The sequence below is a fragment of the Salvelinus namaycush genome, unplaced genomic scaffold (genome assembly GCF_016432855.1).
Source record: "Salvelinus namaycush isolate Seneca unplaced genomic scaffold, SaNama_1.0 Scaffold127, whole genome shotgun sequence".
NCBI lineage: Eukaryota > Metazoa > Chordata > Actinopteri > Salmoniformes > Salmonidae > Salvelinus > Salvelinus namaycush.
Window position 1 is genome coordinate 167,058 of NW_024057975.1, and position 67,328 is coordinate 234,385.

At 41.7% G+C, this 67,328-nt stretch overlaps 1 protein-coding gene and 1 non-coding gene across 2 annotated transcripts; both read right to left on the reverse strand.

Moving 5' to 3' along the window:
- Nucleotides 1-30,903: 30,903 nt before the first annotated feature.
- On the reverse strand, nt 30,904-39,878 carry LOC120036257 (zinc finger protein 2 homolog). The gene is made up of 3 exons (XM_038982736.1): nt 39,547-39,878; nt 37,814-37,854; nt 30,904-32,845 (listed from the first exon to the last, which is right to left on the reverse strand). Exons 1-3 carry the CDS (start codon nt 39,876-39,878, stop codon nt 31,725-31,727), a joined length of 1,494 nt encoding a protein of 497 aa, XP_038838664.1. The 3' UTR covers nt 30,904-31,724.
- Nucleotides 39,879-57,593: 17,715 nt separating this feature from the next.
- On the reverse strand, nt 57,594-57,675 carry trnal-aag. The gene has a single exon. It is a non-coding gene; the product is annotated as a tRNA-Leu (tRNA).
- Nucleotides 57,676-67,328: the final 9,653 nt, after the last annotated feature.

The window sequence follows — 67,328 nt, forward strand, 5'->3', positions numbered from 1 at the left end:
ACTGTTCAGCCTATATCTGTCCTATGTCCCACTGTTCAACAGCTTTTATCTGTCCTATGTCCCACTGTTCAGCCTACATCTGTCCTATGTCCCACTGTTCAGCCTATATCTGTCCTATGTCCCACTGTTCAGCCTATATCTGTCCTATGTCCCACTGTTCAGTCTACATCTGTCCTATGTCCCACTGTTCAACAGCTTTTATCTGTCCTACGTCCCACTGTTCAGCCTATATCTGTCCTATGTCCCACTGTTCAGCCTATATCTGTCCTATGTCCCACTGTTCAACAGCTTTTATCTGTCCTATGTCCCACTGTTCAGTCTATATCTGTCTTATGTCCCACTGTTCAACAGCTTTTATCTGTCCTATGTCCCCCTGTTCAGCCTATATCTGTCCTATGTCCAACTGTTCAACAGCTTTTATCTGTCCTATGTTTTACTGTTCAGCAGCCTACATCCTTATCTCCTGTGTGTATTCTCTCATGTCTTCTCATGTGTCCTAACCAGGCAAAACTCTTTTTACATTGGGAGCAATGGTAGGGCTTCTCCCCTGTGTGTATTCTCTCATGCTCTTTCAGGTGTTCGTTTCGGTTAAAACTCTTTCCACACTGGGAGCAGTGATGAGGTTTTTCCCCTGTGTGTGTTCTCTCATGTCTTTTCAGGCACCCTGATGCGAAAAAACTCTTTCCACACTGGAAGCATTGGAAAGATTTATCGCCTGTGTGTATTCTCTCATGCACTTCCAGGTCCCCTAACTGGTTAAAACCCTTTACACAGTGGGGGCAGTGGTACAGCTTCTCTTTCTTCTCCACTGTGTGTATTCTTTCATGCTCTTTGAGGGATTCTTTCCGGTTAAAACTCTTTCCACACTGGGAGCAATGATGAGGCTTCTCTCCTGTGTGTATTCTCTCATGCATTTTCAGGTGTCCTAACTGGGTAAAACTCTTTCCACACTGGGAGCAGTGATGAGGCTTCTCTCCTGTGTGTGTCTTCTCATGTCGTTTCAGGCTCGCTAACAAGGAAAAACTTTTTCTACACTGGGAGCATTGAAAAGGCTTCTCCCCTGTGTGTATTCTCTCATGTCGTTTCAGGTCCCTTAACTGGTTAAAACCCTTTCCACAGTGGGAGCAGTGGTGTCGTCTTGCTGGTTTGGATGTCTCTGGTTCCTCTGAGTCTGGTCTTTCTCCTGCCAAAGACAGAGTGTTTATTTAAATAAAGAGCTGAATGAAACCTCCACAACTCTCTTGCTAGGAGGTTGAATCCAAATAACATCCCTCAATAACCTGACGCCAGTTTAAAAAAAATGTCTCATTTAAAAGCATCTTGGTGTAATTTGAAAAACAAAAGATGTAGAGTTCCAACTATAATCTTGCTCTCATGGAATGTTATGTTTTTAGGCTGAACAGAACTCTATAATAATAGATAAGATAATATATAATGTCATGTTTTTAGGCTGAACAGAGCTCTATAATAATAGATAATGTCATGATTTAGGCTGAGAAGAGCTCTATAGTAATAGATAATGTCATGTTTACAGGCTGAACAGAGCTCTATAATAATAGATAATGTCATGTTTTAAGCTGAACAGAGCTCTATAATAGTAGATAATGTCATGTTTTTAGGCTGAGCAGAGCTCTATAATAATAGATAATGTCATGTTTATAGGCTGAGCAGAGCTCTATAATAATAGATAATGTCATGTCTTTAGGCTGAACAGAGCTCTATAATAATACATATTGTGGACTACAGTATTTCAATCCATGTCATTAATGTTTTGTTGGTGGCCCACTCTGATGGTAAACATCTTACAGACACTGTGACATTCTGGTACCTACTGTTAGCACAAAGACTAGAAGTCTATAAGAGACATAAAAATGGTTTCCACGATGTTAATCGGACTCTGTACAAATTGCCAGAATCTCACAGTATCCCTTTAACAATTCCTACATTAAAAACAACATATTCAATGTAAAACTTGAGTAGAATGTCGGTAAAGGGTGATTTTAACTAAATGTAATCCATAGAAGAAGTGTCCTTTAGGGGAAGGATTGTTGACATGTAATTCAGGTCCATAATGATCCATGGGGCCTCCCGAGTGGCACAGCGGTCTAAGGCACTGCAGTGCTTGAGGCATCACTACAGAGCCAGGTTCGATCCCGGGCTTAGTCCGGGGAGAAAAAGGAGGTAAAAAATGTTTTATTTACAACAACAAAAAGTATAAATGATCCATTGGTAAAGAAATTAATAATAATAAATACAAATACTGAGCTACAGGTAACTGCCCAAATAAAGGAACCCCCAACATAAAGTGTCGTAAATGTCCAAGTAAAGGAACCCCCAACATAAAGTGTCGTAAATGTCCAAGTAAAGGAAAACCCAACATAAAGTGTCTTGGACGTTGGGCCCCCACAACAGCTTCAGTGCGCCTTGGCACATTTTCTGGAACTCTATTGGAGGGATGCGACCTAATTCCTTCATGAGAAATTCAATAATTTGATATTTTTGTTGATGGTGATGGAAAACGCCACTCCAGAATCTCCCAGAAGTGTTCAATAGGGTTGAGATCCAGTGACTGAGACACAAACACACCCTTTAAAACCCCTGTGCTCCTTTGAGAGCACTCTTTCAAAGTCTCTGATCTCTTCTTCTAGCCATGGTAGCCAAGATAATGATCAACTGGGCACGTTTATACCTGACACTAAGCATGATGGGATGTTAATTGCTTAATTACCTTAATTACCCTTCCACACCTGTGTGGAAGCACCTGCTTTCAAGATACTTTGTATCCCTCGTTGACTCACGTGTTCGTCAGTTACAAGTATATTGGAATATAGGAATATCTTGGCAAAGGAGAAATGCACAGTAACACAGTAAACACATTTTGCACACAATTTGAGAGAAATAAGCTTTTTGTGCATATGGAAAATGTCTGTGTCTTTTTATTTCAGCTCATGAAACATGGGAACAACACTTTTCACATGTTGCGTTTATATTTTTTGTTCAGTCTACTTTGTATCCCTCATTGGCTCAAGTGTCTCCTTTATTTGTCAGTTACCTTTTTATCCTCAAAACACTTACATACAATGTATCAGAGACAGAGATGTTAACAACACTGGTGGTGGTGGTGGGTTTAGTTTGTCAGTTACCTGTATATTGTATCCTCAAAACACTTACATACAATGTATCAGAGACAGAGATGTTAACAACACTGGTGGTGGTGGTGGTGGGTTTAGTTTGTCAGTTACCTGTATATTGTATCCTCAAAACACTTACATACAATGTATCAGAGACAGAGATGTTAACAACACTGGTGGTGGTGGTGGTGGGTTTAGTTTCAAGTTTCACAGCAGGATCTCTACTAGTTTTAAGGGACCATTTTATACAGAGAAATTGGCATAGTAGGAAATGTAACCAATCACAGCCCTTCTTTCACCTGCAAATCACCAGCAGAGGGCAAACTTTTTTAATACATTTTTACATTCATTATGTTGGTAAGGCTTAGCAAATGGATCATATCTCTAAAAGTAGAAAAGATTCAACTCTGAATCTTTGATATGTGAATAGAGTATATTATGCTCAACAATATATTGAACAATTTGGCAAAATAAAATTTTAGTATTTCAATATTTATATGTTTCAATATGAATAAATACATGTAAGAAATGTAAAGCAGGTGTCTAATGATGAAACATTATGGAGTCTTAAAGGAGGACTGTAGTGTCTAATGATGAAACATTATGGAGTCTTAAAGGAGGACTGTAGCATCTAATTATTAAACATTATGGAGTCTTAAAGGAGGACTGTAGTGTCTAATGATGAAACATTATGGAGTCTTAAAGGAGGACTGTAGTATCTAATGATGAAACATTATGGAGTCTTAAAGGAGGACTGTAGCATCTAATGATGAAACATTATGGAGTCTTAAAGGAGGACTGTAGCATCTAATGATGAAACATTATGGAGTCTTAAAGGAGGACTGTAGTATATAATGATGAAACATTATGGAGTCGTAAAGGAGGACTGTAGCATCTAATGATGAAACATTATGGAGTCTTAAAGGAGGACTGTAGCATCTAATGATGAAACATTATGGAGTCTTAAAGGAGGCCTGTAGCATCTAATGATGAAACATTATGGAGTCTTAAAGGAGGACTGTAGCATCTAATGATGAAACATCATGGAGTCTTAAAGGAGGACTGTAGCATCTAATGATGAAACATTATGGAGTCTTAAAGGAGGACTGTAGCATCTAATGATGAAACATTATGGAGTCTTAAAGGAGGACTGTAGCATCTAATGATGAAACATTATGGAGTCTTAAAGGAGGACTGTAGCATCTAATGATGAAACATTATGGAGTCTTAAAGGAGGACTGTAGCATCTAATGATGAAACATTATGGAGTCTTAAAGGAGGACTGTAGCATCTAATGATGAAACATGATGGAGTCTTAAAGGAGGACTGTAGCATCTAATGATGAAACATGATGGAGACTTAAAGGAGGACTGTAGCATCTAATGATGAAACATTATGGAGTTTTAAAGGAGGACTGTAGCATCTAATGATGAAACATTATGGAGTCTTAAAGGAGGCCTGTAGCATCTAATGATGAAACATTATGGAGTCTTAACCTGTTTGGGCTCAAGGGGCAGTATTGAGTAGCCAGATAAAAGGTGCCCATTTCAAAAAGGCCTCGTACTCAATTCTTGCTCGTACAATATGCATATTATTATTACTATTGGATAGAAAACACTCTCTAGTTTCTAAAACCGTTTGAATTATATCTGTGGGTGAAACAGAACTCGGCTTAGAGCAATTTTCCTATGTGTATGTCAGAATGCAGAATTTTGCTGGCTGTTCTGAGACCTGTGTATTAATTTGCCTGTCCTCTATTGGTTGAGATGCACTGCATACGCCTTCCCCTGGGTGTCAGCGAATAGGGAGACTTGAAATGGAGTTTCTACGTAGTTCCCAAAGGTTATAAATTGCTTGGAACCGAAATGTCCCATCTTTCCACTCTTCGCTCTGACGCAGGGAGGTTCTTGGCATGTCATGTTAGAAGCTCCTGTTTCAGCTCCAAGATATATCCGGCTCTGTTTTTATTCGATATAGGTGTTAAAGACATCGTAATGTTGTTATTTTAAACCGAATTATATCAGTTTATGTCAGTATATTGCGATTTTCGGGTATTTATTTTCGTGACGTTGTAGGAAGTTGGGTATCTCTGGCCCACATGGCTATTGTTTACTGCTAATTGCAACGTTGAAGACGACGTTCTCCAACCTAGCAACGATTATTTTGGACAAAGGACACCTTTCCCAAGATTCTGATGGGAGTTCATCAAAAAGTAAGAACTATTTATGCTGATAATTCATTGTTCTGTTGGAAAAAGTAAAATGCATAAGACGCCATTACTTGCAGTGTAGCCTTGCTTTATCGCACCCTGTATTGCGCAGTAACGTTAATTTTAAAAATGTAATTCAGCGATTGCATTAAGAACTAATTTGTCTTTCAATTGCTGTCCAACCTGTATTTTTTTAGTCAAGTTTATGAATAGTTTTCGATAAGAATAGGGGCCTTTCCAAGATGGCGCCGGACAGATTGCTTGAGTATTTGGACACTATTTTCATTGTATAAGCACGATTTGTGCCGCTAAATATGCACATTTTCGAACAAACTCTATATGCATTGTGTAATATGATGTTACAGGACTGTCATCTGAAAAATTCTGAGAAGGTTAGTGAAAAAATTAATATATTTTGGTGGTTTCTACGTTATCGCTATTTTTGCCTTGAATCAATGCTGTTGTTATGTTTGCTATTGTGCTAAGCTAATATAACGCTATATTGTGTTTTCGCTGTAAAACACTTGATAAATCGGAAATATTGTCTGGAATCACAAGATGCCTGTCTTTCAATTGCTGTACACTATGTATTTTTCAGAAATGTTTTATGATGAGTATTTAGTTATTTGGCGTTGGTGTCTGTAATTTTTCTGTCTGCTTTCGGTGCAATTTCTGACTGTAGCTGCAATGTAAACTATGATTTATACCTGAAATATGCACATTTTTCTAACAAAACATATGCTATACAATAAATATGTTATCAGACTGTCATCTGATGAAGTTGTTTCTTGGTTAGTGGCTATTTATATCTTTATTTGGTCGAATTTGTGATAGCTACTGATGGAGTAAAAAAAGTGGTGTCTTTTGCTAACGTGGTTAGCTAATAGATTTACATATTGTGTCTTCCCTGTAAAACATTTTAAAAATCGGACATGTTGGCTTGATTCACAAGATGTGTACCTTTCATATGCTGTATTGGACTTGTTAATGTGTGAAAGTTAAATATTTTAAAAATATATATATTTTGAATTTCGCGCCCTGCACTTGAGCTGGCTGTTGTCATAAGTGTACCGACGTCGGGCTTGCAGCCTGAAGAAGTTAAAGGAGGACTGTAGCATCTAATGATGAAACATTATGGAGTCTTAAAGGAGGACTGTAGCATCTAATGATGAAACATGATGGAGTCTTAAAGGAGGACTGTAGCATCTACAGATGAAACATTATGGAGTCTTAAAGGAGGACTGTAGCATCTACAGATGAAACATTATGGAGTCTAAAAGGAGGATTGTAGCATCTAATGATGAAACATTATGGAGTCTTAAAGGAGGACTGTAGCATCTACAGATGAAACATTATGGAGTCTAAAAGGAGGATTGTAGCATCTAATGATGAAACATCATGGAGTCTTAAAGGAGGACTGTAGCACCTAATGATGAAACATTATGGAGTCTTAAAGGAGGCCTGTAGTATATAATGATGAAACATTATGGAGTCTTAAAGGAGGACTGTAGCACCTAATGATGAAACATTATGGAGTCGTCAAAGAGTGTCTTTTTCAAAAATATGAGTTTCTGAGCACCGGAACCCCGTGTTACCTGAACGGGCACCGGGACCCCGTGTTACCTGAACGGGCACCGGGACGCCGTGTTACCTGAACGGGCACCGGAACGCCGTGTTACCTGAACGGGCACCGGGATCTGGGTTACCTGAACGGGCACCGGGACCCCAGGTTACCTGAACGGGCACCAGGACCCCGTGTTACCTGAACGGGCACCGGGTTACCTGAACGGGCACCGGAACCCCGTGTTACCTGAACGGGCACCGGGACCCTGTGTTACCTGAACGGGCACCGGGACCCGGGTTACCTGAACGGGCACCGGGACCCCGGGTTACCTGAATGGGCACCGGGACCCCGTGTTACCTGAACGGGCACCGGGACCCGGGTTACCTGAACGGGCACCGGGTTACCTGAACGGGCACCGGGACCCCGGGTTACCTGAACGGGCACCGGGACCCCGGGTTACCTGAACGGGCACCGGGTTACCTGAACGGGCACCGGGTTACCTGAACGGGCACCGGGTTACCTGAACGGGCACCGGGACCCCGGGTTACCTGAACGGGCACCGGGTTACCTGAACGGGCACCGGGACCCCGGGTTACCTGAACGGGCACCGGGACCCCAGGTTACCTGAACGGGACCCCGGGTTACCTGAACGGGCACCGGGACCCCGTGTTACCTGAACGGGCACCGGGACCCCGGGTTACCTGAACGAGCACCGGGACCCCGGGTTACCTGAACGGGCACCGGGACACCTGAACGGGCACCGGGACCCGGGTTACCTGAAATGGGACCCCGGGTTACCTGAACGGGCACCGGGACCCCGTGTTACCTGAACGAGCAGCGTGACCCCGTGTTACCTGAACGGGCACCGGTACCCCGGGTTACCTGAACGAGAGCATCAGAAAGGTCCTTGAGTATCGTTTCCTGTCCAGCCCCGTTAACGTGATGCGGTGCTTCATAGAACCGTAAGCAGCAGTCATCGTTATCAGTACTGACCTCATCCAGTGTCCAGAAAAGTGGATTGGCAGTACAGGGTGATTCCACACCATCATGGTTCGAAAATGTGTGTGGTATCTCCGATTTTTCTGCCAATTCTCACATACTGAAATGGGGTGGAAATATGTTTTACATTTGTAACACAAACCCTTTCTGACAACATCATGATGAAAGTGGGTCATTTTAGGCCAAAACATGCCTCCTGTATCCATGAACGATACAGACAACATCTAGTCATTATGCTCCTTATAATGTGCTCTAACATGTGGAGTATGAATAGATATTGAAATGCACATTTTCACATAAATGTATTCAATCTTAAACTTTAATATTAATTAGGGATGCACGATATAATCGGTAAGCATATCAGAATCGGACAATATTAACTAAAAATGCCAACATCGGCATAGGCCCGATGTCTAGTTTAATGCCGATGTGCAAAATCGATGTCAAAGCTAACGTGCCATACCTATATAACGTATGTAGATGACGTAATGACGCCATGAACAATACAGAGCTACACAGAAAGCAGACAAATACTAAACGCACTTCCAACACCTAAACAAGTCCAGCAGTCATTTGAAAGAGTAAGAACATTTCAGCGAGACAACTCAAAGGAAGAGAGGCCACGGACAGACTGAGCTGAAACTTCACTGCTTGACATGTATGATGAAATCCTGGTCGAGAATGAACAAATGAACAACGAAACAGCACAGCAAGAAAGTGAAATAAATAGGTTTTGATTGTTTTACTGGTAATGGGGCCATACGTAAATGCCAACAAAATAACTTTTTGGTCAGTGTGTGTGTAACTATTTAACTGTATTAGAATGCTCAAGGCCGCTAAAATTTTAAATATCGGTATTGTTTTTTTGGCAAAGAAAATATTGGATATCGGGACAAATGTAATATCGGTGCATAATATTAATATTGCAAAAGTAGCCTTTTGATTTCACTTATTTTTACACATATGGGTTGAAACAAGACATTTCCAGGGTGGGCTCCCTGGTACTTTAAAAGGGTATCACCCATTTTATAAATATACTTAAAACAAATATAAACGCACCATGTAAAGTGTTGGTCCCACCTTTCATGAGCTGAAATAAAAGATCCCTGAAATGTTCGATATGCACAAAAAAAGCTAATTTCTCTCAAATGCAACTTTTATTGCAGATGATGCTGACCGAGATGTTAGAGTGCATCCGACTCAGACTCCCGATCAGAAAACACGCAGTACCATAAAGTGTTGTGTATTCGCATTGGAAATGAATGTACTTTTGGTGTCCCAAAATGCAATAACAACTTTCGGTGTGATCTCGTTGTAAGAAAATGCAGGCGGAAACAGACGAGTGGGTGGCTTGACAGCGTTTTTGCGAATGTCGGCAGTCTTTAACACGACGCATTAGTTCAATAGTTCAACAACTACAGAGTGGCACTGTTTTTAAAATAGTACTTACTGGTGTTAATCAGATCTCCAGTCTTCCCTTCCTCCTCCAACGTGACAGTAATCTCTCCCTCCTCCTTCAGTCCAAAAACTGCATCCTCCTCTTTCACTCTTAAAGCTTCTTCCTCTTCTTTCACTGTAACTTCTTCCTCTTTCACCGTAACAGCCTCATCATCTACTTCTTGTTTAACTGTGACAGCCTCCTCTTCCTTCTCCTCTTTCACAAGAACTTCTGTCTCTGTCCAGCAGACCGCCTCTTCTTTAGCAGGAGGGGGGTAGCTTGAGCTCATGGTCGAGGATGTTAGCAAGCTAGTTAGCATTAGCCTAGTGTTACTTAGCCAGATAGCTAATAGCGTAAATATGAAATTAAATTGCCTATTTACTAGTTAACGTTACTCTGACAGTGTGTTTAAAACACTGAGGTTAATATACATTGCCTAAAGAGCTTTAATGTTGTGGTTTTATGTTGGCTAGCACGCTACCGAGGTGGATGAATTGTTGTTGTTGAAAAAGCGTCCCGTCCACAACATTATACATCATGCAAGAAGCATCACCTGAAATTACTCACATCGCCTCCTGCTGACTGGAGTGAGTAACACAGTTGAACAAAAACAACATTCTGGAAAACAATGTAAACAAATAATTGTTAAATAACCAGTTCTCTTACTTCTTACAGATAATAATTTCCCCTACGCAGATGTAGAAGCTGAATAGAGATTTGTACATTATGATAAACCCTGTTATAGTAAACCCTGTTATAGTAAACCCTGTTATAGTAAACCCTGTTATAGTAAACCCTGTTATAGTAAACCCTGTTATAGTAAACCCTGTCATAATAAACCCTGTTATAATAAACCCTGTTATAATAAACCCTGTTATAGTAAACCCTGTTATAGTAAACCCTGTTATAATAAACCCTGTTATAATAAACCCTGTTATAATAAACCCTGTTATAATAAACCCTGTTATAGTAAACCCTGTTATAGTAAACCCTGTTATAATAAACCCTGTTATGATAAACCCTGTTATAGTAAACCCTGTTATAGTAAACCCTGTTATAATAAACCCTGTTATAATAAACCCTGTTATAATAAACCCTGTTATGATAAACCCTGTTATGGTAAACCCTGTTATAATAAACCCTGTCATGATCAACCGTCATAATAAACCCTGTCATGATCAACCATCATGATCAACCCTGTCATGATCAACCCTGTCATGATCAACCCTGTCATGATCAACCCTGTCATGATCAACCCTGTCATGATAAACCCTGTTAGTCTGGGTAGCCAATGTGCGGGGGGGGGGGGGGGCAGGGTTGGGGGGGAACACAATGCAAATAGTCCGGGTAGCCATGTGATTACCTGTTCAGGAGTGGGGTGGCTAGGGTCTTTGACCATTTTTAGGGCCTTCTTCTGACACTGCCTGGTGTAGAAGTCCTGGATGGCAGGCAGCGTAGCCCCAGTGATGTACTGGGCCGTACGCACTACCCTCTGTAGTGCCTTGTAGTCGGAGGCCGAGCAGTTACCGTACCAGGCAGTGATGCAGCCAGTCAGGATGCTCTCAATGTTGCAGCTGTAGAACCTTTTGAGGATCTGAGGACCCATGCCAAATCTTTTTAATTTCCTGAGGGGGAATCGGCTTTGTCGTGCCCTCTTCACGACTGTTTTGGTGTGTTTGGACCATTCTAGTTTGTTGGTGATGTGGACACCAAGGAACTTGTTCTTGGGCACAGGGACTATGGTGGTCTGCTTGAACCATGTTGGTATTACAGACTCAATCAGGGACATGAACATGTCAGTGAAGACACCTGCCAGTTGGTCAGCATATGCCTGGAGCACACGTCCTGGTAATCAGTCTGGCCCCGCGGCCTTGTGAATGTTGACCTGTTTAAGGTATTACTCACGTCGGCTACGGAGAGCCGGCTACGTGCATGCCTCAGTGTTGCTTGCCTCGAAGCGAGCATAGAAGTGATTTAGCTCGTCTGGTACGCTCGTGTAACTGGGAAGCTCACGGCTTTGCTTCACTTTGTAGTCTGTAATAGTTTGCAAGCCCTGCCACATAAGACGAGCGTCGGAGCTGGTGTAGTACAATTTAATCTTAGCCCTGTATTGGCAACTCCAACCCAGGAGGAGCCAATGCCCAAGTCTCATCACCCAGTGCTACAGGCGTCACCGCCGAGAGGGGGAGGACTACTGAGGCACTGGTCACCACATTCCAATAGGGTCTGTCTAACTCCATCAAGGATGAACCGGCCTCTCGGGAACTGGGAGAGGACCTCGAGTCCCTGATAACGATGGAAATCTGGATTGACAACAGTCTTCAAGAATGTGTGAGACAGCGTCTTTTTGACACCACCCCAGTATCCCGGTTTCCTGAGCACCCCAAGCCTGCCGACCCCAGCATTGAGGATGCAGCTGGGACGCACACGTCTGAGCCCACAGGAACATGACAGGCGCATGCGCAAAGGCTGCTGCCTCTATTTCGGAGGTATCGGCCATCTTCGTGCTACATGCCCAGAGCTGACGGGAAATGTGCCAGGGCTCGCCAGGACAAGGAGAGACCCTGACATGATGTTTCACCCCGGCTACCCAGTCACCGTCTAGGACATCCGTCAGTTCCAGATTCAAGCCTTCGTGGCCACGGATAATGTGTTCATTGATCAAGACTTCAAACTATCAAAATAAAGAAAGTCGCACACTCCATATTTATAAACTCCCAGCAATTTAATGGGTATTTACCAACGTTTTCAGCATCACTGTGCCTTCTGTCATGAATACTTGAACCAGGTTATGTAGACAAACAGTGCAAGTAGTGACAATAGTAAGGGGTGTGTCATAATGATTTAAGTTAATTAAAATGAATTGGTGAAACTGTAAAATAAAAAATAAAAAATGTTTATGGCATATTAAATATATTACGCTATTTCTTTCATATAGAAACATAATTGAATATTGTACATCATATTAGCATCAACATGCATTATAGTTGAACATAATTGTTTCGTATTTCATTTCATATTTGTTACATGTAATCTTTTGGTTCAACCATAATGTACAATGAGCATCATCAACAGGGGGAACATATTAGGTGTACGCTAATAAGCTGTAAAGATTACAGCAATTTATAAGACTTGTTCATAAAAGAGAGAATTGTTCATAAGAAGGGGCCTGAGATCAAAGTCAATATTCAGACCACTAAGGGGTCAATGTTTTCAGATAGGATATCCAGTAACCCTCCCTTTGTAATTGTAGGATCTCCATGTTACCTCCTCTCCTTGGTAGAGCAACATGCTCAATGCCTGTGTATTTGAGGGAGGAGATTGGATGGTTAGCTTCAACAAAGTGAGCTGCTACTGGATAGTCAGTGTTCTTACACCTGATTGAGCTGCGGTGTTCAGCTATGCGTTGTTTTAATTGTCTTTTCGTTGGTCCTACTTAAGGCTTTTCCACATGAACAGGTGATGAGATATATTACTTCCTTGGTCTTGCATGAGATGACAGGGATCTTTTTAGACCTGTATGTGGTCTACAATTGATCAAGACTTTCGCCATAGAATTACAAATCCCCTGCGTGAAATGTCCCTCTGCAGATTCAAGCCCTCGATGGGACGCCTCATTGGTTCATCGGCCAGGTGGAATATCAGACCCGTTCTACTGCAGGTTGGGATGAACCACTGAGTTTTCGTTTGATCACTGCTCCCCCCTGAGAACCCCCTAATCCTAGGGTACCCCTGGCTAGCGCTACATAACCCACTACTCTCATGGTCCAACGGGACACCTACTAGACTGGGGTAACAACTGCCAGACGAAAATGTCTAAGACCTCCAACCAAGAGCCTCGCCTCGTCCTCCTGCATCCATTGAAGAACAAGACTTCTCCGGCTCTGCCTCCAAAATACTTCGACCTCCGGGAGGCCTTTAGTAAGAGGCAAGCCACCCCTCTCCCTTCTCATCGTCCATGCGACTGCGCCACAGAACTCCTGCGCCACAGAACTCCTGCGCCACATAACTCTTACCCGGCTCCACCCCACCTGGGGCCATCTTTACTCCCTCCGGCCCATGAAGCAGCAGTCATGGACAATTACATCCGGGAGTCGCTGGAGGTTTAATTCGCTCCTCAACATCCCCAGCTGGTGCAGGTCTTCCTTGTGGGAAAGGATGGAGGTCTGCGCCCCTGCATCGATTACCGAGGGCTGAATAGGATTACGATTAAGAATCGTTACCACCTACACCTGATGTCCGGGCTTGCCCAAGGGGGCCCAATTCTTCACCAAACCCTAACCCTAACGTAACTCCAAAATTAACCCCAAAAGCCTTTAAAGGGTTCTCCGAAAAACATAGAAGTTCCCCCACAGTTTCAATTTGAAGAACCCCTAAAGGATACTCCAGGAACCTTTTCTTTCTAGAGTGTACGTATCGGTGTACGTATCGGCCTCAAGGCCTTCGTCAGAGCTTTTGTGAGTGTTTTTCATTTGCACCCTTATGTAGACATAGCTCCACCCACATCCGTTCAATGCATCGAATGGGGTTGGAGTCCAGAGAAAATAAACATGTTAACAAATATAACAAGGTGTATTTCATAAGTATTCTACTAAAGTGTGTACATAAAAAACGTATTAAACACGTCTGTCAAACCACAACGAGGACATCGACCTATCAAGGATGTTTTCATAAATCATTGGGTACAGTGCAGGAAAATACGTCAGAGTGGGCTGAAGTGGCGGCGGCATTAGTTCATGTTCACATTTACAACATAACAAGCATGGGCATTTCATCATTAAGACCTTTAGGAAATAATGTCTGGAGGGTGAAAATACCAGAACATTTGTGTTGAGTAGTAAAAATAAAGAAAAACACTTGAATGAGTAGGTGTGCCCAAACTGGAACTGTATATACATATAGAGTTGAAGTCGGACGTTTACATACACCTCAGTTTTTCACAATTCCTGACATTTAATCCAAGTACAAATTCCCTGTTTTAGGTCAGTTAGGATCACCACTTTATTTTAAGAATGTTAAATGTCAGAATAATAGTAGAGAGAATTATTTATCTCAGCTTTTATTTATTTATTTCATCACATTCCCAGTAGGTCAGAAGTTTACATACACTCAATTAGTATTTGGTAGTGTTGCCTTTAAAATTGTTTAACTTGGGTCAAACGTTTCGGGGAGCCTTCCACAAGCATCCCACAATAAGTTGGGTGAATTTTGGCCCATTCCTCCTGAGCTGGTGTAACTTTCATTTTTACCTTTATTTAACAAGGCAAGTCAGTTAAGAACAAATTCTTATTCTCAATGACGGCCTAGGAACAGTAACTGAGTCAGGTTTGTAGGCCTCCTTGCTCGCACACGCTTTTTCAGTTCTGCCCACAAATTTTCTATAGGATTGAGGTCAGGGCTTTGTGATGGCCACTCCAATACCTTGACTTTTTTGTCCTTAAGCCATTTTGCCACAACTTTGGAAGTATGCTTGGGGCCATTGTCCATTTGGAAGACCCATTTGCGACCAAGCTTTAACTTCCTGACTGATGTCTTGAGATGTTGCTTCAGTATATCCGCATAATTTTCCTCCCTCATGATGCCATCTATTTTGTGAAGTGCACCAGTCCCTCCTGCAGCAAAGCACCCCCACAACATGATGCTGCCACCCCCATGCTTCATGGTTGGGATAGTGTTCTTCGGCTTGCAAGCCTCCCCCTTTTTCCTCCAAACATAACGATGGTCAATATGGCCAAACAGTTCTATTTGTGTGTCATCAGACCAGAAGACATTTCTCCAAAAAGTACGATCTTTGTCCCCATGTGGAGTTGCAAACCGTAGTCTGTCTTTTTTAAGGCGGTTTTGGAGCAGTGGCTTCTTCCTTGCTGAGCGGTCTTTCAGGTTATGTCGATATAGGACTCCTTTTACTGTGGATATAGATACTTTTGTACCTGTTTCCTCCAGCATCTTCACAAGGTCCTTCGCTGTTGTTCTGGGATTGATTTGTACTTTTCGCACCAAAGTATGTTCATCTCAAGGAGACAGAACGCGTCTCCTTCCTGAGGGGTATGATGGCTGCGTGATCCCATGGTGTTTATACTTGCGTACTATTCTTTGTCGTGATAAACCTGGTACCTTCAGGCGTTTGGAAATTGCTCCCAAGGATGAACCAGACTTGTGGAGGTCTACCATTTTTTCTGAGGTCTTGGCTGATTTCTTTTGATTTTCCCATGATTTCAAGCTAAGAGACACTGAGTTTGAAGGTATGCCTTGAAATACATCCACAGGTACACCTCCAATTGACTCAAATTATGTCAATTAGCCTATCAGAAGCTTCTAAAGCCATGACATCATTTTCTGGAATTTTCCAAGCTGTTTAAAGGCACAGTCAACTTAGTGTATGTAAACTTCTGACCCACTGAAATTGTGATACAGTGAATTACAAGTGAAATAATCTGTCTGTAAACAATTGTTGAAAAAATTACTTGTGTCATGCACAAAGTAGATGTCCTAACCGACTCGCCAAAACTATAGTTTGTTAACAAGAAATTTGTGGAGTGGTTGAAAAACTAGTTTTAATGACTCCAACCTAAGTGTATGTAAACTTCCGACTTCAACTGTACATACACACATAAATACTCATACATACACATATATACATATATAGTACCAGTCAAAGTTTGGACACACCTACTCATTCAAGGGTTTTTCTTTATTTTTACTATTTTATACAATGTAGAATAATAGTGAAGACATCAAAACTATGAAATAACACATGGAATCATTTATTAACCAAAAAAAGTGTTAAACAAATCAAAATATATTTTACACTCTTCAAAGTATCCACCCTTTGCCTTGATGACAGCTTCACATACTCTTGGCATTCTCTCAACCAGCTTCATGAGGTAGTCACCTGGAATGCATTTCAATAAACAGGTGTGCCTTGTTAAAAGTTAATTTGTGGAATTTCTTTCCTTCTTGCGTTTGAGCCAATGCGTTTGAGCCAATCAGCTGTGTTGTGACAAGGTAGGGGTGATATACAGAAGATAGCCCTATTTGCTAAAAGACCAAGTCCATATTATGGCAAGAACATCTCAAATAAGCAAAGGGAAACGACAGTCCATCATTACTTTAAGACATGAAGGTCAGTGAATCCGGAACAATTCAACAACTTAAAGAAAAATAGAAAAATCTGAATAATTCTCAGTCAAAGACAACAGTGAGAACAAAGCCTCTGTATTCTCTCATGTGATTCCAGGTCCTCTAACACCACACAGCCCATTCAGAAAAGCTTGATGATGAGTTGGTTATCTGAATCAGCTGTGGTAGGGCACAAACCAAAACCTGCACCCAGAAAACACATCCACAAACACAATCCACTATAATACATGCAGGGGGGAAAATACTGGAAAGTCAAGACACATTCAGAGTCTCTGGGGACTACTGACCCACCATGTATTGGGCCTTCATCTGTCCTATGTTCCACTGTTCAGTTTATACCTGTCCTATGTCCCACAGTTCCACCTACATTCTTATCTCCTGTGTGTATTATCTCATGTCTTTTCATGTGTCTTAACTGGGTAAAACTCTTTCCACACTGGGAGCAGTGATGAGGCTTCTCTCCAGTATGTATCCTCTCGTGTCTTCTCAGGTCCCCTAACCAGGCAAAACTCTTTTCACATTGGGAGCAGTGGTAGGGCTTCTCCCCTGTGTGTATTCTCTCATGCTGTTTCAGTTGTCCTTTCAGCTTAAAACTCGTTCCACACTGGGAGCAGTGATGAGGCTTCTCTCCTGTGTGAGTCCTCTCATGTCTTTTCAGGCTCGCTAACAAGGAAAAACTCTTTCCACACTGGGAGCAATGGAAGTGCTTCTCTCGCTTCTCCCCTGTGTGTATTCTCTCATGCACTTTCAGGTATTCTTTAAGGTTAAAACTCTTTCCACACTGGGAGCAGTGATGAGTCTTATTTCCTGTGTGTGTCCTCTCATGTCTTTTTAGGCTTGCTAACAAGGAAAACCTCTTTCCACACTGGGAGCATTGGAAAGGTTTATCGCCTGTGTGTGTCCTCTCATGTCTTTTCAGGCACCTTGGTGAGGAAAATCTATTTACACAAAGGGAGCAGGGGTAAGGCTTCTCCCTTGTGTGCAGTATCTTATGCTCTTTCAGGCTTCCTAACTGGGTAAATCTCTTTCCACACTGGGAGCAGTAGTAAGGCTTCTCTCCTGTGTGTATTCTCTCATGTATTTTCATGCTCCCTAACTCGGTAAAACTGTTTTCACAGTGGGAGCAGTGGTAAGGCTTCTCCCTTCTGTGATTTATCTCGTGTATTTTCAAGCTCCCTAACACGGTAAAACTCTTCCCGCAAAGGGAGCAGCGATAAGGCTTCTCCGCTGTGTGCAAAGTCATGTGGCCTTTCAGGTCCCATAACTGGTTAAAACGCTTTCCACAGTGGGAGCAGTGGTACGGCTTTTCTCCTGTATGTATTCTCTCATGCCGCTTCAAGTTTCCTAACTGGTTAAAACCTTTTTCACACTTGGAGCAGTGGTACGGCTTTTCTCCTGTATGTATTCTCTCATGTGTTTTCAGGTCCCCTAACTGGTTAAAACTCTTTCCACAGTGGGAGCAGTGGTGTCGTCTTGCTGGTTTGGACGTCTCTGGTTCCTCCGAGTCTGGTCTTTCTCCTGCAAAAGACATAGTGTTTATTTAAATAGTGACCCGAATGAAACCTCCACAACTCTCTTGCGAGGAGGTTGAATTCAAATCAGATCCCTCAATATTATTACTTGACCCTACTGGTCATCTATGATCATTTGAACATCTTGGCCATGTAGTGTTATAATCTCCACCCGGCACAGCCAGAAGAGGACTGTCCACCCCTCAGAGCCTGGTTCCTCTCTAGGTTTCTTCCTAGATTCCTGCCTTTTTAGAGAGTTTTTCCTAGCCACCATGTTTCTACATCTGCATTACTTGCTGTTATGGGTTTAAGGCTGGATTTCTGTATAGCACTTTGTGACATCGGCTGATGTAAGAAGGGCTTTATAAATAAATGTGATTGAATAACCCGAGGCCAGATTACAAAAAAAATGGAATTTAAAATAATCTTTGTGTAATTTGAATAAGTAGGAGTCATTTTTTACTTTTCCAAAAGCTGAAGGTTGACTGAAAATGACTTGCATTGCTACAGGAAGGAAGAGAGGAATCATGACATTGACAAACTATATTTAGTGGAGCCAAATCTTTTAGCCCATTCCAACTCTAGTGGAGCTGTGGCACGAAAGAGCTGTGTAGTAGGCTAGGCCTATCTGGTTATCTGTGGTAGTAATGAGCTGTGTAGTAGCCCTGTCTGGTTATCTGTGGTAGTAATGAGCTGTGTAGTAGCCCTATCTGGTAATCTGTGGTAGTAATGAGCTGTGTAGTAGCCCTATGTGGTTATCTGTGGTAGTAATGAGCTGTGTAGTAGCCCTATGTGGTTACCTGTGGTAGTAATGAGCTGTGTAGTAGCCTAGGCATATCTGGTTATCTGTGGTATTAATGAGCTGTGTAGTAGCCTATGTGGTTATCTGTGGTAGTAATGAGCTGTGTAGTAGCCCTATCTGGTTATCTGTGGTAGTAATGAGCTGTGTAGTAGCCCTATGTGGTTATCTGTGGTAGTAATGAGCTGTGTAGTAGCCCTATGTGGTTATCTGTGGTAGCAATGAGCTGTGTAGTAGCCCTATGTGGTAATCTGTGGTAGTAATGAGCTGTGTAGTAGCCCTATGTGGTTACCTGTGGTAGTAATGAGCTGTGTAGTAGCCCTATGTGGTTATCTGTGGTAGTAATGAGCTGTGTTGTAGCCCTATGTGGTTATCTGTGGTAGTAATGAGCTGTGTTGTAGCCCTATGTGGTTATCTGTGGTAGTAATGAGCTGTGTTGTAGCCCTATGTGGTTATCTGTGGTAGTAATGAGCTGTGTAGTAGCCCTATCTGGTAATCTGTGGTAGTAATGAGCTGTGTAGAAGCCCTATCTGGTAATCTGTGGTAGTAATGAGCTGTGTAGTAGCCCTATCTGGTAATCTGTGGTAGTAATGAGCTGTGTAGTAGCCCTATCTGGTTATCTGTGGTAGTAATGAGCTGTGTAGTAGCCCTATCTGGTTTATCTGTGGTAGTAATGAGCTGTGTAGTAGCCCTATCTGGTTATCTGTGGTAGTAATGAGCTGTGTAGTAGCCCTATCTGGTTATCTGTGGTAGTAATGAGCTGTGTAGTAGCCCTATGTGGTTATCTGTGGTAGTAATGAGCTGTGTAGTAGGCCTATCTGGTAATCTGTGGTAGTAATGAGCTGTGTAGTAGCCCTATCTGGTTATCTGTGGTATTAATGAGCTGTGTAGTAGCCTATGTGGTTATCTGTGGTAGTAATGAGCTGTGTAGTAGCCCTATCTGGTTATCTGTGGTAGTAATGAGCTGTGTAGTAGCCCTATGTGGTTATCTGTGGTAGTAATGAGCTGTGTAGTAGCCCTATGTGGTTATCTGTGGTAGCAATGAGCTGTGTAGTAGCCCTATGTGGTAATCTGTGGTAGTAATGAGCTGTGTAGTAGCCCTATGTGGTTACCTGTGGTAGTAATGAGCTGTGTAGTAGCCCTATGTGGTTATCTGTGGTAGTAATGAGCTGTGTAGTAGGCCTATCTGGTAATCTGTGGTAGTAATGAGCTGTGTAGTAGCCCTATCTGGTTATCTGTGGTAGTAATGAGCTGTGTAGTAGCCCTATGTGGTTATCTGTGGTAGTAATGAGCTGTGTAGTAGGCCTATCTGGTAATCTGTGGTAGTAATGAGCTGTGTAGTAGCCCTATCTGGTTATCTGTGGTAGTAATGAGCTGTGTAGTAGCCCTATGTGGTTATCTGTGGTAGTAATGAGCTGTGTAGTAGCCCTATGTGGTTATCTGTGGTAGTAATGAGCTGTGTAGTAGCCCTATCTGGTTATCTGTGGTAGTAATGAGCTGTGTAGTAGCCCTATGTGGTTATCTGTGGTAGTAATGAGCTGTGTAGTAGGCCTATCTGGTAATCTGTGGTAGTAATGAGCTGTGTAGTAGCCCTATCTGGTTATCTAATAGGCCAACGACGCATCATATATTTCCTCAGCTTTCCTCCGCTGTAGCCTCAGTTTGCTTTTCACTCCTCATTGCATTTTTCCATCTCGGTATTGTTTTCTCACTCTCACTTCTTGTGGTCTAACATACTCGTCATTCCAAATATATATGTGATTGACAATAGCATAGAATCAGACGTTCCAAAATGATTCCCATTTAAAAGCTGCAACATTAGAACTTTAAACACTTCATTAGAATAGTCATAACTTTAATTCGTCTTAATGCTGTTATGATATTTAAATGAGTATTGTTTGTTTTTTTGGTCGTTTGGTTCCAATTGGGGGGGGGGGGGGCTTGCATGCATAATTTCTGTCTTTATAATGCTTTGTAATAAAGGTTTGTTCAAATTTCTCATGTGATTTTTATACATTGCTATTGTTCCTTCTCTCTCTCATTATTACTTTAGGCATCCCGAGTTCTAGGTTATTCAGAAACAACTAATAACTTTCTGATAAAAGCCTAGAACTCAGTTAAATTCATTCATTGTTTGATCATGAAATAGCGCATCACGAGAAATCTAACCGGCATTAAACTGAGTGTCTTAATAGGCCAAGTCGTATCACCACCCTCTGGTGGTGAAGGTAGAAAACAACATATCCAACATAACCTCAACACTGGATCAAATGGAGAGAAAATAGAACATGTGGGCAATAAGACACCTGAGTGTCCACTATAAAAATAGACTTTGGCTATTGGCCCAGATCATCCAATGTTCAAGAGAGAAAATAATAATTTCTGACCGGATATTTTGCACTGTTCTGGTGAGACTCTTAGCTCTGTCTACAGTGCATTAGGAAGTATTCAGACCCCTTGACCTTTTCCACATTTTGTTACATGACAGCCTTGTTCTAAAATGGATTTTATTCCTCATTAATCTACACACAATACCCCATAATGACAACGCGAAAACAGGTTTGAATACATTTTTGCAAATGTATAAAAAAAATCAGGAACTGAAATATCACATTTACATAAATATTCAGACCCTTTACTCGGTACTTGATGAAGCAGACTCACTCTACCCGTGATATCAAAGTAATTTTTTAAGGTTAAGGTCGGCAGGTAGCCCAGTGGGGCGGCAGGTAGCTTGATTATACATACTGCTGCTATTAACCAGATACACTAGCTAACCCTAACCTTATAGACAGGTCGGCAGGTAGCTTGATTATACATACTGCTGCTATTAATCAGATACACTAGCTAACCCTAACCTTATAGACAGGTCGGCAGGTAGCTTGATTATACATACTGCTGCTATTAACCAGATACACGACCTAACCCTAACCTTATAGACAGGTAGCTTGATTATACATACTGCTGCTATGAACCAGATACACTACCTAACCCTAACCTTATAGACAGGTAGCTTGGTTATACATACTGCTGCTATGAACCAGATACACTACCTAACCCTAACCTTATAGACAGGTAGCTTGGTTATACATACTGCTGCTATGAACCAGATACACTACCTAACCCTAACCTTATAGACAGGTGGGCAGGTAGCCTAGTGGTTGGAGCGTTGGACTAGTAACCGAAAGGTTGCAAGATCAAATCCCCGGTAAAAATCTGTCGTTCTGCCCCTGAACAAGGCAGTTTACCCACTGTTCCTAGGCTGTCTTTGAAAATAAGATTTTGTTATTAACTGACTTGCCTAATTAAATAAAAGGTTAAAAAAAATAAAAGGTACGAAAATGAGCTAAACGATTTGGTATCATTTTGATTATGGAAGATTGAATACGTGTGAGAGTGAAACTGTTTACTTGGAACAATTTGTAGCTGTCGTTTCTATCTGAGCATTAGAGAACACCCGACTCAGTTTACCTCCCAGAAAACACCCGGTACCGTAAAGTGTTGTCTATCCACTTAAGAAAATTCAGGCAGAAACAGAAGCGTGGGTGGCTTGACCGCGTTTTGCGAATGACGGCTCACTTGACCGCAGTCTTTAACACGACACATTAGTTCAATAGTTAAACAACTAGAGTTTTTTCCACTGTTTTTAAAATAGTACTTACTGGTGTTAATCAGATCCCCAGTCTTCCCTTCCTCCTCCAACGTGACAGTAATCTCCCCCTCCTCCTTCATTCCAAAAACTGCATCCTCCTCTTTCACTCTTAAAGCTTCTTCCTCTTCTTTCACGTCTTTCTCCTCTTCTTTCACCGTAACAGCCTCATCATCTACTTCTTGTTTAACTGTGACAGCCTCCTCTTCCTTCTCCTCTTTCATAAGAACTTCTGTCTCTGTCCAGCAGACCTCCTCTTCTTTAGCACGGGGGAAGTAGCGGGAGCTCATGGTCGAGGATGTTAGCAAGCTAGATAGCATTAGCCGAGTATAACTTAGCCAGATAGCTAAACACGTAAATAGTCAATTAAATAGAGTAACTAGTAAATACGCATTAAGTGTGTTTAAAAACCGAGGTTAATATTAATAAAAATGGCATAAAGAGCTTCAACGTTGTGGTTTTATGTTGGCTAGAACGCTACCGAGGTGGCTGAAGTGTTGTTGTAGAAAAAACATCCCGTCCACTACATTATACGTCACGCAAGAAGCATCACCTGAAATTACTCACATTGCCATCTGCTGACCGGAGTGGGTTTCACAATTTCTAAAAAAATATTTTACTACATTGTTTATTCTGGCAAACAATGTCATAAAGAAAAAACTATTTCAAAATGTACACTGTTATGTCTGACTTCTTAGAGCCAATACTTTCCTCTATGCAGACGTATACCTGAATGTGAATATGTACATTATGTTTAAATACTAGAATAGTAATTGTTAAGACAATTCTCTGTTCTTTTCCCATCTAGATCAGATCACATCACAATGTATTTAAAAAAAAGTCACAACACTTTACAGGCGTCGGACAGATCAAATCACAATGCATTTAATATTTAAATAAACTTTTTATTTACCTTTAGCAAAGTCACAAAACGATTTACAGAGAAACAATAAGACAGAAAGCAATAGAAATAAACCCAATCAAAATACAGTGAAGACAGAGAAATCAAAAACACAGCGATGGCAGACAGACAGTACATGGACATACTGTACTGAACTATACTGTACTGAACTATACTCTACTGAACTATACTATACTGAACTATACTCTACTGAACTATACTATACTGAACTATACTCTACTGAACTATACTCTACTGAACTATACTGTACTCTACTGAACTATACTTTACTCTACTGAACTACACTGTACTGTACTCTACTGTACTGTACTATAGTTTACTTTACTGTACTGAACTATACTGTACTGTACTGAACTATACTGTACTGAACTATACTGTACTGAACTATACTGTACTATACTGAACTTTACTGAACTATACTGTACTGAACTATACTCTACTGAACTATACTATACTGAACTATACTCTACTGAACTATACTATACTGAACTATACTCTACTGAACTATACTCTACTGAACTATACTGTACTCTACTGAACTATACTTTACTCTACTGAACTACACTGTACTGTACTCTACTGTACTGTACTATAGTTTACTTTACTGTACTGAACTATACTGTACTGTACTGAACTATACTGTACTGAACTATACTGTACTGAACTATACTTTATTGTACTGAACTTTACTGAACTATACTCTACTGAACTACACTGTACTGTACTCTACTGTACTGTACTATACTTTACTGAACTATACTTTACTGCACTGAACTACACTTTACTGTACTCTACTGTACTGTACTATAGTTTACTTTACTGTACTGAACTATACTTTACTGTACTGAACTACACTTTACTGAACTATACTTTACTCTACTGTACTGTACTATAGTTTACCATACTGTACTGAACTATAGTTTACTTTACTGTACTGAACTATACTTTACTGCACTGAACTACACTTTACTGTACTCTACTGTACTGAACTATAGTTTACTTTACTGTACTGAACTATACTGTACTGTACTGAACTATACTGTACTGAACTATACTTTATTGTACTGAACTATACTTTATTGTACTGAACTTTACTGAACTATACTTTACTGAACTATACTTTACTGAACTATACTGAACTGTACTTTACTGAACTGTACTTTACTATACTGAACTATACTATACTGAACTATACTTTATTGTACTGAACTATACTTTATTGTACTGAACTTTACTATACCGAACTATACTTTACTATACTGAACTATACTTTATTGTACTGAACTATACTTTACTGTACTGAACTATACTTTACTGTGCTGAACTATACTTTACTGAACTACACTTTACTGAACTATACTTTACTCTACTGTACTGTACTATAGTTTACCATACTGTACTGAACTATAGTTTACTTTACTGTACTGAACTATACTTTACTGCACTGAACTACACTTTACTGTACTCTACTGTACTGAACTATAGTTTACTTTACTGTACTGAACTATACTGTACTGTACTGAACTATACTGTACTGAACTATACTGTACTGAACTATACTTTATTGTACTGAACTATACTTTATTGTACTGAACTTTACTGAACTATACTTTACTGAACTATACTTTACTGAACTATACTTTACTGAACTGTACTTTACTGAACTGTACTTTACTATACTGAACTATACTATACTGAACTATACTTTATTGTACTGAACTATACTTTATTGTACTGAACTTTACTATACCGAACTATACTTTACTATACTGAACTATACTTTATTGTACTGAACTATACTTTACTGTACTGAACTATACTTTACTGTGCTGAACTATACTTTACTGTACTGAACTATACTGAACTATACTTTACTGTACTGGACTATACTGTACTGGACTATACTTTACTGTACTGGACTATACTTTACTGTACTGAACTATACTTTATTGTACTGAACTATACTTTATTGTACTGAACTATACTTTACTGTACCGAACTATACTTTATTGTACTGAACTATACTGAACTCTACTTTACTGTACTGAACTATACTTTACTGTACTGAACTATACTTTACTATACTGAGCTATACTTTACTGTACTGAACTCTAATTTAAAGTAAAAGCAGGTGGTTTGGTTGTTTAGCTATCTGTAACATCTAGTACTATACTGTACTGAACTCTACTTTAGAGTACAAGCAGGTGGTTTGGTTGTTTAACTATCTGTAACATCTAGTACTATACTGAACTCTACTTTAGAGTACAAGCAGGTGGTTTGGTTGTTTAGCTATCTGTAACATCTAGTACTATACTGTACTGAACTCTACTTTAGAGTACAAGCAGGTGGTTTGGTTGTTTAGCTATCTGTAACATCTAGTACTATACTGTACTGAACTCTACTTTAGAGTACAAGCAGGTGGTTTGGTTGTTTAGCCATCTGTAACATCTAGTACTATACTGTACTGAACTCTACTTTAGAGTACAAGCAGGAGGTTTGGTTGTTTAACTGTCTGCAACATCTAGCAACCCAAAGATAGCATGTATGAATCTCATCACGGACAACTTTAGCATTTTAACTAATTAGAAATTTTGCAACTACTTAGCATGCTAGCTAACCCTTTCCTCTAACCCTTTAACCTTAACCCCTAAACCTAAACCTTAACCCCTAAACCTAACATTAACCCCTAACCCTAACCCCTAGCCTAGCTAATGTTAGCCACAACAAATAGAAATTCGTAACATATCATACGAAATGGATGGACGTCCACAAATTAATACCATACGATTGGTAACATATCATACGAAATGGAGTGTCTCGGATTTACACGTAATTTCAATGAAAATTACCTTGAACCAAAGTGGAATAGCCGTTGAATTGACGTCCAGTGGGTTGCTAGTTATAGATATCTCTGATAGTCTAGTGTCAGGCTACCTCAGCAAGCTAGCTAGCTACTAGCAAAGTAAATATGACATTAAACGGGACAACCAGCCCAGTGGGTTGCTAGTTATAGATATCTCTGATAGTCTAGTGTCAGGCTACCTCAGCAAGCCAGCTAGCTACTAGCAAAGTAAATATGACATTAAACGGGACAACCAGCCCAGTGGGTTGCTAGTTATAGATATCTCTGATAGTCTAGTGTCAGGCTACCTCAGCAAGCCAGCTAGCTACTAGCAAAGTAAATATGACATTAAACGGGACAACCAGCCCAGTGGGTTGCTAGTTATAGATATCTTTGATAGTCTAGTGTCAGGCTACCTCAGCAAGCCAGCTAGCTACTAGCAAAGTAAATATGACATTAAACGGGACAACCAGCCCAGTGGGTTGCTAGTTATAGATATCTTTGATAGTCTAGTGTCAGGCTACCTCAGCAAGCCGGCTAGCTACTAGCAAAGTAAATATGACATTAAACGGAACAACCAGCCCAGTGGGTTGCTAGTTATAGATATCTCTGATAGTCTAGTGTCAGGCTACCTCAGCAAGCCAGCTAGCTACTAGCAAAGTAAATATGACATTAAACGGGACAACCAGCCCAGTGGGTTGCTAGTTATAGATATCTTTGATAGTCTAGTGTCAGGCTACCTCAGCAAGCCAGCTAGCTACTAGCAAAGTAAATATGACATTAAACGGGACAACCAGCCCAGTGGGTTGCTAGTTATAGATATCTCTGATAGTCTAGTGTCAGGCTACCTCAGCAAGCTACTAGCAAAGTAAATATGACATTAAACGGGACAACCAGCCCAGTGGGTTGCTAGTTATAGATATCTCTGATAGTCTAGTGTCAGGCTACCTCAGCAAGCTACTAGCAAAGTAAATATGACATTAAACGGGACAACCAGCCCAGTGGGTTGCTAGTTATAGATATCTCTGATAGTCTAGTGTCAGGCTACCTCAGCAAGCCAGCTAGCTACTAGCAAAGTAAATATGACATTAAACGGGACAACCAGCCCAGTGGGTTGCTAGTTATAGATATCTCTGATAGTCTAGTGTCAGGCTACCTCAGCAAGCCAGCTAGCTACTAGCAAAGTAAATATGACATTAAACGGGACAACCAGCCCAGTGGGTTGCTAGTTATAGATATCTTTGATAGTCTAGTGTCAGGCTACCTCAGCAAGCCAGCTATCTACTAGCAAAGTAAATATGACATTAAACGGGACAACCAGCCCAGTGGGTTGCTAGTTATAGATATCTCTGATAGTCTAGTGTCAGGCTACCTCAGCAAGCCAGCTAGCTACTAGCAAAGTAAATATGACATTAAACGGGACAACCAGCCCAGTGGGTTGCTAGTTATAGATATCTCTGATAGTCTAGTGTCAGGCTACCTCAGCAAGCCAGCTAGCTACTAGCAAAGTAAATATGACATTAAACGGGACAACCAGCCCAGTGGGTTGCTAGTTATAGATATCTCTGATAGTCTAGTGTCAGGCTACCTCAGCAAGCCAGCTAGCTACTAGCAAAGTAAATATGAAATTAAACGGGACAACCAGCCCAGTGGGTTGCTAGTTATAGATATCTTTGATAGTCTAGTGTCAGGCTACCTCAGCAAGCCAGCTATCTACTAGCAAAGTAAATATGACATTAAACGGGACAACCAGCCCAGTGGGTTGCTAGTTATAGATATCTCTGATAGTCTAGTGTCAGGCTACCTCAGCAAGCCAGCTAGCTACTAGCAAAGTAAATATGACATTAAACGGGACAACCAGCCCAGTGGGTTGCTAGTTATAGATATCTCTGATAGTCTAGTGTCAGGCTACCTCAGCAAGCTACTAGCAAAGTAAATATGACATTAAACGGGACAACCAGCCCAGTGGGTTGCTAGTTATAGATATCTCTGATAGTCTAGTGTCAGGCTACCTCAGCAAGCCAGCTAGCTACTAGCAAAGTAAATATGACATTAAACGGGACAACCAGCCCAGTGGGTTGCTAGTTATAGATATCTCTGATAGTCTAGTGTCAGGCTACCTCAGCAAGCCAGCTAGCTACTAGCAAAGTAAATATGACATTAAACGGGACAACCAGCCCAGTGGGTTGCTAGTTATAGATATCTCTGATAGTCTAGTGTCAGGCTACCTCAGCAAGCCAGCTAGCTACTAGCAAAGTAAATATGACATTAAACGGGACAACCAGCCCAGTGGGTTGCTAGTTATAGATATCTTTGATAGTCTAGTGTCAGGCTACCTCAGCAGCTAGCTAGCTACTAGCAAAGTAAATATGACATTAAACGGGACAACCAGCCCAGTGGGTTGCTAGTTATAGATATCTCTGATAGTCTAGTGTCAGGCTACCTCAGCAAGCCAGCTAGCTACTAGCAAAGTAAATATGACATTAAACGGGACAACCAGCCCAGTGGGTTGCTAGTTATAGATATCTTTGATAGTCTAGTGTCAGGCTACCTCAGCAGCTAGCTAGCTACTAGCAAAGTAAATATGACATTAAACGGGACAACCAGCCCAGTGGGTTGCTAGTTATAGATATCTCTGATAGTCTAGTGTCAGGCTACCTCAGCAAGCCAGCTAGCTACTAGCAAAGTAAATATGACATTAAATGGGACAACCAGCCCAGTGGGTTGCTAGTTATAGATATCTCTGATAGTCTAGTGTCAGGCTACCTCAGCAAGCCAGCTAGCTACTAGCAAAGTAAATATGACATTAAACGGGACAACCAGCCCAGTGGGTTGCTAGTTATAGATATCTCTGATAGTCTAGTGTCAGGCTACCTCAGCAAGCCAGCTAGCTACTAGCAAAGTAAATATGACATTAAACAGGACAACCAGCCCAGTGGGTTGCTAGTTATAGATATCTTTGATAGTCTAGTGTCAGGCTACCTCAGCAAGCCAGCTAGCTACTAGCAAAGTAAATATGACATTAAACGGGACAACCAGCCATATCCGAGAGAAGTGTGTTTAAAACACAGCGGCAAATATACACAGACAGTGTTGTAGCCATTTCCTGCAGTCAATTACCAAAAGCGCCCTATTTGGCCTCACGATTTCATTGTAATTATGAAATTGGCCTCATCTTTGGCCTCATGATTTCATTATAATTTCATTGTAAATAAAGGCTCATTCAAACATCCCGACAAAAAAACTGGTGTTTCTTTGTCAAACAGTTTTGTTATATTTCTTCTGTGATGTATATAAAGTGTAACAAACAAACCCAAAACGTGTCTTCTTTTGTTGTTGTTGCCCATAAACCATGTATGTGAGATGTATACTTTTGTATACTTTTCTTTAAAAGTATATTTGTTTGAGAATACCAAGAATCACTCTGTGACCCTGATTTAGCCCCCTTTTGCTGTAAAAGGATAAGAGCTTCAATGTTACGGCTATGTTGGTTACCAAGGTAACTGACTAGCTGTTGTTGAAGCGTCCCGTCCACTAGATTATACGTCACACTGGCCACTCCATTTACTACCGACTGAAGTTGGAAATGCACTGAACTAGGAAACTCAAACATTTCTGACTTGCTGATTAGTTGAACGCAAGTTTCCTAGTTTCCCGACTAGCACGTAAACGTGGTAAAAATCTTTATTTTTGTATTTATTTTCAGACAAAACTTTTATTTTTCATGTATTTTTATTTAAAAAACTATATGGATACGTACAAAAGAGAATCATGTGTTGATCAGAACAGATAGGAAATCAATCAAACAGATCATCAATCAATATGCAGCTGGATCTATACTGCTCCTACATGATGTAACAATACAATGTATATAATGAACAGACTAGGTCTATACTGCTCCTACATGGTATAACAATACAATGAATATAATGAACAGACTAGGTCTATACTGCTCCTACATGATATAACAATACAATGAATATAATGAACAGACTAGGTCTATACTGCTCCTACATGATGTAACAATACAATGTATATAATGAACAGACTAGGTCTATACTGCTCCTACAGGGTATAACAATACAATGTATATAATGAACAGACTAGGTCTATACTGTTCCTACATGATGTAACAATACAATGTATATAATGAACAGACTAGGTCTATACTGCTCCTACAGGGTATAACAATACAATGTATATAATGAACAGACTAGGTCTATACTGTTCCTACAGGGTATAACAATACAATGTATATAATGAACAGACTAGGTCTATACTGTTCCTACATGATGTAACAATACAATGAATATAATGAACAGACTAGGTCTATACTGCTCATACATGATGTAACAATACAATGTATATAATGAACAGACTAGGTCTATACTGCTCCTACATGGTATAACAATACAATGTATATAATGAACAGACTAGGTCTATACTGTTCCTACATGATGTAACAATACAATGTATATAATGAACAGACTAGGTCTATACTGCTCCTACATGATGTAACAATACAATGTATATAATGAACAGACTAGGTCTATACTGCTCCTACGTGGTGTAACAATACATCATGTAGATGTATATAATGAACAGACTAGGTCTATACTGCTCCTACGTGGTGTAACAATACATCATGTAGATGTATATAATGAACAGACTAGGTCTATACTGCTCCTACATGGTGTAACAATACATCATGTAGATGTATATAATGAACAGACTAGGTCTATACTGCTCCTAAATGTTTGCCACAGATTGCGTGCAAGGATTCGACATCATTCCATACATCAGAGGACTGACTAAACATCTCACCAGGTAGAATGGAAAGCTTGTCAAAAACCTGAAAGAAACAGTTGGCAAGCGCCTGACTGTTTCTGAGCAGAAGCCATACCAGATGGGACACCAATGTAAAGTATGGGCTGTATATTGTAATTAAACAGTGAAATAAGACCTGTACATGTGAAGTTGTTTGTTAGTTTTTTTTTAAAACTACTAAGTACATTCACAACTATTTTAAATACATCCAAATAATTTATAATATTTATTATACTGTCTTTCAAATTCTTAATATGATATGTAGTTGAAGAATGCCAATACTTTCCAAATGGTAATTTCAAATACATTCCAATATTCAAATGGTTGTTTTTTCATATCTAGGTAATGTAAATACTGGTTTTGAAATGAATGAAGCCCTGCTCCTATGGCGTCTTCTACCGTGTGTGTCTCTCATTTTCTTTCAGGCCCCTTAACTGAAGAAAGCCCTTTCTAAACTGGGAACAAAAGTGAGGCTACTCTCATGTGTGTGTCCTCTCGTGTGTTTTTAGGTGCACTAACTGAACAAAACCCTTTCCACACTGGGATCAAAGGTGAGGCTTCTCTCCTGAGTGTGTCATTTTATGCGTTTTTAAGTTCCCTAACTGGGTAAAACTTTTTCCGTATTTGAGAGCATTGGAAAGGCTCTTCTCTCTTGTGTGTGTCATCTCATGTGTTTTCAGGCTCACTACCCAGTTAAACCCCTTTCCACACTGAGAGCACTGGAATGGTTGTTCTCGTGTGTATTCTCTTATGCTCTTTCAGATGCCATGAGTGAATAAATCCCTTTCCACACTGAGAGCATTGGAAAGGCCTCTCTACTAAGTGTGTTCTCTCATGTGATTTCAGGTCCCCTGATGAGAAAAATTTATTTTCACACTGGGAGCATTGATACGGCTTCTCTCCAGTGTGTGCTCTTTCATGCACTTTTAGATGCCCCGACTGTCCAAAACCCTTTCCACACTGAGAGCAGTGATGAGGCTTCTCCCCTGTATGTGTTCTTTCATGATTTTTCAGCTTCCCTCTCTGGGTAAAACTCTTTCCACACTGGGAGCATTGAAATGGCTTCTCCCCTGTGTGTAATCTTTCATGCTCTTTCAGATGCGATGACTGGATAAATCCCTTTCCACACTGAGAGCATTGGAAAGGCCTCTCTACTAAGTGTGTTTTCTCATGTGATTTCAGGTACCCTGATGATAAAAATATATTTTCACACTGGGAGCATTGATACGGCTTCTCTCCAGTGTGTGTTCTTTCATGCACTTTTAGATGCCTTGACTGTCCAAAACCCTTTCCACACTGAGAGCAGTGATGAGGCTTCTCCCCTGTATGTGTTCTTTCATGATAGTTCAGCTTCCCTCTCTGGGTAAAACTCTTTCCACACTGGGAGCATTGGAATGGCTTCTCTCCTGTGTGTATTCTTTCATGCTCTTTCAGATGCGATGACTGGCTAAATCTCTTTCCACACTGAGAGCATTGGAAAGGCCTCTCTACTAAGTGTGTTCTCTCATGTGATTTCAGGTCCCCTGATGAGAAAAATTTCTTTTCACACTGGGAGCATTGATACGGCTTCTCTCCAGTGTGTGTTCTTTCATGCACTTTTAGAGAACCTGACTGTCCAAAACCCTTTCCACACTGAGAGCATTGGTAAGGCTTCTCTCCTGTGTGTATTCTTTCGTGTTGTTTCAGGTGCCCTAACCGGATAAATCTCTTTCCACACTGGGAACACTGGTGGGGTCTTGCTGGTTTGGATGTCACTGGGTCTGATTCCCCTGTAGGACTCTTCCTAGTGTCAGAGTGAGAGTCTGGCCTCTTTTCTGTCAAAGACAAAACATAGTATTTTGTTAAAACAGAGACCTGAATGAAACCTACACATGATAAAAAAATGTCTTCTTATGGAGGCTTAATCAAGTCTAGAACCCTCATTATAAAATGGGTAGTTTGGATCCTGAATGCTGATTGGTTGATACCCATTTGCAATAATCCACTGGTAATACCTGTTAACAGTTCCATTTGAATGATCCCAAAAGATCCACTGTCCCACAGCCCAGCCAGGCCAGGCCATTTATAAACTAATCTCCACTGGCCCACAGCTCAGCCAGGCCATTTATAAACTAATCTCCACTGGCCTAGCCAGGCCATTTATAAACTAATCTCCACTGGCCCAGCCAGGCCATTTATTAACTAATCTCCACTGTCCCACAGCCCAGCCAGGCAATTTATAAACTAATCTCCACTGTCCCACAGCCCTGCCAGGCCAGTACAGAGGGACATCATTAACCCATGGCTTCTAGCCTAACATTTGGTTTGGAACAGAGGGACATCATTAACCCATGGCTACTAGTCTAACATTTGGTTTGGAACAGAGGGACATCATTAACCCATGGTTACTAATCTAACATTATTATCAACACACTATAAAGGACTGTTTCAACCCTGTGGATTATTATCAACACACTATAAAGGACTGTTTCAACCCTGTGGATTATTATCAACACACTATAAAGGACTGTTTCAACCCTGTGGATTATTATCAACAAAACAATATTCAGGACTGTTTCAACACTGTGGATTATCATCAACAACACACTATAAAGGACTGTTTCAACCCTGTGGATTATTATCAACACACTATAAAGGACTGTTTCAACCCTGTGGATTATTATCAACAACACACTATAAAGGACTGTTTCAACCCTGTGGATTATTATCAACACACTATAAAGGGCTGTTTCAACCCTGTGGATTATTATCAACACACTATAAAGGACTGTTTCAACCCTGTGGATTATTATCAACACACTATAAAGGACTGTTTCAACCCTGTGGATTATTATCAACACACTATAAAGGACTGTTTCAACCCTGTGGATTATTATCAACACACTATAAAGGACTGTTTCAACCCTGTGGATTATTATCAACAACACACTATTAACTTCTTGGGATAGGGGGCAGCATTGGGAAGTTTGGATGAAAAGCGTGCCCAGAGTAAACTGCCTGTTTCTCACACGCCCAGAAGCTAGATTATGCATATAATTAGTAGATTTGGATAGAAAACATAGAGTTTCCAAAACTGTTAAAATAATATCTGTGAGTATAACAGAACACATATGGCAGGCAAAAACCTGAGAAAAATCCAACCAGGAAGTGGGAAATCTGAGGTTCGTAGTTTTTTAAAAGTGATTGCCTAACCAATATCCTGTGTCTATGGGGTCAGATTGCACTTCCTAAGGCTTCCACTAGATGTCATCAGTCTTTAGAAAGTTGTTTCAGGCTTCTATTGTGAGAGAGGATAAGAGAGACTAAGAGGGAAGAGAGAGGGGAGAGAATAAGACCACTCAAAGCAGGTGGCTAAAGCCTTTAGTTGTTTATCGCGCGCGGCCATGAGCTCCGTTCCCTTTCCTTTCTAATGACAACGGAATTGTCTGTTTGGAATATTATTGAAGATTTATGATAAAAACATCCTAAAGATTGATTATATACATCGTTTGACATGTTTCTACGAACTGTAATTGAACTCTGGACTTTGTGCTCGCGCTTTGTGCATTTGGATTACTGGACTACACGCGCGAACAAAAAGGAGGTATTTGGACATAAAGATGAACTTTATCGAACAAAACTAACATTTATTGTCTAACATGGAGACCTGGGAGTGCCATCAGATGAAGATAATCAAAGGTAAGTGATTAATTTTAACTCTATTTCTGACTTTTGTGACACCTCTCCTTGGTTGGAAAATGGTTGTATGGTTTTCTGTGGCTAGGCGCTGACCTAACATAATCGCATGGTGTGCTTTCGCCGTAAAGCCTTTTTGAAATCGGTCACAGCGGCTGGATTAACAAGAAGTGTATCTTTAATCGTATGTATAACACTTGTATCTTTCATCAATGTTTATGATGAGTATTTCTGTAATTTGATGTGGCTCTCTGCATTTTTACCGGATGTTTTGTTTTGAGACAATGCATTTCTGAACATAAAGCTCCAATTTCAAATGAGGTTTTCGGACATAAAGATTAACTTTATCGAACAAAACACACATTTATTGTCTAACGGAGTTCTGGGAGTGCCATCCGGTGAAGATCATCAAAGGTTAGTGATTAATTTAACGCTATTTCTGACTTTTTTGACACCTCTCCTTCTTTGGAAAATGGTTGTATGTTTTTCTATGGCTAGGCGCTGACCTAACATAATCGCATGGTGTGCTTTCGCCGTAAAGCGTTTTTGAAATCGGACACTGTGGCTGGATTTACAACAAGTGTTTCTTTAAAATGGTGTAAAATACATGTATGTTTGAGGAATTTTAATTATGGGATTTCTGTTGTTTTGAAATTGGCGCCCTGCAGTTTCACTGGCTGTTGAAAAGGTGGGACGCTACCGTCTCACGTACCCTAGAGAGGTTAAACATAAAATAAGTAAATAAGTAATTTTAAGTGGAAGTCCAAAACTTGATTTTACATCGAAGACACAAAGCACATCAGTAACATCTCCCCGTTGTTGAAAGGGTTCGACACATGCTGTTTAAATGGCCCAACTTCTTATTTAGACGTTCACAGGTTTTCAACATTTTGACTATCATCGATGTCATATTTTGTGTAAAGTAAAAAATAATGTGAAATATTTTGGGTAGATGTTCCTAAAACTGATAGTAACTACCATAAACAAAAATATAAACGCAACATGTAAAGTGTTGGATGTTTCATGAGCTGAAAAAAAAGATGGCAGAATTATTAACATCCCAGTTAGTGAACATTTATTCTTTGCCAAGATAATCCATCCACCTCACAGGTGTGGCATATCAAGAAGCTGATTGAACAGCTTGATTATTACACAGGTGCACCTTGTGCTGGGGATAATAAAAGACCACTCTAAAATGTGCAGTTGTGTCACACAACAATGCCACAGATGTCTCAGAGGGAGCGTGCAATTGGCATGCTGACTGCAGGAATGTCCACCGGAGCTGTTGCCATGGAATTGAATGAACACCAGTCAAAAGTTTGGACACGCCTACTAAAGGGTTATTCTTTATTTTTACTATTTTCTGCATTGTAGAATAATAGTGAAGACATCAAAACTATGAAATAACACATTAAATCATGTAGTAACCACAAGTGTTAAAACCTCTTTGGGCTAGGTTGCGGTATTTTGACGTCCGGATGAAAAGCGTTCCCAAAGTAAACCGCCTGCTACTCTGGCCCAGAAGCTAGGATATGCATATAATTGGTAGATGTGGATAGAAAACACTCTAAAGTTTCCAAAACCGTTAGATTAATGTCTGTGAGTATAACAGAACTGAAATGGCAGGCGCCGAGGACAAACCACCACCCCCCCAAAAAAAGAAATCAGCATAACACTGATTTCAATGGCTGGCACTTTTATTATAGGGCGAAATTCTCCCCGATTGCAGTTCCTTGGGCATCCACTAGATGTCAACAGTCTTTAGAAAGAGTTTAAGGCTGGTTTTTCTTTAAATGAGGGAGAAGTTGTAGTTTTTCTAAGTGGCTCCCATATTGGCTGTAGTGTTTCCAAGCGCATGGCCGAGAGAACGCGTTCTTTTTGTTTGTCTCCGGTAAAGACAATAACTATTCTCTGTCTTACATTTTATAGATTATTTACGTATTAGGGTACCTAAAGTTTAATTATAAACGTTGTTTGACTTGTTTGGATAAGTTTATTAGTAACGTTTGGGGTTCATTCATTTGTATGCATTTTGATGAAGGGAAATCGGTGGATTATTGACTGAAAGGTGCCAGCTAAACTGAGTTTTTATGGATATAAAGAAGGACTTTATCGAACAAAAGGACAATTTGTAATGTAACTAGGACCTTTTGGCGAGCCAACAGAAGAAGATCTTCAAAGGTAAGGCATATATTATATCGCTATTTCTGACTTTCGTGTCGCAACTGCCTGGTTGAAATCTGGGTTTCATGTTTTTGTATGCGGGGCACTATCCTCAGATAATCGCATGGTTTGCTTTCACCGTAAAGCCTTTTTGTAAGCTGACACCGGGGCTGGATTAACAAGAAGTTAAGCTTTATTTTGATGTATTACACTTGTATGTATATGACTGTTAAATATTTATATTTCTGTTGTTTGAATTCCATGTGTTTTTTAATAGTTTGATGTCTTCACTATTATTCTACAATAGAAAATCGTCAAAATAAAGAAAAACCCTTGAATGAGTAGGTGTTCTAAAGCTTTTGACCTGTAGTGTAGAATAATATATCTGTAGATCAGATGTTAATGAAGCAATACATACAAATTTGTGTCTTGAGTTTTGTTTGCCTGTTCTAGAGTCTGGTAAAGATAGGGGGTTGACTGGGACAGACAATGTAACATCCATAACGTTTTAAGGAAAGGTTTTTGTAAAAACATTCAACTTACATCGGATCATCTTGAAACTGTCTCTCTAAAGCTAACTTTCATCAAGGTTTTATATGGTCTATTGGTTTCTCTCTTTTCATTGGCAGAATCCTTTTTCATTGTTATGATATTCATAACATCCATATCCACCAGTCTATATTCCTGTCAACTAACAGAACTCTGCTGGTTGTCCTGGTAACAGATACCAGTCTATCTTCCTGTCAACTAACAGAACTCTGCTGGTTGTCCTGGTAACAGATACCAGTCTATCTTCCTGTCAACTAACAGAACTCTGCTGGTTGTCCTGTTAACAGATACCAGTCTATCTTCCTGTTAACTAACAGAACTCTGCTGGTTGTCCTGGTAACAGATACCAGTGGGCAGATCTATTTTATTTGTTCAAACTAAACTACAGCACTTACTTTGATGTGTCAAATCTGATCCTTTCTTCTCTCCTCCTCCTCTCACAGTTCCACTCAGCCCCGTTGTTTTCCTGCAGTCCACCAGCAGCACAGACAACCTCTTCATACCCAGCAGTAAGGTGCTACCGGGAGAGGCACGACCTGGGGACTCCGGGAGGGAGGAAGGGCTAGCGTTGTCCTGGTAACCATAAAGAGGGGACACAGACACATATCATTATGGATGCTGATGCCACTGTTGACATGAAGTTCTTTACAGAAACCCAGCCCAGACCCAGATAGAGCAAGCTGTATGTTAGACCAGACCATGCTGTACCATCTGGTGTTCTGATCTGGAGAGACTCTTCTCTGACTCGTCAGCATCAGGATGTTGTTGAGGCTCCCCAGAGGATCCACCATAGTCGTGTCTCTCTCCTGTGTGAACAATCATAGGGTCTTACAAGAGACATTAATATCTCTAAACAGGGCCTAAAATTTAACGAGAAGATTAACGAGAAGTGTATCTTTAAAATGGTGGATAATACTTGTATGTTTGAGGAATTTTAATAATGAGATTTCTGTTGTTTGAATTTGGCGCCCTGCAATTTCACTGGCTGTTAGCGAGGTGGGACGCTAGCGTCCAGAACGATCCCAGAGAGGTTAAAGACTGTTTCAACCCTGTGGATTATTATCAACACACTATAAAGGACTGTTTCAACCCTGTGGATTATTATAAACACACTATAAAGGACTGTTTCAACCCTGTGGATTATTATCAACACACTATAAAGGACTGTTTCAACCCTGTGGATTATTATCAACACACTATAAAGGACTGTTTCAACCCTGTGGATTATTATCAACACACTTATAGGCCTAACTCAAATACTACGGACCTAATAAACGCCATAGAGATTTCAATCGGATCGGCCTGTCTTACCTTATAGGCCTAACTCAAATACTACGGACCTAATAAACGCCATAGAGATGTCAATCGGATCGGCCTGTCTTACCTTATAGGCCCAACTCAAATACTACGGACCTAATAAACGCCATAGAGATGTCAATCGGATCGGCCTGTCTTACCTTATAGGCCTAACTCAAATACTACGGACCTAATAAACGCCATAGAGATTTCAATCGGATCGGCCTGTCTTACCTTATAGGCCCAACTCAAATACTACGGACCTAATAAACGCCATGGAGATGTCAATCGGATCGGCCCGTCTTACCTTATAGGCCCAACTCAAATACTACGGACCTAATAAACGCCATGGAGATGTCAATCGGATCGGCCCGTCTTACCTTATAGGCCCAACTCAAATACTACGGACCTAATAAACGCCATGGAGATGTCAATCGGATCGGCCTGTTCTTACCTTATAGGCCCAACTCAAATACTACGGACCTAAGGCCTTTTCTCCAATCTGGGCGTTTCCTTCTCTCCCTATAGCGATGCTGTTTTTCAATGTTAACGTTTTGTTGATGGCCCTCAGTCTTTGTAGCTTTAACAATTCCTTAAAATACAGAATAAATTATTCAAGTGTAGAACTTCAGTACAATGCCCCCTTAAAAAACATGTTTTTTTAACAACTGCAGAGTTTGTGCCGCTGTTTTTAAGACAGTACTCACTGGTGTTAATCAGATCTCCAGTCTCCTCCTCTTCACCCTCCTCCCCCTCTTTCACCGTGACAGTCATATCTTCCTTTTCTTCCTCCTCTTTCACTCTAAAAACATCCTCTTCCTCCTTCACTAACACAGCTTCTTCCTCCCCTTTCACTGTGACAGTCATCTCCCCCTCCTCTTCCTCCTTCACTAACACAGCTTCTTCCTCCACTTTCACTGTGACAGTCATCTCCCCCTCCTCTTCCTCCTTCACTAACACAGCTTCTTCCTCCCCTTTCCCTGTGACAGTCATCTCCCCCTCCTCTTCCTCCCCCACTAACACAGCTTTTTCCTCCCCTTTCCCTGTGACAGTCATCTCCCCCTCCTCCTTCACTAACACAGCTTCTTCCTCCCCTTTCCCTGTGACAGTTATCTCCCCCTCCTCTTCCTCCTTCACTAACACAGCTTCTTCCTCCCCTTTCATCTCCGGATCCTCGCGTTTCACGGTGATATCGTCCTCCTCTTCCTCTTTCACGATAATGTTCAGCCCCAGAGCTTCTTTTTCCGACCAGCAGACCTCTTCTTTAATAGGGGTCGAGTAGCTTATTGAGCTCATGGTGGTGGATGTTAGTTGGCTAGCTAGTTAATTAGCATTAGCAACTATCTTAACAAGTTAGCTGACTAACAACATATATATGACATTTAATAACTAGTAAGCAGACAGACTGTGTGCTTAAAACCCTGCGGTTAATATACACAAAATTGTGAAAAAAGCTCCGACGTTTTGGTTTGTATGTTTGCTAGCAAGCTAACTGTTCACGAGTCCGTCTTGCTGTTGAAAAAGCTTCCCGCTCCGTCCACTAGATTACACGTCACGCAAGAAAAATTACTTGAAAGACTCACATCGCCATCTGCTGACTGGAGTGGGTAACGCAATTTTGGAAAATATTCACTCCACCGTGTTTATTCTGCCAAACAATATGTCATAACAAAATAACCAGATATTTGTTTCCTTACTTCTTACCGCTTTTGAGAGGCCTTTTGCCTCTTACCAGGCCGTCATTATAAACAACAATTTGTTCTTATTTGACCTGCCTTGTACATAAAAATTTTTTTTTATTAAAGTAACAGCTAATACTCTCTCCTCTACGCAGATTCTGTCCGTACAACCAGGGTTATAAAGTGCATAGCAATATTTTTGCCGCAACACAATTCTCAAAACTGATCGAAACAAGACAGGCTGGAAGAAAAAAAAATCGCCTGGATAATAATGGTTGAAATGATTAGGCTTCTTCTAGCTATCCTAGTTTAGCCTGGTCGGGATAATCCTACATCCTCTTCGCTCAAGCCGAAACATAGCATTAGTAATTCTCTTCTAATTTCGCATCTATTATGTTCAGTTGGTCCTCGATTCCGTTGACAGCGGCAATATGGAACACTGCGGTTTGTTCGTGTCTGCTTCCTGGTCACATGACCACCATGCATGGAGAGAGAGCGAGCGCAGATCAATATATTTCCTGCTGGATGAAGCCTCAGGCATCTTCTTAAATAAAACATATATGTTTTTACTCTATAACCCAATGCAATTACTTCCTGTCCTTAGCCTTAGGGTTCCACAAAAACAGGAAGTTACCTTTCACAGTATACAGGTGAGTTAAGTGGAAGCCTCTCCTACTCCTCAGAATAATCAGTTATAAACAGTTATAACCTCTACTGACACGCCACTGTTCAGACTGGTAGTTTGTGTATCAACAGAGGCCTCGGACTTGATCAGGTGTTCATCTGTCTGGAGCTGCTGAAGTGACTACTTCCTGTGATCAGGTGTTCATCTGTCTGGAGCTGCTGAAGTGACTACTTCCTGTGATCAGGTGTTCATCTGTCTGGAGCTGCTGAAGTGACTACTTCATGTGATCAGGTGTTCATCTGTCTGAAGCTGCTGAAGTGACTACTTCCTGTGATCAGGTGTTCATCTGTCTGGAGCTGCTGAAGTGACTACTTCCTGTGATCAGGTGTTCATCTGTCTGGAGCTGCTGAAGTGACTACTTCCTGTGATCAGGTGTTCATCTGTCTGGAGCTGCTGAAGTGACTACTTCCTGTGATCAGGTGTTCATCTGTCTGGAGCTGCTGAAGTGACTACTTCCTGTGATCAGGTGTTCATCTGTCTGGAGCTGCTGAAGTGACTACTTCCTGTGATCAGGTGTTCATCTGTCTGGAGCTGCTGAAGTGACTACTTCCTGTGATCAGGTGTTCATCTGTCTGGAGCTGCTGAAGTGACTACTTCCTGTGATCAGGTGTTCATCTGTCTGGAGCTGCTGAAGTGACTACTTCCTGTGATCAGGTGTTCATCTGTCTGAAGCTACTGAAGTGACTACTTCCTGTGATCAGGTGTTCATCTGTCTGGAGCTGCTGAAGTGACTACTTCCTGTGATCAGGTGTTCATCTGTCTGAAGCTACTGAAGTGACTACTTCCTGTGATCAGGTGTTCATCTGTCTGGAGCTGCTGAAGTGACTACTTCCTGTGATCAGGTGTTCATCTGTCTGGAGCTGCTGAAGTGACTACTTCCTGTGATCAGGTGTTCATCTGTCTGGAGCTGCTGAAGTGACTACTTCCTGTGATCAGGTGTTCATCTGTCTGAAGCTACTGAAGTGACTACTTCCTGTGATCAGGTGTTCATCTGTCTGAAGCTACTGCAGTGACTACTTCCTGTGGACACAGCCACTGTATAAAGGGCTGCTTGGAGGTTTCCTAGCGATCACCAGAGTTTCTGTCTGCTGCGTTAGATGGATGGACATGAAGGCCATGATACAGTCTCAACAGAATCGACTGAGAAACAGGTAAGGCTGAGAACTCCATTGACAGCTGTCAGTTTTATATTATTATCACATTTATATTTCGACATTATTTTTCTACATGTCTTTACCGTCATATTGTCAATATGTCTCATATCAAATGGAAGTGTTTTTTTTTATGTTTAAAGTAACTGGAAGAGTTAGAAAAATCAGCCAATGGCCAGAAATGTCAAACTACACAAACAATCTAGGATGACAGAAAAGGGAACAATCAAACATGATCACTTGTCTTAAAGGGATAGTTTTTCACTTGTCTTAAAGGGATAGTTTTATATTTTCATCCAAACCAAGTTTTACTAAACTGGTTGTTTAGCAACATCTCTAATCTCCTGGCTCAAAGCTTTATTTACTAAGCTGGTTGTTTAACGACATCTCTAATCTCCTGGCTCAAAGCTTTATTTACTAAACTGGTTGTTCAGCAACATCTCTAATCTCCTGGCTCAAAGCTTTATTTACTAAACTGGTTGTTCAGCAACATCTCTAATCTCCTGGCTCAAAGCTTTATTTACTAAACTGGTTGTTTAGCAACACCTCTAATCTCCTGGCTCAAAGCTTTATTTACTAAACTGGTTGTTTAATGACATCTCTAATCTCCTGGCTCAAAGCTTTATTTACTAAGCTGGTTGTTTAACAACATCTCTAATCTCCTGGCTCAAAGCTTTATTTACTAAGCTGGTTGTTTAGCAACATCTCTAATCTCCCGGCTCAAAGCTTTATTTACTAAGCTGGTTGCTTAGCAACATCTCTAATCTCCTGGCTCTTTGTTGCAATATAGTCGAGATGGATGGAACCAGTTAGAGATGCATTTACAATGAGGAAGGAGCGAGAAGGGCAGACCTCTTGTCCCATACTTTCATAAAACAACTCTCTGTAACCTGGCTGGGTCTCCTCTCTGTAACCTGGCTGGGTCTCCTCTCTGTAACCTGGCTGGGTCTCCTCTCTGTAACCTGGCTGGGTCTCCTCTCTGTAACCTGGCTGGGTCTCCTCTCTGTAACCTGGCTGGGTCTCCTCTCTGTAACCTGGCTGGGTCTCCTCTCTGTTACCTGGCTGCGTCTCCTCTCTGTTACCTGGCTGCGTCTCCTCTCTGTTACCTGGCTGCGTCTCCTCTCTGTAACCTGGCTGGGTCTCCTCTCTGTAACCTGGCTGGGTCTCCTCTCTGTAACCTGGCTGGGTCTCCTCTCTGTAACCTGGCTGGGTCTCCTCCTTTCTGTAACCTGGCTGCGTCTCCTCTCTGTTACCTGGCTGCGTCTCCTCTCTGTAACCTGGCTGGGTCTCCTCTCTGTAACCTGGCTGGGTCTCCTCTCTGTAACCTGGCTGGGTCTCCTCTCTGTAACCTGGCTGGGTCTCCTCCTTTCTGTAACCTGGCTGGGTCTCCTCTCTGTTACCTGGCTGCGTCTCCTCTCTGTAACCTGGCTGGGTCTCCTCTCTGTAACCTGGCTGGGTCTCCTCTCTGTAACCTGGCTGGGTCTCCTCTCTGTAACCTGGCTGGGTCTCCTCCTTTCTGTAACCTGGCTGGGTCTCCTCCTGTGATTGGTTAGGCTGTCTCACACACGTGGTTATATAAAAGCTTTATTGTGATTGGTCAGGCTGTCTCATTGTTACCAGAATGATGTTCTCACTGTTCATAAACCACTTCAATTAAACTACTCAAGTCTGCAACCCAGAATGTGTAAGATTCTGGTTGAATGAAACAGACGGAGGCCCAGCTATGATAGTCAAAATGTTTATTCACGAGCGCGCTAGTCCGTTGTACAAAACCTTTCATTTTATACTGGCTCCTTACGCACTTACATTCACACACAAACAGTAGGTACACACTGTATCACTACCCAGCCGACAAAGATTAGGGAGGACGTGAGAAGTACTCCCTGCCCTCCCTCAAGATTAGGGAGGACGTGAGAAGTACTCCCTGCCCTCCCTCAAGATTAGGGAGGACGTGAGAAGTACTCCCTGCCCTCCCCCAAGATTAGGGAGGACGTGAGAAGTACTCCCTGCCCTCCCTCAAGATTAGGGAGGACGTGAGAAGTACTCCCTGCCCTCCCTCAAGATTAGGGAGGATGTGAGAAGTACTCCCTGTCCTCCCTCAAGGTTATGGAGGATGTGAGAAGTACTCCCTGTCCTCTCCCAAATCTCTCAGAGGCCCCTAGCAAGGTCGGCACCGGATTTTGCTCAGACAGTCTGTGTTTAAGATACTATAAAGATATATTGTACAGATATATTGTTTTACCCTAATTCTGACTAAAACTACACACATCATTAATAATAATTGTATGATTCTAATCAATTTCATACAATTATATGGTTTCAGGGTGGAATATTCTAATCATTACTTTAAACATATAAATTCCATTAACACTCATACACAGGGCTATATCAAAGGCTGTCTCATTGACAGGTAAAATATGAACTGCAGTTTACAGACAAGAGAAGGAAAGAAGAGAACATCTATTCTGATGGCAGCCAAGTTGGATGGTAGACAGGGTTGATCATGGTGAGTTGGATGGTGGACAGGGTTGATCGTGGTGAGTTGGATGGTGGACAGGGTTGAACATGGTGATGGTGAGTTGGATGGTAGACAGGGTTGATCGTGGTGAGTTGGATGGTAGACAGGGTTGATCGTGGTGAGTTGGATGGTAGACAGGGTTGATCGTGGTGAGTTGGATGGTAGACAGGGTTGATCGTGGTGAGTTGGATGGTAGACAGGGTTGATCGTGGTGAGTTGGATGGTAGACAGGATTGATCATGGTGAGTTGGATGGTAGACAGGGTTGATCATGGTGAGTTGGATGGTAGACAGGGTTGATCATGGTGAGTTGGATGGTAGACAGGGTTGATCATGGTGAGTTGGATGGTGGACAGGGTTGATCGTGGTGAGTTGGATGGTAGACAGGGTTGATCGTGGTGAGTTGGATGGTAGACAGGGTTGATCATGGTGATGGTGAGTTGGATGGTAGACAGGGTTGATCATGGTGAGTTGGATGGTAGACAGGGTTGATCATGGTGAGTTGGATGGTAGACAGGGTTGATCATGATGAGTTGGACGGTAGACAGGGTTGATCATGGTGAGTTGGACGGTAGACAGGGTTGATCATGGTGAGTTGGATGGTAGACAGGGTTGATCATGGTGATGGTGAGTTGGATGGTAGACAGGGTTGATCATGGTGAGTTGGATGGTAGACAGGGTTGATCGTGGTGAGTTGGATGGTAGACAGGGTTGATCATGGTGAGTTGGATGGTAGACAGGGTTGATCATGGTGATGGTGAGTTGGATGGTAGACAGGGTTGATCATGGTGATGGTGAGTTGGATGGTAGACAGGGTTGATCATGGTGAGTTGGATGGTAGACAGGGTTGATCATGGTGATGGTGAGTTGGATGGTAGACAGGGTTGATCATGGTGAGTTGGATGGTAGACAGGGTTGATCATGGTGATGGTGAGTTGGATGGTAGACAGGGTTGACCATGGTGAGTTGGATGGTAGACAGGGTTGATCATGGTGAGTTGGATGGTGGACAGGGTTGATCATGGTGAGTTGGATGGTGGACAGGTATGATCATGGTGAGTTGGATGGTGGACAGGGTTGATCATGGTGAGTTGGATGGTGGACAGGGTTGATCATGGTGAGTTGGATGGTGGACAGGGTTGATCATGGTGAGTTGGATGGTGGACAGGGTTGATCATGGTGAGTTGGATGGTAGACAGGGTTGATCATGGTGAGTTGGATGGTAGACAGGGTTGATCATGGTGAGTTGGATGGTGGACAGGGTTGATCATGGTGAGTTGGATGGTGGACAGGGTTGATCATGGTGAGTTGGGTGGTAGACAGGGTTGATCATGGTGAGTTGGATGGTAGACATGGTTGATCATGGTGATGGTGAGTTGGATGGTAGACAGGGTTGATCATGGTGAGTTGGATGGTAGACAGGGTTGATCATGGTGATGGTGAGTTGGATGGTAGACAGGGTTGATCATGGTGAGTTGGATGGTAGACAGGGTTGATCATGGTGATGGTGAGTTGGATGGTAGACAGGGTTGATCATGGTGAGTTGGATGGTAGACAGGGTTGATCATGGTGATGGTGAGTTGGATGGTAGACAGGGTTGATCATGGTGAGTTGGATGGTAGACAGGGTTGATCATGGTGATGGTGAGTTGGATGGTAGACAGGGTTGATCATGGTGAGTTGGATGGTAGACAGGGTTGATCATGGTGATGGTGAGTTGGATGGTAGACAGGGTTGATCATGGTGAGTTGGATGGTAGACAGGGTTGATCATGGTGAGTTGGATGGTAGACAGGGTTGATCATGGTGATGGTGAGTTGGATGGTAGACAGGGTTGATCATGGTGAGTTGGATGGTAGACAGGGTTGATCATGGTGATGGTGAGTTGGATGGTAGACAGGGTTGATCATGGTGAGTTGGATGGTAGACAGGGTTGATCATGGTGATGGTGAGTTGGATGGTAGACAGGGTTGATCATGGTGAGTTGGATGGTGGACAGGGTTGATCATGGTGAGTTGGATGGTAGACAGGGTTGATCATGGTGAGTTGGATGGTAGACAGGGTTGATCATGGTGAGTTGGATGGTGGACAGGGTTGATCATGGTGAGTTGGGTGGTATACAGGGTTGATCATGGTGAGTTGGATGGTAGACAGGGTTGATCATGGTGAGTTGGATGGTGGACAGGGTTGATCATGGTGAGTTGGATGGTAGACAGGGTTGATCATGGTGAGTTGGATGGTAGACAGGGTTGATCATGGTGAGTTGGATGGTGGACAGGGTTGATCATGGTGAGTTGGATGGTAGACAGGGTTGATCATGGTGAGTTGGATGGTAGACAGGGTTGATCATGGTGAGTTGGATGGTAGACAGGGTTGACCATGGTGATGGTGAGTTGGATGGTGGACAGGGTTGACCATGGTGATGGTGAGTTGGATGGTGGACAGGGTTGATCATGGTGATGGTGAGTTGGATGGTAGACAGGGTTGATCATGGTGATGGTGAGTTGGATTGTAGACAGGGTTGATCATGGTGAGTTGGATGGTGGACAGGGTTGACCATGGTGATGGTGAGTTGGATGGTAGACAGGGTTGATCATGGTGATGGTGAGTTGGATGGTAGATAGGGTTGATCATGGTGATGGTGAGTTGGATGGTAGACAGGGTTGATCATGGTGATGGTGAGTTGGATGGTAGACAGGGTTGATCATGGTGAGTTGGATGGTAGACAGGGTTGATCATGGTGATGGTGAGTTGGATGGTGGACAGGGTTGACCATGGTGATGGTGAGTTGGATGGTGGACAGGGTTGATCATGGTGATGGTGAGTTGGATGGTGGACAGGGTTGATCATGGTGAGTTGGATTGTAGACAGGGTTGATCATGGTGAGTTGGATGGTGGACAGGGTTGATCATGGTGAGTTGGATGGTGGACAGGGTTGATCATGGTGAGTTGGATGGTAGACAGGGTTGATCATGGTGAGTTGGATGGTGGACAGGGTTGATCATGGTGAGTTGGGTGGTAGACAGGGTTGATCATGGTGATGGTGAGTTGGATGGTAGACAGGGTTGATCATGGTGATGGTGAGTTGGGTGGTAGACAGGGTTGACCATGGTGATGGTGAGTTGGATGGTAGACAGGGTTGATCATGGTGATGGTGAGTTGGATGGTAGACAGGGTTGATCATGGTGAGTTGGATGGTAGACAGGGTTGATCATGGCCACATTAAGAAAGCTCACCCTGCACGGCTTCTCTCCGATAGTCTACCATTAACTGGAAAGGTTACCCACCATTGTGGTGTATTCTCTTGTGTGCAGACAGGGTTCCTGACTGACTAAACCTCTTCCCACACTGATCACAGCCAAAAGGCTTCTCTCCAGTGTGTGTTCTCTTGTGTCCAGCCAGGCTTCCTGACTGAGCGAACCTCTTCCCACACTGATCACAGCCAAAAGGCTTCTCTCCAGTGTGTGTTCGCATGTGCACTTTTAAATCCCCTGAAGTAGTACAACGCAGCCCACAGTCTGAGCAGTGGTAAGGCTTTTCGCCAGTGTGTATTCGCTGGTGTAAAGTCAACTGCCCAGACTGATTGAATCTTTTCCCAGTCAGAGCAGTGGAATGGTTTCTCTCCTGTGTGTGTTCTCCGGTGTATTTTAAGTCCACCTGAAGAGGCTAAGCTCATTCCGCAGTCAGAGCAGTGGTAAGGTTTCTCTCCTGTGTGTGTTCTCTGGTGTGATGTTAAACTGCCTGACTCAGTAAAGCTTTTCCCACAGTCGGCACAATGGTAAGGCTTCTCTCCTGTGTGTGTTCTCTGGTGTACTTTTAAATGGTCTGACTTGCCAAAGCTTCTCCCACAGTCGGTACAATGGTAAGGCCTCTCTCCCGTGTGGGTTCGAAGGTGTGAAGCCAGACTTCCTGATGTAACAAAACTTTTGCCACATACATCACAGTTATAAGGCTTCTCTCCTGTGTGTACTCTCTGATGTTCCTTCAGGTGACTTGAATTTATAAAGCCTATTCCACAGTCTGAGCAGCGGTATGGTTTCTCTCCAGAGTGTATTCTCATGTGTACAGTCAAGTGTGCTGACTGAGCGAATCTCTTCCCACACTGATCACAGCTAAAAGGCTTCTCGCCTGTGTGTGTTCGCTGGTGCACTATCAGTCCGTCTAATCTAGCAAAACTCTTACTACAGCTGAAGCAGTAGTAAGGTTTCTCACCTGTGTGTGTTCGCTGGTGCAGCTCTAAATCCCTTGATGTTGAAAAGTTACTTCCACAATCTGAACAGTGGTGAAGCTTCTGGCCCAGGTGTCTGCGCTGGTGTGTTCTCAGGTTGCTTGCCTGAGTAAAACTCTTCCCGCAGTCCGAACAGTGGTAAGGTTTCTCTCCAGTGTGTGTTCTATGGTGAAGTATCAGGGAGTTCGAGCTAGGAAATCTCTTCCCACATTGATCACAGCTGTAAGGTTTCTCTCCTGTGTGTATGCGCTGGTGCTGTATCAGATTTCTTGAATGAGCAAAACTCTTCCCACAGTCAGAGCAGTGGTAAGGCTTCTCTCCGGTGTGTGTTCTCTGGTGCACCTTATTACCCTGTGATGATGAAAAGCTCTTCTCACAGACTAAGCAGTGGTAAGGCTTCTCTTGTGTGTGTGTCCGCCGATGAATTTTCAGGTTGCCTAATTGAACAAAACTCTTCCCACAGTCTGTGCAGTGAAACGGTTTTGCTCCTGTGTGTATTTGTTGGTGACTTGTCAGGGATCCCGACTTAGTAAATCTCCTCCCACATTGATCACAGCTAAAAGGTTTCTCTCCTTTGTGGGTCAGCTGGTGTTTTGTTAGGTTTCCTAGTTGCAAATTACTTATCCCGCAGTCTGAAGAGCTATAAGTTCTCTCCCCAGTATGAATTCTCTGGTGTGTTTCAAGTTTTGCTGAAGAGGTGAAACTCTTTCCACAGTCAGAGCAGCGGTGAGGTTTCTTCCCTGCAAGTCTCTGCTGGTGTTTGAGGTGTTCTGATCTGGAGAGACTGTTCTCTGCCTCGTCAGCGTCACGTTGGTTAGCCTCCCCAGATATGCCTCTTCTACTGAGAGAGCGACGGCTACGGCTGTGCCCTGTGAAACAACGACAGACAGTAAAGGGTTCCTTCTTCATATCGAAGACAGACCAAGGCCCAGCTTTTCAAACTCATGTGATCGGATTTTTAGAATTTCGGATCGGTTAAAAATCTTCAATGTAACCCAATGGGGTAGGAGTGCTTCTAATTGATTCTACATTTTAAGAAGGTTAGTGATTGTATTGAATGTTAATTAAGAACATCGAAGGGAGTGTCCCAAAATAAATGGTTTATATTCTTATACATACCACTCAGCCCCGTTGTTTTCCTGCAGTCCACCAGCAGCACAGACAACCTCTTCATACCCTGCAGTAAGGTGCTACTGGGAGAGGCACGACCTGGGGACTCCGGGAGGGAGGAAGGGCTAGCGTTGTCCTGGTAACCATAGAGAGGGGACACAGACACATATCATTATGGATGCTGATGTCACTGCTGCCATGACGGGTAAAACACAATGATGATCTGATCTTAGATCTGATCTCATGTTACACTGAAGGGTAAAACACAATGATCTGATCTGAGATCTGAGTCTAGATTACATTGGTTGCGGCGCCAAAGTATTTATACAATAACACATTTATTGCATATATACTTTCCTAATAAAAGTGCTTTTATAATAATACTTGATTAGTACAAACACTTATTACAGATACATGGCTTTTTAATTTAACTAAAAAGGTAAACATTTTCTGCTTTCATTCTGTTTTTACATGTCCAATGGTTAACTCCATGTTGACCCAGCTCTGTACACTCCCATGGATTCTGTTTTTACATGTCCAATGGTTAACTCCATGTTGACCCAGCTCTGTACACTCCCATGGATTCTGCTTTTATATGTCCAATGGTTAACTCCATGTTGACCCAGCTCTGTACACTCCCATGGATTCTGCTTTTACATGTCCAATGGTTAAGGCTGGTTAAGGCTTATGGCTGCAATCCCGTTAACGGGATGGATATGACAACAGCCAGTGAAAGTGCAGGGCGCCAAATTCAAACAGAAATCTCATAATTAAAATTCCTCAAACATACATGTATCTTATACAATTTTAAATGTAATCTTGTTGTTAATCCCACCAAAGTGTCCGATTTCAAATAGGCTTTTCAGCGAAAGCACCACAAACGATTATGTTAGATCACCGCAAATCACAGACAAACACAGTCGTTTTTCCAGCCAAAGACCGGAGTCACAAAAAGCAGAAATAGAGATAAAATTAATCACTAACCTTTGATGGTCATCAGATGACACTCATAGGACTTCATGTTACACAATACATATGTTTTGTTCGATTAAGTTCATATTTATATCCAAAAACCTCAGTTTACATTGGCGCCATGTTCAGAAATGCCTCCAAAATATCCGGAGAAAATGCAGAGAGCCACGTCAAATAACAGAAATACTCATCATAAACTTTGATGAAAGATACATGTTTTACATAGAATTAAAGATACTTGTTCTTAATGCAACCGCTGTGTCAGATTTCAAAAAGCTTTACGGCAAAAGCACAATATTCAATAATCTGAAAACAGCGTTAAGCCACAAAAGCAAGCCATACAGTTACCCGCCATATTGTGCAGTCAATAAAACTCATAAAAAGCATTATAAATCTTCACTTACCTTTGCTGAACTTCGTCGGAATGCACTCCCAGGACTCCCACAAGAAATGTTTGTTTTGTTCAGTAATGTCCATCAATTATGTCCAAATAGCTATTTTTGTTAGCGTGTTTGGTAAACAAATCCAACGTCAGGAAGCACGTTCACTAAAAGCTGACAAAATGTCCAAAAGTTCCATAACAGTCAGTAGAAACATGTCAAACAATGTTTTGAATCAATCTTTAGAATGTTTTTAACATAAATCTTGAATAACGTCCCAACCGGAGAATTACATTGACATCAGATAAGCGATGGAACAGAGCTCCCTCATGTGAACGCGGATGGTTAGAGCATGGTCAGGTCATGACAGACCTGACTAATTCCCCTCTCATTCGGCCCCCCTTCACAGTAGAGGCATCAGACAAGGTTCTACAGACTGTTGACATCTAGTGGAAGCCGTAGGAAGTGCAAACTCATCCATATCTCGCTGTGAATTCAATAGGATCTTGGTTGAATATCGACCAATTTTTGATGATTTGATTTGACCAGCCTCAGAATTCCCACTTCCTGTTTGGATTTTTTCTCTGGTTTTTGCCTGCCATAGGAGTTCTGTTATACTCACATATATCATTCAAACAGTTTTAGAAACTTCAGGGTGTTTTCTCTCCAATATGAATAATAATATTAATAATAATATGCATATATTAGCAACTGGATCTGAGGAGCAGGCAGCAGACCACGTGCTGTTACCCTAGGTCAGGGATGCCAGAGACCAATTATAATATGCTACAGTAGGCGTCTGCAACAAGTACCAAAATAAAATAGATTTTAAGCAAATGTCTGGTTCCAACAACTTGAGCCATCTGTTATAAAAAGCCGTTTGTCAGTCATGAATATAAGGAATCCATAATGTGTTTGTTTACATTGATAATCATGCGTAAAATGAATCATAATTTTTTTTTAAACATCACGACTAGTCATTTGATTATAAACCAATGTACTGGCATTGTGAAAATTCAGAACCATCAATGGTGTAGTCTAGACTTTGCTTCACTCGCTCCGGGGTGAAGCCTCCCCTCCCCAGCCTCCCCTCACTAGCCTCCAGATCTAGGATCAGCATGCGCTCTCCCAATCCTAACTTTAACTATTAGGGTGAAAAATGCAACAACTTCACCCTACACCTACTTCCTCAGACATCACGAACTAGGTTGACTTCAAGTTAAACTTTGTTTGGTGGCCGGTACATTCTGTTCTTTCCGAAATAATAAAACAAAGTATGGCAGCCTTTACATTGTGGGCGCAAAGGAAGGCTACAAGTAACCAGCTAAACTACACAAATAATTTCCCAAAAGTCAAGGACCGTTAAAACAGGTAAAAGCAGGAAGTAGACTACAAAGACCCGTTATACAATTTAAAATAATTAACTCACCTGATTCATTGTAGAAACTTTTGTTTGTTTATGGTCGATTGCAGAGTTCAGGAGAAGTTAACAAGATGATAATTTTTATGTCTAGTCTACTGACCTTGTAGATTAGGGAGGTAGAGGACCGAGACGTTACATTTCAACACGTTACTCTCTGCCTTACACCATGCCCAGACCGGACTCGCGTGCAAATTGATTTTGTCCCCACGCACTAAAAGCGATCACGACATGCAGGTTAAAATATCAAAACAAACTCTGAACCAATTATAATAAGTTGGGCGACAGGTCAAAAAGCATTAAACATTTATGGCAATTTAAATTAGCTAGCTTGCAGTTGCTAGCTAATATGTCCCGGGATAAACATTTTGAGCTGTTATTTTACATGAAATGCACAAGGTCCTCTACTCTGACAATTAATCCACACATAAAACGGTCAACCGAATAGTTTCTAGTCATCGCTCCTCCTTCCAGGCCTTTTCTTCCCGACCTCAGTTCATCTTTCAATCACCCACGTGGGTATAACCAATGAGGAGATGGGAGAGGCAGGACTTGCACCGGCGTTCAGCGTCACAAATAGAACTGACTTCTATTTTAGCGCTTGGCAACGCTGATGCTCCTTGGCGCGTGCGCGCAGTGTGGGTGCAATAATTGAATAGCATGCATGTTGTACATTTATGCTGCAACGCTCGCGTCAGTGTGGTCAGCATGTAAAGTCACAAGAGAAAATGGAGAATAGAGACGGACTCCACTTTCACTGCCGTTCGACTGAAAAATAGGACTTCGGCCGACATACAAATTATAGTCCAGCCGTAGGCTTCTGCTTAGCTCGTTTTCAAAAGGTAACGTCCGATAGCATTTTAACATTCCTCCTTTATTCCATCACGTTGTCTAGTATTCTACTCCGCACGGAGCGTCAAGTAAAGAGGGGCTATAATTCAGAGCTGTTGTCTTGCGGCCCTGAAAGGGTAGCTAACAGACCCGTAAGTTCACTCCCACAGCAACAGGAATTTTGTGTTGTACTAAATGGGATTCATGAAATACATGCACCAGATGGTACCAGGCAGTATAACATGATGGTGCCAAAATCTTACCAAATCAATGCATTATTCCACTAACTATGACCGAGAGAGAGACATGTTTTCCATAATGTTTCAAGCAGTGCATTTGGAAAGTATTCAGACCCCTCGACTTTTTCCACATTTTGTTCCATTACCGCCTTATTCTAAAATTGATTTAATAGGTTTTTCCTCTCGTCAATCTACACACAATAACAAAGCCTCAAGTCTTACAGGCACACCTGTATTTGGGGAGCTTCTCAAGCTCTGTCAGGTTGGATGGGGAGCATCGCCCAGCCAGAGCCCGGGTTTAAGCCAGGGCTCTGTCTGGGCAACTCAGGGACATTCAGAGTGTTGTGGGGGGGCTTTGATAGGAAAAAACAGAGTGCTGTGGGGGGGGGGGGGCTTTGATAGGATATAATAGTGCTGTGTGGGGGGAGCTTTGATAGGATATAACAGAGTGCTGTTGGGAGGGGGGGGTGGGGGTGATAGGATATAACAGAGCGCTGTGGGGGGCTTTGATTGCTAGGCTAGTCAGCTGGCTAGGTTAGCTAGCATGCTAAAATAGCTAACTTTAGCTGGCTGGCTTTCTGGCTTAGATAACTATATATCAGTAACATTGGTTTACTTTAATGTAGCTGTAAGCTAGGTGTTGATAGCTGCTGGCTGTCTCATGCAGTTACAGAATGTTAGCAGGCTGGTAGTGCTAACATTAGCAGGCTAGTTGGCTAGCTAGCCACATTGCAAGCTGATTTGTAAAAAATAAAATAAAAAAATCAAAGTATTTGCTTGTAAATTGGCTGAAAATGTTATTGAAACCAGTAGTCATGAGTGCAAAGGATTTGGTTTGAAGTTATTTCTGTTGGAGTTTACATTATAGGGCTAGCTTGCCGGGTCCTCCATATTACGTAAAAACGCTGCAAACCAGCATTACTTCGGCACTATGCTCGGATTGATGTAATAACTAGAAAAATAGACACGAGCGAGGAGTAACTTGGCATTGGGACTTTTGATGCATATTACTAATGAAAACCCACATGGTTACGTTTATGCTACCTACCCTTTTAACCCCCCCACTTGTCCCAGACCATGTACTATGCACGAGGTCAGGGATTTCCAAGACTAACTATAATATGTTATAGCAGATCAGATATCATATTGGGGAAAACGAATTGATTGGAGTAAACTAACATACAACAATACTGCTCTATCTCTCACACATGCACGGTACCTGTAGTTAAATAATTATACATATATCGCTAATTTCCTCTTTCTTTGAGTGCTGGATTTTCAGCCACAGCGGCCAATCCACCATTCATTCTGATCTGAACTCCAACCCTCCGACGTCCACAGATATCTGTGACCAACAGGTGCATATCCGTATTCCCAGTCATGTAAAACCTATAGATTAGGGCCTAATGAATGTATTTAAAAATTGACAGATTTCCTCAAATGAACTGTAACTCGGTAAAATCTATTAAATTGTTGCATGTTGCGTTTGTATTTTTTGTTCTGTATACTTGGTTTTGTACACCAGCTTCAAAACACAATATTGTTGGTTATTGAAAATATATTTCACAGTGGTTTAGATGGTACAATGATTCTCTACACTATGCGTGCTTCTTTTGTCACAAACTGAAATTAAGGAAACTATTATATTTTTTGCAACAAGGAAATGGCGGAGCGATTTATGCATATGGACACTTTAACTTTCAGCGTGCGACTTCACAGTGAAATGGTTGCTTACAAACCTTCCCAACGAGTTTAAAAAATAATAAATACATTATTTTCATGTACAAAAACAGCACAAAGGTCAATAGCATTTCGCTACACCCGCAATAATAGTGTATGTTACCCATAGCATTTGTTTTGACCGTTAAACGGGTGTGGTGTAAAAGCAGGAAGTTGGCTACAAAGACCCCTCGTCTTAAATGTTTAATTGTATATAAACTCACCGGATTCATTGTAGATTCTTCCGTTATTGTCGATTGCAGAGTTCAGGCGAAGTTAACCAGATGGGAATGTTTATGTCTAGTCTACTGATATTGTAGATTAGGGAGGTAGAGATCCGAGACGTTATATTTCAAAATGTGGCTCTCTACCCAAAATCACAAGACAAAAGAGCCGAGGCTCCGCCTTCACTTCCGGTGTTGTGCAGAAAAGCCCCGCCTACTCAATTCTTCATTGTTGCAACTTGCTTGCTAGTTGAGGTTTCTGCTCTTCACTCCGTTGTCAGTTCAGCCTCCATTTCACTGATCTTAGTAGCAGAAAGTATTTTATATGTTTGTTCTTCAAGGCAGCTGTCGATGATCACGTTAGGCTGCGTTTCATTTGATTTCTTATGGCGGTTTGATCGCGGGGGAGGCACTAGTATTTTCATTATTTAGTTATCATTTCATTGTCATCATTTATCTATAGCTACGGTGCCTTCAGAATGTATTCATACCCATTGACTTATTCCACATTTTGTTGTGATACAGGCCTGAATTCAAAATGGATTATATATATATACATATATATTTCTTCATCTACCAATAGGTGCACTTATTTGCGAGGCATTGGAAAACTTCCCTGGTCTTTGTGGTTGAATCTGTGTTTGAAATTCACATCTCGACTGAGGGACCTTACAGATAATTGTACACTATATCTGGGGTACGGAGATGAGGTAGTCATTTAAAAATCATGTTAAACACTATCATTGCACACAGAGTGAGTCCATGCAACTTATTATGTGACTTGTTAAATAGCACATGTTTACTCCTGAACTTATTTAGGCTTGCCACAACAAATGAGTTGAATACTTATAAACTCAAGACATTTCAGCTTTTCATTTTTAATTAATTTGTAAAAAAAAAAATTGAAAACATGATTCCACTTTGACATTTTGTGGTATTGTGTGTATGCAGTGGTGTAATGTACTTAAGTAAAAATTAAGTAGTTGTTTTGGGTATCTGTACTTTACTATTTATATTTTTGCCAACTTTAAATTTTACTTCCCTACATTCCTAAAGACAATAATGTACTTTTTACTCCATACATTTTCCCTGACACCCAAAAGGACTCGTTACATTTTGACAGGACAATTGTCCAATTCACACACTTATCAAGAGAACATCCCTGGTGATCCGTACTGCCTCTGCTCTGGCGGACTCACTGCATTAACACAAATGCTTCACTTGTAAATTATGTCTGAGTGTTGGAGTGTGCCCCTGGCTAACCGTCAATTAAAAAAAAGAAAATTGTGCCGTCTGGTTTGCTTACTATATTAATTTGAAATGGTTTACACTTTTACTTCTGATACTTAAGTACATTTGAGCAATCCATTGACTTTTGATATTTAATTAAGTACATTTAAACCCAAATACTTTTAGACTTTTACTCAAGTAGTATATTACTGGGTGTCTTTCACTTTTACTTGAGTCATTTTCTATTAAGGTATCTTTACTTTTACTCAAGTATGACATTTGAGTACTTTTTCCACCACTGTGTGTACGCCAGTGACAAAAAAATCTAAATGTAATCAATTTGAAATTCAGTTATTTTTTTACCTTTATATAACTAGTCAAGCCAAATTCTTATTTACAACAAACCCTTGCCAAACCCGGACGACGCTGGATCAATTGTGCGCCACTCTATGGGAATCGCACTGAGATGCATTGTGACGCTCGGGAGCCAAAATTTCTGGCAGCGGCGGGATTCGAACCCGCGCCTCCGAAAAGACTGGAGCCTTAATCCAGCGCCTTAGACCGCTCGGCCACGCTACCGTTAAATACCCTTAGGTTGAAGATAATCTATATCCGTGAAAACCGGATGTTTCCGTTTTTCTTACCAACTCCGTAGAGGGTGATATTGTATCTGTAAGAAGTGTGGTAAAAAACGTACTGAAATGATTTGTTATGATATTGTTTGACAGAATCCTCTTTGCGTTACCCAATGCAGCCAGCAGATGGCGATGTGAGGAGGTCTGCTGTACGGAGAAAGAAGCTCTGGGGCTGAACATTGTCGTAAAAGTGGAGGTTATTTACAGTGAAAGGAGAGGAAGAAGCTTTCCGAATGAAAAAGGAGGAAGAGGAGGCTATCACATTGAAATAAGAGGAGGATGTTATAGTGAAAGAAGAGAAATAACCTTTAGGAGTGAAAGAGTTAGAGGGGATACAGGCTGTCACAGTGGAAGAAGAGGAGGTAGAAGCTTTCAGAATGAAAAAGGAGGAAGAGGCGGCTGTTTCAGTGAAAGACAAACCTTTTTGGGAGGAAGACGAGGCTGTCTCAATAAAAGAGAAGGTAGAAGACGTTCTGGGAGTGAAAGAGGAGGAGACAGAATATCTGATTAACACCAGTGAGTACTGTCTAAAAACAACTCTGCAGTTGTTGAACTAATGTGATTTTTAAAGGGGCATTCTACTGAAGTTCTACACTCGAATATGTTGTTCAAAGGGGCAATCTGCGATTGGTACATGCATTTTTTTACTTTTAAATGATTGATACTTTATTGTCCATTTACATCTAAATGAATTTAGTTTAGTCAGCGGGTGAACATCTTTCCACACTGGGTGCTGTCTCCCAAGCTGGGCTCACTTTCTCAGAGGAAGAGAACATTTATAATTTTTCTGGATAGGCCAGAAAATGTGACACGTTACTCCCTATGTAAACGTGGGGTGTGAAACCTGCCAGTTGAAGTCAGCTCCGCTGAGAGAGGAAACAGAGAGCAGAGAAATGGGGCTTTCTGCCAAAATAAGGTACAGGAACTTATGAAATTCAGAGAGCTCTTTGTACACCACAAATGTCACCCGGAACCAGTCCACAACTTCACGTTTAAAAGCAGAGGAGAAGTCCAAGAAACTGATGACACATAAGAGTTGTAGCCATTGATTCTTGAGGAATATAACTCCTAAATGCCCAACGACCTTAGTTCAACAGTCATACCCCATCTGAACCCAATATATACTGAGTGTACAAAACATTATGAACACCTGCTCAACTTTCATTTCCCATCAGAACCCACCAGCCTGTTTAACTCTGAGGGGTATACTATGTAGTGGGATAGAGGAGTTAGTGAGCTCACTTTGGTCCATTCTGAATTCAACTCACTGAATTCAACTCAGGATAAATGTTGAAGGTTATTTGTCACATGCGCCAAATACAACAGATGTAGACCTTACCATGAAATGCTTACTTATAAGCCCTTAACCAACAATGCAATTCAAGAAATGGAGTTAAGAAAATATTTACAAAATAAACTAAAGTAAAAAATAAAACACAAAAGTTACACAATAAAATAAAAACAAGGCTATATACACGGGGTACCGGTACCGAGTCAATGTGCAGGGTACAGGTTAGTCAGGTAATTTGTACATGGAGGTGTATTTTAGTCAATGACACTCCGACATTGCTCATCCCAATATTTATATATTTCTTAATTCCCTTCTTTTACTTTTAGATTTGTGTGTATTGTTGTGAATTGTTAGACACTACTGCACTGTTGGAGCTAGGAACACAAGCATTTTCTCTACACCGGCAATAACATCTGCTAAATACGTGTACGTGACCAATAACATTTGAAGGAGTGCAATGTCGAAGTGCAAAGTTTGTGCACATGCGCACTTCACAGAGGAGGCGTTCCCTAACGGAAAATATGCAAATGCACCAAATGGGATCTCGCTAACTCCTGCTTGACTTTGCACTTTTTTTTGACCTCCTTTTTTGTTCTGCCCAATATGCTTCATTTACTCCCACTGTAAACGACACAGATTAGCTATTTTGGGTTGGTTCTATATACAGTATCTTTGGTTATACCATAGATACAGTACTAGCCAGATGAGAGCTAACGCTGGCTAGCTAGCTAACCAAACAACTAGCTAGCTAACCAACTAGCTAGCTATATTTAGCCAAGGAAGTTTAAAAAAAAATGATAAGGCTGAAGTCATCTGTGTAAACAAACAAATAAAGTTAAGCACAAATAGGATAGCGTACGTCATTGCCTGTTATATCCAGTTAGCTAGCCAACTAGCTAGCTAGCCAGTAACAACTGAATGTTGACAATATCCTTGACCATGTTCTGTTATAATCTCCACCCGGCACAGCCAGAAGAGGACTGGCCACCCCTCATAGCCTGGTTCCTCTCTAGGTTTCTTCCTAGGTTCTGGCCTTTCTAGGGAGTTTTTCGTAGCCACCGTGCTTCTACACCTGCATTGCTTGCTGTTTGGGGTTTTAGGTTGGGTTTCTGTAAGCACTTTGTGACATCGGCTGATGTAAGAAGGGCTTTATAAATACATTTGATTGATTCATTTCCCACATTCTTCCACAAAGCACAGCAAATAAGATAGCGAACGTCATTGCCTGTTACATGCAAAGTCCTCCTGAGGATCTGCCTTTTTACTGAAGTTGCTGGGAAATGACCGACAACATAGCTCTTAGCTCCCTCTCTACTGGACAACTTTTATTTGTATTGCTTTTAAATCTTTTTAATAAAAAAAAAAAATCTTATTAACACTTTGTTCTAGCTAGCTATTTGTGTAGGTAGCTATCAAGTAAACACAATGGTTATCTATCCAACTAGCCAGTAACAACTCAATGTTGACAATAACTTATATCCCACCATTCTTCCACAAAGCACAGCTAGCTCGCTAAGTAAAGTTCATAGTCAACACCAAACTTTGGGAAACTGACACACTGTTCGTGTATAATACCTGCAACGGGAATTGTATAAAAATAACCTTAGATATTAATTTAGAATCCTTTAAATTAGATCTACAAGGACATCTTTATTGATATGCCAGTATTTTCATTTAGAGATTCCGGTCAACTCTTTGACCTTTCCTTTCATGGGTCCTACCAATTATTTTGGGATTATTCACCATGGCAACCACTTGTTAATATAACAAAAACGAAACTTATTTCTCAGTTCGGTTGGCTTTTGTGGAGATCAGATTGTTTTCATTTGCAGGGATATTTGTGCGTTTTTGACCAAATACTGGCCTTCTGTGTCTGTCATCACTCTTTGACCAGAGTGCAGTCTGGTATCCCAGACCCCATTTAAGACATGGCTTATCTAATGTTAGCTACTCCATACAGTCAAACGGGCTCCTCTTATGAAAAAGCACTATAGCATTCCTATAAGATTCCTATAAAAAAACTACGTTTTTTATAAAAAAAAATATTTTTTATTTTTATTTCACCTTTATTTAACCAGGTGGCCAGTTGAGAACAAGTTCTCATCTACAACTGTGACCTGGCCAAGATAAAGCAAAGCAGTGCGACATAAACAACACAGAGTTACACATGGAATAAACAAACGTACAGTCAATAACACAATATAAGAAAAAAAATAAAGTCTATATACAGTGTGTGCAAATGGCGTGAGGAGGTAAGGCAATAAATAGGCCATAGTAGCGAAGTAATTACAATTTAGCAAATTAACACTGGAGTGATAGATGAGCAGATGGTGATGTGCAAGTAGAAATACTGGTGTGCAAAAGATCAGAAAAGTAAATAAAAACAATATGGGGATGAGGTAGGTAGATTGGGTGGGCTATTCACAGATGGACTGTGTACAGCTGCAGCGATTGGTTAGCTGCTCAGATAGCTGATGTTTAAAGTTAGTAAGGGAAATATAAGCCTCCAGCTTCAGCGATTATTGCAATTCTTTCCAGTCATTTATTTACTGATAAGAATACAGTGATTGACAGAGTCGAAAGCCTTGGCCTGTTCGATGAAGACGGCTGCACAGTACTGTCTTTTATCGATGGCGGTTATGGTATTGTTTAGTACCTTGAGCGTGGCTGAGGTGCACCCGTGACCAGCTTGGAAACCAGATTGCACAGCGGAGAAGGTACGGTGGGATTCGAAATGGTCAGTGATCTGTGTATTAATTAACTTGGCTTTCGAAGACTTTAGAAAGGCAGGGCAGGATGGATATAGGTCTATAACAGTTTGGATCTAGAGTGTTTCCCCCTTTGAAGAGGGGGATGAACGGGGCAGCTTTCCAATCTTTAGGGATCTCGGCCGATACGAAAGAGAGGTTGAACAGACTAGTAATAGGGGTTGCAACAATGGCGGCGGATCATTTTAGAAAGAGAGGGTCCAGATTGTCTAGCCCAGCTGATGTGTACGGGTCCAGGTTTTGCAGCTCTTTCAGAACATCTGCTATCTGGATTTGGGTGAAGGAGAAGCTGGGGAGGCTTGGGCAAGTAGCTGCGGGGGGTGCGGAGCTGTTGGCCGGGGTTGGGGTAGCCAGGTGGAAAGCATGGCCAGCCGTAGAGAAATGCTTATTGAAATGATCGATTATCATGGATTTATCGGTGGTGACAGTGTTTCCTACCCTCAGTGCAGTGGGCAGTTCTCCATGGACTTTACAGTGTCCCAGAACTTTTTGGAGTTTGTGCTACAGGATGCAAATTTCTGTTTGAAACAGCTAGCCTTTGCTTTCCTGACTGACTGCGTGTATTGGTTCCTGACTTCCCTGAAAAGTTGCATATCGCTGGGACTATTCAATGCTAGTTCAGTCAGGATGTTTTTGTGCTGGTCGAGGGCAGTCAGGTCTGGAGTGAACCAAGGTCTATATCTGTTCTTAGTTCTAAATTTTTTGAATGGGGTATGCTTATTTAAGATGGCGAGGAAAGCATGTTTATAGAATAACCAGGCCTCCTCTACTGATGGAATGGGGTCAATATCCTTCCAGGATACCCGGGCCAGGTCGATTAGGAAGGCCTGCTCGCTGAAGTGTTTTAAGGAGCGTTTGACAGTGATGAGGGGTGGTCGTTTGACCGCAGAACCATTACTGACACAGGCAATGAGGCAGTGATCGCTGATATCCTGGTTGAAGACAGCAGAGGTGTATTTAGAGGACAGGTTGGTCAGGATGATATCTATGAGGGTGCCCATGTTTACAGATTTGGGCTTGTACCTGGTAGGTTCCTTGATAATTTGTGTGAGATTGAGAGCATCTAGCTTAGATTGTAGGACTGCCGGGGTGTTAAGCATATCCCAGTTCAGGTCACCTAACAGAACGAACTCTGAAGATAGACAGGGGATAATCAATTCACATATGGTGTCCAAGGCACAGCTGGGAGCTGAGGGGGGTCTATAACAGGCGGCAACAGTGAGAGACTTATTTCTGGAGATTCATTTTTAAAAATAGAAGCTCGAACTGTTTGGGCATAGACCTGGAAAGTATGACAGCACTCTGCAGACTAACTCCACCCCCTTTGGCAGTTCTATCTTGATGGAAAATGTTGTAGCTGGGTATGGAAATCTCAGCCACCCTCGAAGCATCGTGCCACAAAAGCCACGGCCCTTGCAGAGCAAGGGGAACAACTACTTCAAGGTCTCAGAGCGAGTGACGTCACCAATTGAAAAGCTATCAGTGAGCACCACCGCTAACTAGCCATTTCACATCGGTTACACACGCGACGTGTCCGGTCTGGTCATTTAGTTTGCTAGCCGGGAGATGCGCCTGGCTTGCGGCTAACTGGTGCTAGCTTCGGGGCAGGGGCGTTAGCCACTATAGCCAATCGGTAGCAGCTAGCTAGCAGCGATGATCCGATGCAAAGGTCCAGAAGCTTACGGTAATGATCCGGTGGAGTAGTGGATTCTAGCCCTGTTGGGGTAGAGTCCGGGAGGCAACGACTGAGTAGCCGGGTGATCACAGAGTCGGGCCGGGAGGTGGGCCTGGCACAGGGCTAGCTTCGGGGCTGGGTCACTCGGTGGCAGCTAGCTAGCTGTGATGATCAGGAGTAATGGGGTTTACGGCAGGAATACGGCGTTGTAGTGGAGAAAACAGTCCGATACTGGCAGGCTGGCAAGTATTATCCAGGCAAAAAAAAGGGTTGTTGTCTGTGCAGAAGGTAAAGACCGCTAGCAGTGGTTAACAATGACTAAATAGCTAGTAACTAATTAGCTGGTTAGCTTCTGATGGCTAGGTTCTGATGGGGGTTCTAGCTATAAGGTCTAAAAAAATTGTGAATCCGTATCACATTGGGTGAGGCGGGTTACCGGAAGGTATATTTACGGAAGGTATATTTAATTTAAAAATGGAAAACAGATTGAAAATACATTTAAATATATACAAAAAAGACAAAATACAAAAGTAAACGAGAGGACGACAAACCACGTCTGCACTGCACTGCTACGCCATCTTGGAATTACAATAATTGTTATTAATGAAAATAAAATGCACATTACAACATTTTAAAACAAAAGTAGCCATTTTTTTGTATTTTTGTATGATTTCATTCACACAATTTGATTTCATGTGGCATAAACAAAAACACAAATTCTCAGTCAAAAAACAAGAGACTTCGTTAAACAATAGCTTCGTTATTCTCTCATGTGCAACGACGAACCTTGGCAAGACCCCTGTCATTCTCTGCAAACATCAAAGCAGTGACTCACTTCTGCAGGCTCATGCTCATGCAACATCCGTAGATTACAAACCGACCTCACACAGGAAGCAGTGCAGGTCCTAATCCAGGCACCTGTCTCTCTGTTGGCTGGGCTCCCATGCAACTTACCCAGAAGGCCGCAGTCCTCCAGGTGTTCAACCTCCCCAAGTTCTCCCCTATCACCCCGCTCCTCCACACACTCCACTGGCTTCCTGTCAAAGCTCACATCCACTTCAAGACCCTGGTGCATACAAGGGAACTGCCCCTCCCTACCTACAACCCATCCAACCCGAGCACTCCGTTATGCCAACTCTGGTCTCTTGGCCCTCTCGCCAGCTCCCAATCAGCCCAGTCAAAGTTATTCTCTGTCCTGGCACACCAATAACGGAACCCTAATGTCAGGACAGCAGAGTCCCAGCCCATATTCCCCAAAACCACGATGACCCTACCTCTTCAAAGAGTATCTTCAATAAATCTGACCTGAACTTGTCTTTTGCTACTAGCACTGACTTTGCTGAGAACTACTTTATGAAGGGAAAATGTACTTACGATGCCTGTGATATGTGGTTGTCTCACCTAGCTACCTTAAGGTGAATGCACCAATTGTTATTCTCTCTGGATAAGAGTGTGTGAAATGTAATGGGATTTCAGTTCCCTTAATCGGGAAAATGTCTTTCCACAATGAGAGCAGTGGTAGGGCTTCTCTCCTGTGTGTATCCTCTCGTGCTCTTTTAGGTTCCATAACCGGGCAAAACTCTTCCCACACTGGGAACATTGGAAGGGCTTTTCTCCTGTGTGTGTTTTCTCATGCTCTTTGAGATGGCATGACCGGATAAAGCTCTTTCCACACTGAGAGCAGTGGTAAGGCTTATCTCCGGAGTGAATTATCTTATGTAAATTCAGGTTCCCTAACTGGGTAAAACGCTTTCCACATTGGGAGCATTGGAAAGGCCTTTCTCCTCTGTGTGTAGAGTGAATTCTCTCATGTATTTTCACGCCCCATAACTCAGTAAAACTCTTTCCACACTGAGAGCAATGGAAGGTCTTCCTTCCTTCTTTGTGTATTCCTTGATGCCTATTTAGGGTCCTTAACCGGGTAAAACTCTTTCCACACTGGGAACATTGGAAAGGCTTTTCTCCTGTGTGTGTCCTCTCATGTGATTTCAGGTGTGCCAACAGGGTAAAACTATTTCCACACTGGGAGCATTGAAAAGGCTTTTCTCCTGTGTGTGTCCTCTCATGCCTTTTGAGGGCCTGTGATCGTGAAAAACTCATTACACAATAGGAGCATTGGTAGGGCTTCTCTCCAGAGTGAATTCGCTCATGCATTTTCAGGCTGTCTAACCGGCTAAAACTCTTTCCACACTGGGAACATTGGAAAGGCTTTTCTCCTGTGTGTGTCCTCTCATGCTCTTTTAGATTGTGTAACTTGGTAAATCTCCTTCCACAGTGGGAGCAGCAGTGTCGTCCTACTGGTTTGGCCATCTCTAGGTCTGATTCCCCCGAAGGACTCTTCCCTAAGTCTGGTTCCACTGAAGGACTCTTCCCTGGGTCTGGTTCGCCCGAAGGACTCTTCCCTAAGTCTGGTTCCCCCGAAGGACTCTTGTCAGAGTGCGAGTCTGGTCTCTCTCCTGTCAAAGACAGAGTATTGCGTTAAACAGAGAGACCTGAATGAAACTGCTACATGATAAAACAGTTCTCAGAACATTTCCATAATAAAACATTTTTTAAAAACACTTATGAGCAGGCTGAAAGAGACCGTTGCATGGAAGCATTATACATCCTTCTTTGTGTACACTTGGCAGTTGAAAAGGCTTCATGTGTGTTAGTGGAATTAAATAATTCCTCTAATGTACTCATTAATTAAAATCAATCTGTCTATTTATAAGAATTTGTAAGATACTTATTAATATAAAATAGACAGGATACAGTCTTATTAAAATTATATAATAGTATTTATTCTCGGAGAACGCTACCATTTGACCATAAACAACAGTTTATATACAAGATATGACGTCATAGGTTACAGAATAAATCTCCTCGTCCTGACCAATATAAAACAGGTTCAAAAGTTCATTCCAACTTCCCAGCGCACACACATGACACACAATATAATCTATTCTCCTGAAGGCTCAGTATAATTTATTACCACTTTAGCAGACAACTCAAGATAATAGAAGACCTAAAAAGTTACTCACTGCCTTATCTAAACATCTCAGGACTAAGTTGGGTCGGTTCAACCATAGTTTAACGACCCTTTCTGCTTACTTTATAACCCACAGCACAAATCTCTTTTCACTAGGCGTGCAGAGTTCAATTAGTTATAGTTTTATCTAAATCTTGAAATTGTTTTAGTTATTATTAACAAAATTCCTAACAATGTGCTATTCATGTTGATAGAGCGAAGACAAGTGGAGTTACTAGGGTTTAAAACATCAGTCCCAGTTGATAGAGCGAAGACAAGTGGAGTTACTAGGGTTTAAAACATCGGTCCCAGTTGATAGAGCGAAGACAAGTGGAGTTACTAGGGTTTAAAACATCAGTCCCAGTTGATAGAGTGAAGACAAGTGGAGTTACTAGGGTTTAAAACATCAATCCCAGAGTTCTGTGTTTTTTCACTACTTTCATTTAATCGGCATGTCCAGTCCTCACAATTAAAGTATTTTACCATTTTCTTTTCAGGACACATGGAGTCTGTTTGAGCAGACACATGCACATTTGTGGCCTGCTGGAGGTCATTTTGCAGGGCTCTGGCAGTGCTCCTCCTGGTCCACCTTGCACAAAGGCGGAGGTAGCGGTCCTGCTGCTGGGTTGTTGCCCTCCTATGGCCTCCTCCACGTCTCCTGATGTACTGGCCTGTCTCCTGGTAGCGCCTCCATGCTCTGGACACTACGCTGACAGACACAGCAAACCTTCTTGCCACAGCTCGCATTGATGTGCCATCCTGGATGAGCTGCACTACCTGAGCCACTTGTGTGGGTTGTATACTCCGTCTCATGCTACCACTAGAGTGAAAGCACCGCCAGCATTCAAAAGTG

What these genes read in the sequence shown, in the direction of transcription:
- LOC120036257 (XM_038982736.1), bottom strand. Translation starts at nt 39,878, where the DNA reads ATGAAAGGGGAGGAAGAAGCTGTGTTAGTGAAGGAGGAAGAGGAGGGG. An exon ending in AAAGGGGAGGAAGAAGCTGT is followed by an intron (nt 37,855 to 39,546) that starts GTTAGTGAAGGA and finishes TGGAACTGTGAG; the next exon opens with AGGAGGAGGAGAGAAGAAAG. An exon ending in ATCAGATTTGACACATCAAA is followed by an intron (nt 32,846 to 37,813) that starts GTAAGTGCTGTA and finishes TGTCTTTGACAG; the next exon opens with AAAAGAGGCCAGACTCTCAC.